Source organism: Schistocerca americana, chromosome X (assembly GCF_021461395.2).
Source record: "Schistocerca americana isolate TAMUIC-IGC-003095 chromosome X, iqSchAmer2.1, whole genome shotgun sequence".
Classification (NCBI taxonomy): domain Eukaryota; kingdom Metazoa; phylum Arthropoda; class Insecta; order Orthoptera; family Acrididae; genus Schistocerca; species Schistocerca americana.
Window position 1 is genome coordinate 371,142,439 of NC_060130.1, and position 72,089 is coordinate 371,214,527.

General features: G+C 40.3%; 1 protein-coding gene across 1 annotated transcript; it reads right to left on the minus strand.

Moving 5' to 3' along the window:
* Window positions 1–354: 354 nt before the first annotated feature.
* On the minus strand, window positions 355–41,830 carry LOC124555086 (EH domain-containing protein 3-like). Its single transcript, XM_047128880.1, has 6 exons — window positions 40,887–41,830; window positions 30,995–31,103; window positions 30,751–30,915; window positions 10,138–10,291; window positions 7,540–7,710; window positions 355–1,289 (listed from the first exon to the last, which is right to left on the minus strand). Exons 1-6 carry the CDS (start codon window positions 41,687–41,689, stop codon window positions 1,084–1,086), a joined length of 1,608 nt encoding a protein of 535 aa, XP_046984836.1. The 5' UTR covers window positions 41,690–41,830; the 3' UTR covers window positions 355–1,083.
* Between the last annotated feature and the right edge of the window lie 30,259 nt (window positions 41,831–72,089).

Here is a 72,089-nt window from a genome sequence, read left to right on the forward strand (position 1 = left end):
TAATCAGTTGTGAACAAGCACTCTGTTCATCTGCTTTTAAAAAGAAGTAAAAAATAAATACAATATTCTATTAAATTCCCATCTACAACAACTTAATTTGCATCCATTTTGTGCAAAACATTTAATATTTTTTGGAAAAAAAAAAGAAAAAAAAAATGTTTTGCTGGCATAAATGGGTTAAGATATCTCTTCAAGCTCATGTATTAAAGGAAGAGGTAATCACATTCGTTTTTGAAATTTCATATAATTTGACACTTTTGGTTCATATTTAAAAACCTATTTCTTAGAAATATTGACTATGAAAAATATGAGTTGACACAAACAGCTGCCATTTAAGATTAAAATACACAGGACTGATAGGAATATAGTTTTTCATTCAACTGACTAGGAATAACAATAAATTTACTCACAAACAAAGGAATCACAAAATCTTATTACTGAAATACATCAGTAAAAGCTTCAATGAAACAAATATACATCATATTCTACACTCATTAAAGATTTAATAGCTAACAAACAGAGCATAATGTTGAATGCATCCATGTATTTACAACAAATTATTCTGAATTTGTATTGTTTCAGAAATTTTGTTTAAAACTGCATGCGGGCAGTAGCATCTGGTCTGAGTGGCATGGCATTTGGCTTGAATGTCTATAGCATACAGGTAACTACAACAATGAGCACATAATTTAAACTTGACCCACCCATCATCATCAACACACACACACACACACACACACACACACACACACACATTATTTTGGTGGTGGTGTTGGGTGGAATGGAATGGAACAGAATGGAATGATACATACAAACATCATAAACACACATTCTGATTTCTGTCTGTCTATAAAATTTTAGTTTTTGAATCAGTGTGTATTTTTGACAGAAATATCCACATCAAAACTCTTTACGAAAGAGTATACAAATTTTGTGCATTATAGGTTTGCATATGTTTCATGATACACGAAGTATACACGCAAAATAACAACATCTGATTTGTATATAAATATATTGTCCAGCTCTTAACCAGTACTTTAAAATCAGTAACTATCTTTCTTCAATTTGATTCTGTCCACAATGCTAAGAGCTGCGTTTTGATGGAGGCACCAAGTGGTCAGGAAGTTCAGTTGGTAGACTATGACCGTCAACTTTGATATCAATCAGATGCATAGCCAATGCAAATTCATCTGCATCCAGGAAACCATCCTTGTCTATATCTGATAACTTCCAGATCTTGCCCAATACCTGATTTGGCAATTTGGATGCAACCATAGCTTTCTTTGCCACTGTGAAAAAAATTAACAGAATTAGAAATAGATTTGAATTAGTCTAAACTGTGGATGAAAAGCCCAATTACACTTAGGCTAGTGGGAAGAAGTGGAGGTACAGCTGACAGTAATATAAAAAAAATAGGAAATTACAATTTTGGAATTTATTATGTTCCTTCCTCTGGAGACAAATAGAAACAGAATAAAAGTTGGGGCAAAAAAAAAAAAGGTAAATCATTTAAGAACATAAAGTCGAGAGATACAACAAATATGTGCAAATGTAGACCTATAGCAATAACAGGTGATGTGTTGCCTGTTGGCACTCATTTCGGGGTAACTACACAACCTTTGGTCTAAGATCCCCGAACGCACACCAACAGGCAATACATCACGAAACTGTTATGGGAAACCTCCAACAATTTTATAACAAGGTACAGAAAGCTGGCTAAAGTCTGAAATAAGTTCTGCAGAAATTTTTACGAAGTCTCAGACGGTGTTCAGGAAAGATAGATTAGGCAGAATTGGTGGTGGAGTGTTTGTGTCTGTCAGTAGTGGTTTATCTTGTAGTGAAGCTGAAGTAGATACTCCGTGCGAATTGGTATGGGTGGAGGTTATACTTAACAGCTGAACTAAGTCAATAATTGGCTCCTTCTACCGACCCCCAGACTCCAATGATATAGTTGCTGAACAGTTCAGAGAAAATTTGAGTCTCGTAACATATAAATACCCCACTCATACGGTTATAGTTGGAGGGGACTTCAACCTTCCCTCGATATGTTGCCAAAAATACTTGTTCAAAACTGGTGGTAGGCAGAAAACATCTTCCGAGATTGTCCTAAATGCTTCCTCCGAAAATTATTTCGAGCAGTTAGTCCACAAATCCACGTGAATTGTAAATGGTTGCGAAAACACACTTGACCTCTTAGCCACAAACAATCCAGAGCTAATAGAGAGCATCACGACTGATACAGGGATTAGTGATCACAAGGTCGCTGTAGTTAGGCTCAATACCGTTTCTTCCAAATCCATCAGAAACAAATGCAAAATAATTTTATTTAAAAAAGCAGATAAAGTGTCACTAGAAGCCTTCCTAAGAAACAATCTCCATTCCTTTCGAACTGACTATGCAAATGTAGACGAGATGTGGCTCAAATTCAAAGATATAGTAGCAACATCAATTGAGAGATTCATACCTCATAAATTGTTAAGAGATGGAACGGATCCCCCATGGTACACAAAACAGGTCCAAACGCTGTTGCAGAGGCAACGGAAAAAGCATGCGAAGTTCAGAAGAATGTGAAACCCTGAAGATTGGCTAAAATTTACAGACACGCGAAATTTGGCACGGACCACAATGCGAGATGCCTTTAATAGGATCCCCAATGAAACATTGTCTCAAAATTTGGTAGAAAATCCGAAGAAATTCTGGTCATATGTAAGTTCACAAGCGGCAAGACGCAGTCAATACCTTCGCTGCACAGTGCCGATGGTACTGTTACCGACGACTGTGCCGCTAAAGCGGAGTTATTGAACGCAGTTTTCCGAAATTCCTTCACGAGGGAAGACGAATGGAATATTCCAGAATTTGAAACACGAACAGCTGCTAGCATGCGTTTCTTAGAAGTAGATACCTTAGGGGTTGCGAAGCAACTCAAATCGCTTAATACGGGCAAGTCTTCAGGTCCAGATTGTATACCGATTAGGTTCGTTTCAGATTACGCTGATACAGTAGCTCCCTACTTAGCAATCATATACAACCGCTCGCTCACCGATAGATCTGCACCTACAGATTGGAAAATTGCGCAGGTCGCACCAGTGTTTAAGAAGGGCAGTAGGAGTAATCCATCGAACTACAGACCTATATCATTGACGTCAGTTTGCAGTAGGGTTTTGGAGCATATATTGTATTCAAACATTATGAATCACCTCAAAGGGAACGATCTATTGATACGTAATCAGCATGGTTTCAGAAAACATCGTTCTTGTGCAACGCAGCTAGCTCTTTATTCGCACGAAGTAATGGCCGCTGTCGACAGGGGATCTCAAGTTGATTCCGTATTTCTAGATTTCCGGAAAGCTTTTGACACCGTTCCTCACAACCGACTTCTAATCAAGCTGCGGGCCTATGGGGTATCGTCTCAGTTGTGCGACTGGATTCGTGATTTCCTGTCAGGAAGGTCGCAGCTCATAGTAATAGACTGTAAGTCATCGAGTAAAATTGAAGTGGTATCAGGTGCTCCCCAGGGAAGCATCCTGGGACCTCTGCTGTTCCTGATCTATATAAATGACCTGGGTGACAATCTGAGCAGTTCTCTTAGATTGATCGCAGATGATGATGTAATTTACCGTCTAGTAAGGTCATCCGAAGACCAGTATCAGTTGCAAAGCGATTTAGAAAAGATTGCTGTATGGTGTGGCAGGTGGCAGTTGACCCTAAGTAACGAAAAGTGTGAAGTGATCCACATGAGTTCCAAAAGAAATCCGTTTGAATTCGATTACTCGATAAATAGTACAATTCTCAAGGTTGTCAATTCAACTAAGTACCTGGGTGTTAAAATTACGAACAACTTCAGCTGGAAAGACCACATAGATAATATTGTGGGGAAGGCGAGCCAAAGGTTGCGTTCCATTGGCAGGACACTTAGAAGATGCAACAAGTCCACTAAATAGACAGCTTACACTGCACTCATTAATCCTCTGTTAGAATATTGTTGTGCGGTTTGGGATCCTTACCAGGTGGGATTGACGGAGGACATCGAAAGGGTGCAAAAAAGGGCAGCTCGTTTTGTATTATCACGTAATAGGGGAGAGAGAGAGAGTGGCAGATATGATACGCGAGTTGGGATGGAAGTCATTAAAGCGAAGACGTTTTTCGTCGCGGCAAGATCTATTTACGAAATTTCAGTCACCGACTTTCTTTTCTGAATGCGAAAATATTTTGTTAAGCCCAACCTACATAGGTAGGAATGATCATCAAAATAAAATAAGAGAAATCAGAGCTCGAACAGAAAGGTTTAGGTGTTCATTTTTCCCGCGCGCTGTTTGGGAGTGGAATGGTAGAGATAGTATGATTGTGGTTCGATGAACCCTCTGCCAAGCACTTAAATGTGAATTGCAGAGTAATCATGTAGATGTAGAACAACAAGTGGGTTAATTATTAACTATTGGTTACACAGTGCTTAGGGGAAGTGACACGGTCAGAACCCACAATAATTAAATTTTTTCTTTGTCTTTCTTATTCCTCATCTCAACTTCCAATTTTACTTGGTACCTAGTCTCTTTTTGATGAATCATTTTGCTGTTTCCTTACTTTTCTCTTCAGCAATGGTTGTCTAGCTTGCCTGAGTGAGAAATTATTCGACATTCAATTGCCATTACTATTTACTGCTCATATGTCTTAACTCTCTTATTGTTTAAATCATTCACAAAAATAATATTGGGGATAGTATCACCTTACGTTTGTACAACACTACACACCTTAATGACAGTTTTCTTCATGATTGAAGTAAATAACTTAGCACACACAAGATGAGGGATGGAGCTGCAGTGGAAGGTGGAAGGGGGAGTGGGAGGAGGTTGCTACTTTCCTTGATTCTGAGTAAGATATTTTCTGAGCTTCTGTTTCTCAACCCTTAATTTTTTTTTCACTGGTGAACACAAGACACTCCTAACACTACACCAAGTGGTCACCAACACAATTTAGGCAAACTGCATGTGGGGAGGTACATTGTGTCTCACATCTTAAGTAGCTAATACTCATTTACTGCATCTTTCTTTGCCTTTCATGCAGTTTTAGTGTTTTGACAATTATGGTAATACATGGTATTCACAATAGGTAACACCCTAATGTTTTCATTCACTGCTGGAGTGCTAAATGACTGAATGAAAGCCACTGTTTTCGCAAAGTCCCCAATTACTCTTTGTATGATGTTCCATGAGTGTGCTATTCTTCTTGCCCCTGAATTTCCTGGAGTTATACTGGGATGTGCACTCAATTTTTGCTCATTACCAAACCCTTGTTAAATTAGTAGTGGTTTGCAGTACTCTTTTCCAGGAGACCTGTAGTCTGCCAAGACTTAGTTGAAACAACAGAAAAGATTATATTTTGCAGTGTCTTACCAGTTTTCAGACTCTACGCATGCCCTTGTTCTTCCTGGATGTGAAATAAGGACACTTTCAAAAGACCTACAACCTCTCTCTATAGTCAGAGGCACACTCTCATTAAGAATAGGACTGCTCTGACAAAAACAGTTTTCTAGTGTTCTCATAACTGGTCATGTGTGTTCTATTACTTAAGAAGGCTTTGAGATATCTGGGAAGTTATTCCGTATGCTCAGACCTTCATTAACAGGCTCCAGTCAAATGCTTTCCAGAACTGTAGGAATATGGAATCTGCCTGTTGCCATTCATCTATAGTTCACATGATGATATGCAACAACAAGGCAAAGTCTTGCATGAGTAACACTTTCTAAATCCATGCTAATCTGTGGACAGAAGCTTTTCTATCTCAAAGAAATTTATTATCTTCAAATTTAGAACATGTTCAACAATTCTGCAGCATACCAATATTAAGGACACAGGTCTGTAACTTTGTGAGTCTATTCTTTTACCCTTCTTATAAACAGAAACAGCCTAAGCTTTTTCCAGTTGCTTGGGACTTTGCACTGGGCGAGCAATCTGCGATAAATGCGAGGTAAGTAAGCAGCCTGTGCTAAAGAGTATGCTCTGTAAAACGTAACTGGGATTCTGTCTTGACCTGGTGTCTTATCTGCTTTCAATTCTTTCAGTTTCTTCTCAATGCCAGGGATGCCTATCTCTATGCTCTCCATACAGGAGCGTGTGACTGTTTAACAATGGCATTCTTTCACTGGCAAAGACTGGTCACTGTCAACTATTTTGATTCAGTCACTTGCAAGGCATAAATTACTATGTGGGGCACACAAATGAATCCATGTCTTATACTGGACACTTAATATAGCCAAGCACATAATACTGGCAAGACTACCATGTCCCATTCAGTAGTTTGCTGGCATGAATTACCTGTGTTGGACTCTTCATACATCCCTGAGTGGGATATGCTGTTTGGTACAGCAAAGAGTCTGAAGCACAGATTTCACATTTGTTATTTGGTATGGAGTACTTCATGTATGCTTGCTTCTAAAATGAAGTATGTGGTAATGAGTATGGTGACTAAACTGTCAGAACCATTTCACTTGCAAATGGTGCTCATTTGCCTCCGTCACCAACATTTCTGCAATTTTAGCATCACAATTCCGATGCAACACTATGTAGAAATGATTAGGGGTTTCATACAGCATATCCTACACTGCGTTTTCAAAATTTTAATATTACTCTTTTTGAGCTGTATGACACATTGGTTTAAGTATCCCCCTGTGGAGTTTGCTGAACATTTCAGTAACCATTGCTCCTATGTAGCAAACAAACAGATCACATCTGTATTTGCAAAAGTAAAGTTTAAATGCTGATGTAATATGTGCCTAAGGGAGTACAATGTTTTCAGAATAAACTTTGAAGTGAAGCTTTATAAGTTCTATGGATGAATCTTTTCTAGTGCATATTAATTTCCTCGGAGAGGGTGTCCCATATTGCATTACTGCTGGATGAAGCACTTACTGTGAAGGCTACCTGAAATTCCTTGAAAAAGCACACTTTGCATAGACTTTAAATTGGAAGGAAACAAAAGTAAGCAAAAAGCCTTTTTGTTGAAAGAAATGAAAGCTTAGAACAGATTCTGCTGGAGAATTTGAATTAACAAGTTAAATTACTAAATGGGGCAAAAACTGCTGGAACACTCCATAAGTAATGGAATGTTAACAAACGAACTTATGATACATTCTAAGAAATATTCTTATTCTAGTGATGGAACATTTTTTTTAAATTAAGTTGAGGTACGTTCTAGTGTAAGAGCTGTAACAAACAAGTCCACCTAAGGAGAAGAGCACACCACAGAAATTCTGTAAATTGAGGTCACAGTTGCTATTCTGTCTCAGCATATACAACGCTGGTTTGCCAAATTAATTTATTCATCTTTACTTAAGATACAAAATTGTAATAATTGGAAAAGTCTACCCGATGTCATACCTCCCAGTCTGTCCTTACTTTTCTCTCACCTGTCATCTATCACTAATCATCATCTGCGCACTAACACATACAGTGCGTAAAGAATAAATTCAGCAATGAAATCTCTTAGCATACGATGAAAAATCTAATGAATTGACAATTTAAATATTTTAAATTTCTTACTTACCTGAACCTGAAAGCTTTCCATCAACTGGTCCCAGACTTCGGAACAATTCATCATACTTGCTTCTCTCCTTATTCACAATCCACTCTGGTTCTCCTGAGCCTGCATCTACTCCTTCTCCTTTCTTGTATCCAAATGGACTAACTTTATCCTCAACACCTTCAAATATTCCACCTGTGTAACAAGTGATATTTAATGATTTCATTTGAATATCAAGCAATCCATTCTTTGCACACAATTTTTTCTAAATAGGCATTCTAGTGTTTTAATTGCATATATAAAAATCATCTGATTCAAAGATGCTAAAATACCAATAATTATTACAGTAAGTATAAACTATAATGATGAGGCACTGAACTGAACTGGGAAAAAAAAAAGAAATTTAGCTAGGGCAAAACTGTGCACTGTAAGTAATAAATGAGGTATTGTTCATGACAATGGTGGTGAAAATGCATGTCAACAAGAACATGGACAAATGACAGGAATCTTACAAATTTTCAGGACAAGTAAGTATCCACTGAATGCATACGTAATCATACTGATATAATGAAAGTTACAGAAGTGGGTAGCTACCAACAGATGTTGACTAGTGCACCACCACACAACAAAATTTAACAATGAAGATACTGTTCTGCATTTTATTTTTTAATTGCATGTTAACTTTTTAATAAGTACAGTTATTAGGCACCGTATGGTCCTGCTGTTGCAGACCAATTCAAAGTCCATTTTTTTTTTGTTAATCTTCATTCGTGTGATTATTTTTTGTACATATTTGCTAGCATTGTTCTTGATTGTGATTATTACTATTGAGAGAACAGTTAAATATAATAGTTACTGGAATACAAAGAGTATTTCATCCTACAAGCACCATTATTAACACTATCACCATGACAATACATAGCTTTGTGCTGTAAGTATCTTAAACACTGGAGCACATCACATGATTACTGATCATTCTACTAGTCTGTCTGTGTCCTGCAAGTTATGACTTGCAAAGCACATGCTGTTCTTTTGCCTTCATGGAAAATAAAAATCAGACTGTGAGGTCTGGACTGTAAAGAGTATACTGAGCTACCCCCCAGTGGGACCTGTCGATCACCAAGATCCATATCTGGTGCTAAACAGATGAGCACTGTAATAGATCAAAATAATGTAATTTCTGCAGAGCATTATGATTAGTACTCTTAACAGTAAATAATACTTCTAGACAGTGATCATTACCTTTGCTAATGAAGAAGTTCTCCATTAGGTACCACTTCAGGACATTTGCTAAATTAAGATTTGAGGGAAAAAGAGATTTCACTATTGCTTCACATGCCTCACTGAAACGCTACCACGAATGATGTAGAAACACGAAAGTAAGTTTCAGTTGGCCTTGCCAGTATTAAAGAGTACAATACAGTATCACAATTTGATTGAGTTAGAATCATCTGTCTAAGAAACAGAGGTCATACTGTGAAATTTCAACTCACAGGTATTGTTATGTGGTTTATGCTGATACTTTTTGTTGTCTAATATATTGAAGCTACCACAGTTTTTAAAGAAATGAAACCATAATTTTAAACAGCATTTGAGATACCTGGAAACAAGGAATATAGTGACGCAATGTCTGTTGTGGTTTACAGGGACACTTTCTGTGAAGAGCGGTGTGAAAGATTATAAATATGAATGTGGTTGGGGAATTTTCAATATATATTGTCAGCATGGTGCATTTTCCACTATCATTCTGGTTGAATCATTGGATAAAGTGGCAAAACCTGCTATGTGATTCATGTGTCTGAATTCATATTTAGCATATTCACTGCCAATTTTTACAAAAAATTTCACTGCAGACCACTTAAAAGTGATACCTTCCACTTTTCAAGGGCTTCTGAATGCTTAAAAACAGATTCATACTTCCATTTTTGATAACAGTAATTGTTTCACTATCATGAGCCGAACACGTCATCTTTATGGCAAATAGCAATCTATCCTTTTCCTAACACTGTTCACACAAATAAACACTTGCCCCACTGCATGCCATCGCTTGTCTACTACCTTGTGGCGACACAGCTGAAACCTTTGATGTTTCTATAAATATTTGAGACTTTTAGTTTAGAGATTCACTTTTATGCTTGCAACTGTAGATGACTTACTTAAGAAAAAATTACAATAGCAAATCTGGATGGTACACAGCTTCTCTCAACCAACACCTTTGACATTATACCAGTACTTTGCACTCCCGCAAATAGAGATTTATTGACGAATGAACAATCAATTTTGGCATCCAGGCAGACTTCTGTTAATCTAATGAAACTTTACATATTCCATAATGCCTTTATTGTACAATGGCTCCAACAAGAGTCCAGTTTTGCTTTTATTACCATGGCAGGTCCTACATACTCTTCTCTCTTTCCTCTCAAATCCAATCCGAGTCAGTCTAAATGAGAAAATAATATTAATCTCCATACCATTAATAGTTTTAAGGCTTCTGAAGGAAATATGCTAAAGTTTGCACAATTTTATCAAAAAATTCTCAGCTTTGCACAATCTTCTTTCCCCCCATTTCACTTCAGCAATCAAAAGTTTTTAAAAGGTAAAATAATGTTTGACAAATAATACCTTTCACATGTGGCTCAATTGGATGCGTAACTTCTTCATGAGGAATCATTGCCATCAAATTAGCAATGTCTTCAGCCAACATTTTGTCGACCACTTCTAAGAGACGTGGTTTTAATGGATGAAATTTAGTGAAATCATGGTGTGAGAGAGCTTCCTGTTAAAGAAGACAAACATTCTTTAAAAAATAACTGCTACTAAATTCACATCTTAAATCTTAATACAATAGGTTTCAAAACTCTCTCTCACTGTGTGTGTGTGTGTGTGTGTGTGTGTGTGTGTGTAAGATCTTAAAACTGCTAATACTGTCCATTCAGTAATTTACACACACTGTTAAGTGTGTAAATGGTTTTACACTTCATACAAAGTACAATCCATCTCATTGTCTTTTTTGATAATGGCTTTTCTGTCAATAAAGAAATACTGGGTTCTACTTTACAAGAAATTCTTGATACTGCCACATACACAATCAGAGATTCTGTAATTGTGTACCATATGAAACAATAGAGTAAAACTGTGTTCCTGAAGTCCAAGACCACTTCATCAGTCTGACAGCTGTTATCCACAGTCTTCTAAATATCTCTATATTAGAGTTCCTAACTATGTGGATATCAGGGCTATTAAATTTATTTTTTTTGGAAACAAAGTAGTCAAACTTTTTGTGAACTCATTTGTCTAAAACTATGAAATAAAACAGATTAGAGAAACATTTGATGTGCCTTTGAATTATGCTCAAAATCACATTTCTTTCTATCAGGAAAAGTGAGTGGAGCAAGCACAGTGACAACTACAGCACTTGTAAAGTAAACATTATTTCTTGTGCCCCCTCTTTCCCGATATTTGAAGGATTCACTATCTACACATTTTTTAGACTGAAAACTTGTTGGAACTTTTTTACATCTTTGGACACAGATGACAGAAATATGTCGAGGCCACACAACAGCAGACTGCATGGACTACATAATCCATCAGACAAACATCCTCTACTACTCTTTAAACTGCTAAGATTATAGGTTAAACACTAATTTAAAATTCTCAATTGGCATCTCATCTTCTATACATTACTTCAAGCATCAGTCAAAGGTGCTTCAAATGTTTTCTATTTTATTTGTTACTTTCATGATACATTTGACCATTTTTCGATTTTTTTACTTTTGATTTTCAAGTTTTGTTCACAACATAACTTAAGTGGCGAACGCACTACTGATCGCAACAGGAAGTCCACCATAGTTATTGGTGCTTTGTTTATGATGCTTTTTCATGCATCCTGACATTTCAGAGTACGTATCGATAGAGTCCCATTCAGAAGAAGACATTTTGGCTGAAAGCTTAATTGTTTAGCAGTCTTTTTGTTGTTCCTGTCTGCAACTCAACATTTCCACAATATAGTGAGTAGCAACCTACCCTTTGCATAATATTGTCTGTACTGGTGCAAACTTTAGAAACTTTTGCAGCCACTTCTGCAAGCCTCTGCTGGTTTCACACAACACATTGTGTACTTGTTGGATAGGTGTGCTTCTTGAGAAAATTAGAAGCAACTTGCAGGATTTGTGTTCAAATATCAAGCAGAAGTTTGACATTAATCAACAGCAACTTTTTTGCGACCATGATGAGGACGACAGCATCCATAAGATTGCTTGGCAGCTGCTTGAATACTTCAAAAATTTGTCGGAAGTCACAAATTATCTCTTATTGCTTTGTTTGGATTACTCCATGAGCTTGGTAAACTCGTGGAATAACATAAGAAGATGCTTTTCTACACATTACAAGTCAGTAAAGGCAGACAGAATTTGTTCCAATTCCATTCTGTTGCACTTCGCTTGAGTAGGAACACGATGACCAATCACTGATTGATAGCATCTTGCACACAGTTTTCCACAGTCATCGACAGACATATTGTTATCTGCCAGCAGCTCACAAATCCTGCTGTTATCTGCACACCATACCAAAAGATTTGAAAACATTTGGCGGTTGCAAACACAGCGAGACTGAGTCAGGGGAATGTCAATGTCTGCCAATAATTTTCAAACTATTTTTTCAGGTCATTCAGCACTCTGGGTGACCTCTCCTATTGTTGGTCCTCTGCCTTCAACAATGCTGGACAACCTTCCAATACTGGAACAATACTGAGGTTTTATCATAGACACATTTACAAAACCACTTTCCTACCATCATCTCTCTTCGAAATGTCCTGAAGTTAGTACTTGGATTGAAGGAAGCCATTTTGACAGTTAAATATCACACCAATACAACTTTCTGCACGTGAAATGGCTAGGCCTTGAAGAGATAAAGTTTTTGACACTTCATACACACAGATAGCAGAGGCTGTTCTTAGAATATTTCAATTTTCCCTCAAATCACTATATGTTTTTTAATTGCCCTGATTACCTTAAAGGCAACAAACTCTTTTTTGTAAAACTAGACATCATGCGGTTCAATTTTATACCCTATTTGTCCATATCTCACTCTTTGTTTGACTATGAAAAACCCATTGTCTAATTTATAGGGATGTCACGTTCTTGTTACACTTAAACATTTTCGGCCAAAAAAGTGTTTTTAAAATATCTAAACTGAAGCAGATTACAGAGAAAAATTGGAAGAACTACCCATTCTTAAAAACACATTAAAATCACCCCCTGCCCTCTCCCACCAATCCAGAGAGAAGTATGGACAACAAGTCACATTTCTAAATTTGTATCAACACATCTGGTCATTATGTAAAGCAGTGAGCACAGCCTTGAAAAATATAACATTCTATCTTGCTAATGTCAAAAGTAGACAAGGTCTCAGTGTGTGATATTTAAATGCAGTGTCACAAGCAGTGAAAACTAGTAGTGCCTTCCAACTGCACACAGGATACTTCTTCCTACTGCAGTGGCTGTATGGAAGTTCACCACACAGAACTGAGAAATTGCAACTATTTGCTTGCCACTTTTAGCTTCATATTTTCCTTCATACTCTACTTCAACATTCAGTGTTGAAATATAATCGAAGGGGCCTTCGTATTGGGCTAATGTTTTTGCGCTCTTTTCCAAATGATGGACTCTGGCATAGAGGGTACGGAGACCCATTTCTTCATGTCTTTGCTGCGTAACAAGTTTATCTCACATCCTAAAGCATATCCTCTGTTGGATACATCTGCCCAATAGCCTGAAGGACACTTAGGTAAGAAGAGATGACAGTAAAATAATGTCTGTCAAGACATTTGCTCAGATATTTACAGGACTGCATGTGGTTCACAAACAGATAAGACTTCATTAGGAGGTCATTTTCTGAAGATGCTTTCATGGGAAACATATGTGCAACTGATCAGACCCCTTGTTTCAACTCACCAGTGAGATCAGTGTTTAATAACTTTGCTCCAATAAAATATAGTATGGTCTACATTTAAAAATGTATTCTGGTGTACTATTTCCATCCACAACTTATATGGGTCTCTTCAGTAGTCATTTTCATCTAGAACAGTCCTTTAGAGAAATGAGACATTTTCCCACATTTAGTTCAGCAAGGTTAATCTCTGACAAAATCCCTAATGGTCTTTTGATATACAGTTCAGAAAGTCATTCCAATAGCAAAGAAATATGGTAATAACTGAGGAACACACAAATTATTAAACATGATAATCCAGAAAGATCTGCTTATGCACTTGAAGTACCAGCCCACAACCTTCTGCAAAGATGTAGGGACTGGGGGCTTGTACTTTGACCACATTGTGCGAAAATTCCAACATTTGCAAATGTCAATGCTTTGTTGAACCATACATAGCACATCAGTAACAAAGATGGTATCTGATGACTTTAAGAGCTCCAAGGAGACATCATTTGTTCACTCAAGCTCTTTTACACTAAGTGACAAGTTCATTTCTCTGCATATCCTATTGGTGTGACAGCTTAATTAGTTTCCCAGTGGATGGATGGATGAATTATGGGGTTTTAAGGGAGCAAACTGCAATGATCATCAGTCCCTCCATGCCGCACAATAGCAGACTGTACAGTTTACATAATCCATCAGACAAATAACCTCTAGTACTCTCTAAAATTCTCAATTGGTACCTCATTTGCTGCACAGATTTCGAGCCACTCAAAAGCACATTTCTTAGTTTTAAATAAATGATTTCTAAAAACATTGACTGCTTTTTTAAAAAAAATTTGTTGTATTTTCAAGTTTTGTTCAGAAAGCATGGAATACAATATATTTAAACATAGATCGCTATTCCATTATTATTAAGAGTATACAGATCAAGAAAAAGTAGACAAGGTTTAGTTTATGTTGTGATTTTTTTTTAACATGAAAGAAAGTAATTCACAATTTTTAATGTCACGAGAAGTGGAATTCTGATAACTTCTTCAGCTCTTGATGTGATCAGGCTTCACACTTAGTGTTGTTATCGTTGAAGAGCAGTTCAATTGTAGTTGTAGGAAGTCATGTAAATTGAAGGTAGAGAGGAGAGTAAGGGAAGGGGCAAGGGGCAAGGGTAGGAACTACTGAAGTCAGCTGCACCGAGACTTTGTGCAGAATCAGCAGCGACTAGTGAAAATGCATGCCGGAATGAGATTCAAACCTGTGATCTCCTGCTTACTAGGGAGTTACATTAACCATTGTGCCATCCGGACAAAGTGCTTATCACAACTGCGCAGCCTATCTTGGCACACTTCTTGGTTGACCCATAGAACAGCCTATCTCTATAAATATCATCCAAAATGAAAAAAAGCTCAAAGATCGAAATCTGCTCAACCTATGCTGGGTATGTCAGAAACATGGTAGAAAATCATTTAATTTTAAATCACAATCAAAGGGAGATAGAAGAAAATTTGCAAAACAATAAATTATGAGTCACAGGGGGGGGGGGGGGGGGGGGGGGAAGTTGTTAAAGACAACCAACAAACACTGTGGCTTGTCGCACGCAGAGGACGGCACACCACCACCCAACTAGGCTTGCCCCACCAATTGTACAATGTCTACTGAGTCAACGGGTAGGCTATCTAATATGAAGAGTACTAAAACTTTTTAAAGAAGACATAAAGACTCAAAGTAATATCAAAACTGAGTTGGGATGTCATGTCATGAGTTGGACCAGCCCTCTATGTGAGGGCAGCTGGAAAATCCGGGGCCAAAAATATCAGTGGTAGGTGACCCTCTTCCCCTGTCTGGCAACCAGAAGGACCACATCACAAAGTTCCAGGTAAAGCTATGCTGTCTGCTCAAAGGTAAGGATATGGGTGAAGGACAGAACGTCACAGCTACAACAAAGTGGGGCAGTTTGTTGTACACTGTATGGGTCAGACTGGTGTGACCAATACAAAGGCAGCAGACAACTGTGGATTCCTGATGAGATGGCCAAAGAGAAGACCATCACATACTCTCTTTACAGTCAGTAACATATTGATTGTTGCCGTGACAGTCTGTTAACTGTTCCGTGCCACTAAGAGTCTGAAGTGATTTTTTACGCATGTTGAATCCCAATATCATTATTTCCAGTGAATTCTAGGCGAGCTGATCCACAGGTCAACTGCCTGGTATCCTAATGTGACTGGGGGGACAAAAGAAATTCCACTGTCATAAAGGAAGAAGATGGGATTTTGTATCTGCATTACTAATGGATGCTGGGAATAACAGTGGGCTATAGATTGTTGGTTATTCATGGACACACTGCAGATGAGGAAAGAGTCATTTGATTGGGTGCAGCCTTAGTGAAGAACACTGTCATAAAAGCAATGCATCCACTAGGAAGGGAGTGTTGCTCACTGGTCCTGGTGCATGTGAAGGACTAGCCTGTCCAGTCTTCAAACTCTTGAGTCACCCATATATATATTATATTTGAATAGGGATACTCTGCAAGTACAATGAACAGCAACTGGTGAAAAACCAAGCATTCTATCAAGTCATTTGGGTCATATAATGATCCCAAATTTGTGGGTAAGGCATGCACCATGGGAGTGTTTGTGAATGTGAAATAGTGAGAGGATTGACTAAGGGTAAGCAAAAATCTGAACTGATTGACTGCAACCAATTCAATAGCAAGAGTCCCTACTGAGGCCACTTTTCTCAACATCTTATTTTGTGTCAGGCATCAGAAGGTGTCAGTGCAGATGTTCTGGCTGGTTATGGATGAGTGTAGCAACCTGAGGAGTAATTGGTGGCACCTGACCCATGCAGAGGAAATCCATGTATCTACCAGTAGGCTGCCCACAAGGCTCATTCAGAAGGCACCAGATGCAAGTCTGATCCCACAATGGTGAATCAGATCTAGGAGTCTCAGTGCTGACTGCAGTGTTGATCCATTAAGCAGGCATCTGTGATCTAAATATGGTAAAACGAGAGCTTTGTAAAGCAGGAAAATAGTGGGATGACTCACACCCCTGGTGGTATTACTGAGGCAGCAGAAGACATTAAGTTTTAACTGGCACATCTGCTTAACCTGTAACCATGTTTACCTGTCATAAAATACGAGTTCTAAGAAGATACATGTTTCTACCACATTAAACATATCATTATGTAGGTAAAGTTAACTGTGGACGAACAGTTCTCAGTTAGCAAAAATTAACAATACAAGCTTTGGTAGTGGTAAATTGGAAGCATGTGTATGTGCCCAACATTCTGGTTTCCTCATAACACTATCACTTGGTGACTCATGTTAGAAGAACTATAGCAGATGCAGAAGTCATCAGTATATAAGAGTGGTGAGACTAGATCCCATTGCTTCCACGAATCTGTTAATTTGCTATTAATAAGAGGGTCACATTCACGACAGCCTTCTGGGATACCTTTACCCTGTATGAATTACAGACTTAAACTCTGACAGATTGCCCAGATAGAAAATTCTGGGTGAAGACTGGGAGGGAGCCATAGAAAATCCACACATGTAAGGTGATGAGGAAATGGTGGATGCAATGCTCAGGCAAAGTGCATCACCAGATGGCTGACAATAACAATATAATCACATTTTTGTGGTATTGAAAACGTTGCAAATGGCAAATTCAGTATTTGTTCGTAAGTGTATGCCCACCGTTTCCTTAGTGGTGTTCAGTCAACAGAAGTTATCACAAGTGATACTGTAATAATAGACTCAATAACTACACAAAACTGGTGAATACATTGGATGAAATTAGGTTTCCTGAAGAGCTATGCGAACCACTGAGTACAGTGAAAGCAAGTATTTCAGTTCAGCAAGGTGAGGACAATGGGCATTAAAATTCTATTGGATTATGCTTGCACATGAGTCCAATGGCAGTGAGGAAAGGATAGAATCATTAAAAACAATTTGATTTGTGTTAGCACCACCTGTTGCTTGTCATCTTGTTGCACGATTTCGATAGCAGTGAAAGGGGAAACCAAGGCAGTAAGATCTGCCCTGTCTGCCTCCACCATAGGTTTCCTCTTTTCTTCCTTCTTTTCTCCTTATGGGATTTAGATTTGATATGAAGAGTAACCAGATATGAGGCTGGTACAGATGGAGATCTCGTTGGTAGGTGCTATAGGGTGCAAAACTGCTTAGGTCATAATCACCTGTACCATAAAACAAGAAAAAAACAGGTACTAAATAAAAACGTGAGGCAAAAAAGGTAAAAACACAGTCAAGCAACTTTAAAAGAGGAGCAGCTGAGGACAAGGACGTCCCTATGGAAAATTTCTCAAAACATCATTGAGATGGTGGAGGTCCCCATGGGGGGGGGGGTGGGGGGGGGGGGGGAGAGATCAAATTAGCTTCACCATGCCGCTGTGGTGAATAAAAAGCAGGACACGATTCACAGAATGCGTGTAATCCGTTAAAACAACTGAAAAAGTAGTATGAAAACATAGACGTAATTTAAACAGTTAAAAAATGGGCACTGGATCGGAAAGTGGTGCACGTCAAGGGTTGAGAGCATTAGGCACAGAGTGGAGCAGGGTCGCCACTTAATAAATGGTGGCGACTAAAATGAAAATGTCCTGCATGCAACTGGGCTAAAATGACCACCTCATGTTGTGAGGGCCGAGAGGAAGTTGATTATGCTACTGGGAGAGGTTTAATGACCCAGACTTTGTTCCCCTGGTGAGAAGACCACTGCGCACTCCAAAGTGCTAGCACATGCCAAATGACAGAGATATGAAGATCATCTGAAGGAACTGAATGACAAGCAGGCAGATGGAGGAGAGCTGCAGGTTTTGCTGCAGCATCAGTAGCCTCATTCCCTGGAACCCCCAGTAAGCGAGTGCGGGCATTCTTGCATCCATTGTACTAAAGGGTGGACTGAGTACAGCCATGAGAAGGTGCTGAAGAGCACAGAGAGAATCTGAAATGACGTCGATTTGGAAGCCCTCGTGGCCAGATGTACTGTATGACCTGATAAAAGGCGTACAAGCTCCGTGGTAAAAAAAAAAAGTGCTGGTCAAGAAGCCGATATTGGAAAGGATCATCACCAAGTACAAAGGCACACCCAACACCATGGTTAGTCTTGGAACTGTCAGTGTGGATGAAGAAACTGACCCCTATCTGTGTGCGAAGTCCGAGAAACTCATTGCAATACACCAGGGAAGGAGTAGTGTCCTTAGGAAGTGAAAGGAGTTCAAAATGAACATGGATCTCGGCACGAAGACAGGGTGGTGAAGAGCTCACACCCATGGGGAATGTGACAGGGAACGTAAATTAAAGCTGTCAAAGAGCAAATGAAAGCGAACTCTGGGGGCAACAGAGAAGATGGGCGCAACCCACGCTGGTGGTCAAGGGAATCATAAAAAATGGGAGCATAGTATGGGTGGCTGGGAATATAACACAGACAACTTGCATAATGACCAAGCAGAACATCCCACCAGTAGAACAACAGTAAGTCAGCAGCTTCAGGATAAACACTCAACGGGACTAGTATGAAAGGCACCAGTGGCTAAACATATTCCGCAATGGTGGATGATGTTACGATGTAAGATAGATGGATGTAGTGATGAATATACAATACACTCATAATCCACTTTCGAATGGACATGGGACTGGTATAAATGGAGGAGATTGGTCCGATCCGCACCCCATGAGATACCACATAAGAAATGTAGAACACTGAGGGAGTGAGTACAATGAGCTGCCAGGTAAGACACAACAGAATTTCCTATCAAACATGAGTCCCAAGAATTTTGTTGTGTCAACGAATGGAAAATGGAATGGGACGAGATGTAGGGACGGGCGGAAGAAACTCTTGGCGCAGCCAGAAGTTCACACAGACAGTCTTGTCACCAGAAAAGTGGAAGCCATTGTTGATGCTCTACAAGTAAAGATTCACTGAAGACATCGTTCAAGTAGACAGGTTCAACTGAGAGCTGCAATAGATATTAGAGTCATCAACAAAGAGAGAGCTCGAGATACCTAGGAGAGAATTCATAACAGGGTTAATGGCCAGGGCAAATAAGACACTGATGCTCAGAGAATCCTGAGGCACACCGTTCTCTTTCTTAAGTGCCCAACACAGCCAACTCCACACGTATCCTAAAAATACATTCTTAAACATTCCCGGATAACAAAAAGCTGGTGATCCTGGAAGCCCCACTTGCACATAATACAGAGGATACCTGTCCACCAGCAGGTGTCATACGCCTTCTCCAAATCAAAAAGCACAGCAACAGTTTGGTGCTTGCACAAAAAATTGTTCGTAATATGAGTTGACAAGGTGACGAGATGATCAGCTGCAGAGGGTGCCTATGGAATTCACATTGAGCATTAGTGAAGAGATTCTGAGACTTGAGCCACCACACCAGCCAACCATTAATCATATGTTCCATCACCTTGCACACACTACTGGTGAGGGAAATTGGGTAATAGCTGGAAGGAAGATATTTGTACTTACCAGCTGCTTCAGGCCAGCGACTGGTAAATGTACCCTCTGTCCAAATGTGGTTGTATGTATGAAAGAGAAAGCATAGGCTCTCAGGAAATAGGTGCTGCGACATCAGAATGTGAATGCCATCCAGTCCTGGAGCAGATGACCAGGACAAAGGGAGTGCATGTTTAAGCTCCCTCACAGTAAAAGCAGTATTGTAACATTCATGATTCTGGGAGGAGAAAGATATTGCCATTGCCTCTGCCACCCATTTCAGAGGGAGGAAGGCAGGATGGTAGTAGGTGGAATGGGAAATGTCTGCAAAATATCAGCCCAAGGTGTTGGAGATATCAAGAGGGTCTACAATGACATTGTTCACTAGGGTCAGACTGGGAACTGGGGAATGAACAACAGTTCCTGAAAGCAGACAGAGATTACCCCAAACAACAGAAGACGGAGGAAAACTGTTAAAAGAGCTTTGAAAAATAAATAAATAAATAAATAAAAGTCAACCAGCTTCTTTGCTATTCCTAAAAGTGTGGCGACCTTGCGCCCTTAGCTGTTTATAATGGATACAGTCTGTCATCGTGACACGGCATTTAAAAATGCGGAGAGCTCGTCTCCGCATGTGGATTGCGTCGTGGCAGGCCTCAGTCCACTAGGGGATGGGGACATGTCTCAGTGAGGAAGAGGTATGAAACATTCTGTGGAAGTAAGGATAGCATTTGTGAGGTACCCTACATAGTCATCAATGAAGGGGAAATGCTACTCGTCAAAAGTGGCCAGTGAGGAGTAGAGCTGCCTATCAACTTTGGAAAGTTGCCAGTTGGTTGGACGCACAGTTGGGATAGGCATTAGTAACATCTCGAATGAGCAATATGATTTCCCCATGAGCCAGAGTCCCTGCCTCAGGGTAAAGGTCAAAGCTGACTGAAGTGAAGTGTGGGAGGTGAAAGCGACTGTGAGGGTGCAATTTTGTTTCCTGATGGCAGGAAACAACTTGACAATATGATTTCAAGAGGAGCTGTAATTCAACCCTATTGGATCTGATGCCGCAAATGTTCCGTTGGAGAATAACCATATCTGATGATAGACAGGAGATGGGTCAAATAAGGGGGGCAGTCAATGCGATAGCTGCCAAGTGGCAGAATTCGAACGTGCATGATGACCACATTCAGAGGCTGAAGGATGCTGGTCCATTAGTCTGACAGAGGTGTTTGTATTTGCCTTCGGTTGGCCAGCGGACTGGTCATTGGAGGTGTGTCCCGGTGAAACAGAGGTCAGCTGGGTGAGGGGATCGCACGGTGACACTATTTGAGAAGAATGCCGAGGTGGAGAAGGGGAAGTTCATTTGCCTTTGTTTGAATGCCTAGAACCTTGGCATTTGAAAGGTGCAGACCCAGATGTTGGCGGACTAGATGTGAGGAGAAAGTCATCGTGGGAGTACTCCTTTTTGGATTTCCGTGCTTCTGTTTATGAGGCATGCGATTTCACTGGCACAGGCAAAGGTTTGTTGGTGTGCACCCATGGCAGATAAAGATGAGGCTGTGACCCTGGAGATGGACATTTTCACAACCATGCACTAAACTGTAAGTCTTAGATCTGCATATCCATGTCCCTCATAGGTTGGGGTGTAGCGAGAACTGTAGTATAATTGCCAGAGGGTAGTGTACAAGGTTTGCAGCTAGCCCACATTTTTTGAGCAATGTGAGTAGAAACATTTTCCCCGTATCTCCTGAATGGCTCTCTCATTGAGGTAGATTTAACAGTTACAGGAGGAAGCAGCACGATCACCCTTGCAGTTGATACAGTGAAGGGAAGGAGGTGGACACAGACTCTCACGAGCGTCCCTGCCGCCAGTTACGTATTTGGCTCCATTTTCACAAAATTCACAAGTGTGGTTGTAGCGTTGACACTTAAAGCAATGCATGGGATTCGGAGTATATGGTCCAACAGTAATGGCTCTGTAGACAGTCTTAATTTTTTACGGGAGTGCACACAGTCAAATGTGAGGAACAGAGTTCGGGTTGGCACTAATTCTTTATCAACCCTTTTCATGATGCAGTGAACTGCAGTCACTCCCTGGTCTGAGAGATACACTGTTATTTCAGCCTTGGTCAGGCCATGAAGCAGCCGAGTGTATACAACACCATGGGATGAATTCAGAGTGCGGTGGGCCTCTAATTTAACAGGACAACTGTGGAGAAATGTTGCATTAAGCAGTTCCCGTGCTTCAAAAGCACTGTCAGTCTCCAAAAGCAAGCTCCCATTATGCAACCGAGAGCAGGACTTCACACGATTGGCAATGACATCTACACCCTTCTGAATAACAAATGGATTAACTGTTGTGAAATTGTGACCATCTCCCATGTGCGACACCATGAGATATTGAGGTGCCTTTTTTTTTTGTGGTTTTAGGGCGCACAACTTCAATGGTCATTAGCGCCCTGACTACTCTAAGAATGCACCGCGAGGCACAAGTTGACCACAACAACTAAAAGCGAAAACACAATAAAAGACAGACTGACAGGCATAGGATTAAAAAACACATCATCAAATGTCCTTAGCAAGGTGTGTCAAATTGATAAAACGAAGAACACGAGCAGCTGCTCGTGGGTCATCCGCTAAAATGGCATCGAAAGTATTTGGCAGGTTAAGATCGAGGCGCAGTGTGTTAAGATCTGGACAGGACATTAAAATGTGTCTAACCGTCAGCAAGTGCCCACATGGGCAGAACGGCGCCGGCGCAGCCGTCAGCAGATGGCGATGGCTGAACCGGCAGTGTCCAATTCTTAACCGGGCTAAAATGACCTCCTCCCGCCGAGAAGGGCGTGAGGAGGACGTCCAAGCCACGGGAAGAGGTTTTAAGGCCCGAAGCTTGTTGTCGGTAAGTGCAGCCCAATCGGCATGCTACAGAGATAAGATGCGCCGACAAATCACCCTGCTAAAATCGGACGAAGGGACGCAACAAGAAGCTGTTCGAGGCTGGAGGACCGCAGCCTTGGCCGCGGCATCTGCAGCTTCGTTCCCAGGGATACCGACATGGCCCGGAACCCACATAAAGCTAACTGGAGAACCGACGTCCACCAGCTGCTGAAGAGAGCGTTGGATCCGGTGTACGAAAGGGTGAACCGGGTACGGATCACTGAGGCTCTGGATGGCGCTCAGGGAATCTGAGCAGATGACATAAGCAGAATGTCGGTGGCGGCAGATGTAAAGAACAGCCTGGTAGAGGGCAAAGAGCTCAGCTGTGAAGACCGAACAATGGCCATGGAGCCGGTATTTGAAACTTTTTGCCTCGACAATAAAGGAACACCCGACCCCGTCATTGGTCTTAGAGCCATCTGTATAAATGAAAGTCATGTCGATGAACTTCGAACGAAGTTCCAAAAAACGGGAGTGGTAGACCGAACCGGGGGTGACCTCTTTTGGGAGCGAGCTGAGGTCAACGTGAACGCGGACCTGAGCCTGGAGCCAAGGTGGCGTGCGGCTCTCGCCCACTCGAAAGGTTGCAGGGAGGGAAAAAGTAAGGTGTTGAAGGAGGCGACGAAAGCGAACGCTAGGGGGTAGCAGGGCAGAGACATACAACCCGTATTGACGGTCAAGAGAGTCGTCAAAAAAGGAACGATAAGACGGATGGTCGGGCATTGACAGTAGCCGACAGGCATACCGACAAAGCAGTATATCGCGCCGGTAGGTGAGTGGCAATTCGCCAGCGTCAGCATGAAGACTCTCTACGGGACTGGTATAAAATGCTCCGATCGCAAGTCGTAAACCCCGATGTTGTATGGAGTTGAGGCGGCGTAAGATGGATGGCCGTGCAGAGGAGTATACGAAGCTCCCATAATCCAGCTTGGAGCGGACGATCGACCGATATAGATGAAGTAGGACGGTTCGATCCGCTCCCCACGACAGACCACTGAGAACACGGAGGACATTTAAAGAACGGGTACAACGGGCGGCCAAATATGACACATGTGGAGACCAGCTAAGTTTCCTGTCAAATGTAAGGCCTAAAAATTTGGTTGTCTCCACGATTGGGAGAGCAACGGGACCGAGTCTTAAGGACGGTGGGAGAAACTCTTTGTATCGCCAGAAGTTAATACAGACCGTCTTCTCGGCAGAAAAACGGAAGCCATTGGCGACACTCCAGGAGTAAAGACGGTCAAGAGAACGCTGAAGACAGCGCTCCAGGACACGTGTACACTGCGCGCTGCAATAGATGGTAAAATCGTCCACGAAAAGGGAGCCTGATACATCAGCTGGGAGGCAATCCATTATTGGATTGATCGCGATGGCGAAGAGAGCGACGCTCAAAACTGAGCCCTGTGGCACCCCATTCTCCTGGCGAAAGGTGTCGGACAGGACAGAACCCAGACGTACCCTGAACTGTCGATCCATTAAAAAGGAACGAATAAAAAGAGGGAGGCGACCGCGAAGGCCCCATGTATGCATGGTGCGGAGGATGCCCGCCTTCCAACAGGTGTCGTAAGCCTTCTCCAAATCAAAGAACACAGCCGCGGTCGGGCGCTTCCGCAAGAAGTTATTCATAATGAAGGTCGACAAGGTAACCAGATGGTCAACAGCAGAGCGGCGCCTACGAAATCCACATTGTACATTGGTAAGTAGGCGTCGAGACTCGAGCAGCCAAACCAATCGAGAGTTAACCATTCGCTCCATCACTTTACAGACACAGCTGGTAAGCGAGATAGGTCGATAACTGGAAGGCAAGTGCTTGTCCTTCCCCGGCTTAGGAATCGGGACAACAATAGACTCGCGCCAGCATGCGGGAACATGTCCCTCAATCCAGATGCGATTGTATGTACGAAGAAGAAAACCTTTACCCGCAGGAGAAAGGTTCTTCAGCATCTGAATATGAATAGAATCTGGCCCTGGAGCAGAGGACCGTGATCGGCCAAGTGCGTTTTCGAGTTCCCGCATGGTGAATGGGGCATTATAACTTTCACAATTCGAGGAGCGGAAGTTAGGTGGCCTAGCCTCCTCTGCCTGTTTGCGGGGGAGGAAGGCAGGGTGGTAATGAGCGGAGCTCGAAACCTCTGCGAAAAAGCGGCCGAAGGCATTGGAGACAGCCTCAGGGGCCACAAGGACGTCATTCGCGACCTTCAAGCCAGAAACTGGTGAGTGGACCTTAGTGCCAGATAGCCGGCGCAGGCTACCCCAGACAACAGAAGAAGGAGTAAAACTGTTGAAGGTGCTTGTGAAAGCAGCCCATCTGGCTTTCTTGCTTTCTTTGATAATACGACGACACTGAGCACGTAATCGTTTATAATTGATACAATTCGCCACTGTAGGGTGGCGTTTAAAAGTGCGTAAAGCACGTCGACGAGCACGTAAAGCGTCTCTACATGCTGCGGTCCACCAGGGGACCGGTACGCGACGTGGAGAAGAAGGAGGGTGAGGGATGGAATATTCAGCAGCAGCGAGAATGACTTCCGTGAGGTGTGCGACCTGACGATCGCAGCTTGGAAAGGTTTGATCCTGAAAGGTCGCCCTGGAAGAGAAGAGCCCCCAGTCTGCCTTGGAGATGGTCCAATTAGAGAAGCACGGAGAGGGGGTATGCTGCAGGAGATGGATAACACACGGGAAGTGGTCGCTCGAGTATGTATCAGAAAGTGCATACCACTCAAACCGGCGTGCAAGTTGGGGAGTACATATAGAGAGGTCTAAATGGGAATAGGTGTGAGATGTGTCCGAAAGAAAAGTAGGGGCGCCAGTATTGAGGCAGACAAGATCGAGCTGGTTGAAAAGGTCTGCTAACAAGGAGCCCCTCGGGCAGGATGCTGGAGAGCCCCAAAGGGGATGGTGGGCATTGAAGTCTCCAGTTAACAAAAATGGTGCAGGTAGCTGAGCAATAAGTTGCATCACGTCTGCCCTGGTAACGGCAGATGACGATGGAGTGTAAACGGTACAAAAGGAAAACGTAAAAGTGGGGAGAGTAATGCGGATGGCAACTGCCTGCAGGCCGGTGTGCAACGTGATGGGATCGTAGTAAATATCATCCCGGACCAGCAACATAACCCCTCCATGAGCTGGGATACCTACCACAGGGGGTAGGTCAAAACGCACAGAGGTGTAGTGTGCCAAGGCAATTTGATCGCATGGGCGTAGTTTCGTTTCCTGGAGGGCTACGACAAGCGGACGGTGCAAGCGGAGCAGCAACTTCAAGTCCTCTCGGTTGGAGCGAATGCTGCGAATATTCCAGTGAATAAGTGCCATCGTAAGAAAAGAAAGATGAAAGAAGTGGTCACCTCGAAGGCCGCTTAGGGCCTGGCTTCGAGCGAGCACTGCCGCCGCTATCAGTAGGCGGACAGTCATCGTCCATTGGGTCTATAGGGTCATCGGCCATCTCGGGAGGATGGCCGGGAGGGGGAGCTTCCTCCGCCAGTGAACGGCCAGATGTACGGCTACCAGCGGTGCGGCCAGGCGAAACGGATGACGGCCTGGGGCGGCAGCCGCTGGGTGGCGCAAGAGAAGAAATGCGCCGTGGCGGGGAAGGAGAACTGTGCTTCCTATGCGCCTTTTTGGAAGGACGTGTAGTGGAAGTACCGGTCGAAGGCTGCGAGGTCGAGGTACGGAGGAAGTCTGCACGGGATGGTTCCTTCTTGAAGGCCCGTGCATCTGACTTCGGTGTCTTCGTCTTAGCAGAAGCTGAGGAAGGTGCTCGTGTCTGTGGGGTGATGGGAGGAAGAGGAGACGTCGACCGCGCGATCTTAGCACTGGCCGAACGGACGACCGTGGTGCTGAAGGTCAGATCGCATGTCTGGGTTGCTACCTCCCGGGTAGTCCGAGGAGAGGCGAGGACAGTACTGTATTTCCCCGCTGGGAGCAGCGTGGGCTTCCTACTAGCCAATAGCTTGCGAGCAGCCGAGGTGGACACTTTCTCTTTGACCCGAATTTCCTGGATACAGCGTTCTTCCTTATAGACAGGACAGTCGCGGGAGGATGCGGCATGGTCACCCTGACAGTTCACACAACGAGGAGACGGAGGTGGACAGTCACCCTCATGGGCATCCCTGCCACAGGTGACACATTTAGCCGCATTGGAACAAGACTGTCGAGTGTGATTGAAACGCTGACACTGGTAGCAGCGCGTAGGTGTCGGGATATAGGGGCGAACAGAAATAACCTCGTAGCCCGCCTTGATGCGCGATGGCAGCTTAACACTATCGAAGGTCAAGAAAATTGTCCGGGTCGGTACAAGGTCATTGTTGACCTTTTTCATGACCCTATGGACAGCCGTCACGCCCTGCTCAGCGAGGAATGATTGAAGCTCCTCGTCAGTCAATCCGTCGAGGGAGCCAGTATAGACCACACCACGAGACGAATTCAAAGTTCGGTGGGCCTCCACCCGGACAGGGAACGTGTACAGGAGGGTGGCCCGAAGCAGTTTTTGTGCCTGAAAGGCACTCTCAGTTTCTAGTAATAAGGTGCCGTTACGCAACCTGGTACAGGATTTGACAGATCCGGCTATGGCATCTACGCCCTTCTGAATAACGAAAGGGTTGACAGAGGAAAAATCCTTTCCGTCCTCAGTTCGAGAAACTATGAGGAACTGTGGGGCAGGCGGTAGTACTTTTGTCACTGTTGGCTGGTCACGTTTCCGTTTTTGGGTCGAAGTCGAAAGAGATGGAGTAGAATCCATTGCGGAGGAATCCCCCATGATTGCCAGCGTCTCCGATGGCGCGCTCCTTCCTTGTGGGGACCCTCTCAGAGGGCGCTCCCGCCTTAGGTGAATGTTTACACCTCAGGTCACACCTCCCGAGAAACAGACGGAGGGACCAATCGGCATGGTCAGAAGGTATCAGCTCAGGCAATCACCCCTCCCCGGGCCTGGCCTTTACCAGGGGGTACGCGCGTGCCTTACATGTCTACCCAGGGCGGGGAATTACGCGTTACCCCGTCACCGGCTACGCGTGAGAACGCGTGGGTCGGCCTTCAGGCACGCACAGGGAGGAAGGAAGAAGAGGAAAAAGAAGAGAGAGAGGGAGAAAGAGGACAGGCTGTCTCAAACGCCGAGGCGGAGACCAGAGAAGGCAAGGAGAAGAAGGCAATGAGAAAGCAAGGGGAAGAAGGCAATGAGAAAGCAAGGGGAAGAAGGCAATGAGAAAGCAAGGGGAAGAAGGCAATGAGAAAGCAAGGGGAAGAAGGCAATGAGAAAGCAAGGGGAAGAAGGCAATGAGAAGGCAAGGGAAAGAGTAAGGAAGACAGTGAGGTGGAGAAGAGCAAAGAAAGGAACCAACAAAAGGAAGGAAGAAACGAGAAGTGAAAAAACCAAAAGGACCACGATGATAGGTCGTGGAACCGTCCGTCTCCGGACGCAGGCGCGAACTACCCCCGTGAGGGGGAGGGACTCCTTTTAGTCGCCTCTTACGACAGGCAGGAATACCGCGGGCCTATTCTAATCCCCGTACCCGCAGGGGGGGTGCAGTCAGGAGAAGTGTTGATTCTTTCATCTCAACCCATTTATGTTTCTGAGATGATAAACTTATTGCAGAGAAATCTTCCATGATGGCCAGCATCTCTGACGGTGCACTCCAACCTGCAAGGGAGGGGAAGGGGGGGGGCCTCAGAGGGAGGTTGGGAGAGGCCTGGAGTACATACAAGCCCTACTTGTCAACTTTTACATGTGAAATGTGTGGGCCAGCCTTCAGGAATTCACAGGGTGGAAGAAGAAGGAGAGGAAAAGGAGAGATCTCAAACGCCAAAGCAGAGGAAGGGTAAGAAAAGGAAAGATAGGGAAAGAAAGATAGGCAGGCAGGATGATTCCATACACAGTTTTACCAAGAACTTTGGTTTCCCAAAGAAGGCATACGGCTTGGTCCCCATGGGAGGGGAAAAGAAAAGCACGATAATAGACATGCAGCACAGAAAGGGAAGTAGTGCCAAAAAGGTTGGAGCCCCGTGGTAGCCAAGCACTTACTCACAAGAGAGTATTGAGCCCCCTGGGGAGGGGCAGTACAGATGGAGAGCAAGGTATGGTCGAATCAATGTCACATAAGGCATTTGCTTAAGGTCAGGTCAAAAAGAAAGAAACTGAGAAACGATCAGAAAATAGAATAATTGTGGCACAGGGAAAAGAAGGCTTGGGGACCCACACTCACCATGTGTGTGCTCACTAAAGAGTTGTGATCCACCTGGTAGGCTTTCCATTGGAAACAATGCCCATAAAATATTTTTAAAAGTAACTGCAGAGCCCCATATCCTTAAATTTGATAACATTGAAACAAAACCTTTATTAAAATAGACACAAACTTTACTATTATTCAAAACTTCAAAATCAGTGTCCTTTGTCCACTTCTTCCTTAAAGTAATATGTAGCAAATGATTAGTGAGAAGATTAAATGAGAAGCAGCAAAATGCTGTAAAGTGGTGTGCTATGCCTTTGAGATATAAAAAGATGCTGTCTGCACAGGAAATACTGTTTTGTAGATGCCTCCACCAAGATCAAGTATCAATTAAGGAGTGAACTTCTGCACATGCACAAGGAGTGACTAAGTGACATGATTGAATTTCTCTAACTGGATCAAGTGACCATTCGCCCAATTATTTATGCACTTTTTCTTTGCCTCTAGGCTCCTCAGTACCAAATTCTTGGAAGTTTAAGCAACTGCTAAACTTAGAAGTTGAACAATACATTAACAGCAGCAGCCATTGTCAAACATCCCTAAATTTCTATATACTATTTTCTGGTTTTGAGGAAATAATTGCAGCAATATGCACTATTATGTGCATTTATTAATTTACAAGACAATTTCTATTGCAATTAAATGAAAATCTTAGTGTTCATCCATTCTCTATATGTTGTAATTTCTGCAGGTGTTCTGTCTGAATGAATGACAAAACACTGACTCCATTCATCTCCTTTAGCAAGCTGGAGCTTAGTCCTCTATGCACTGCACTACTCTGTGAATAACTACTTGTGACAGTTAAGGTCTGACATGGCTTTAAGAACAACAGGGAAATTGCCCAATTTCAGTTATAGCTATTTTAAAAGTAATTTAAGATAAAATAGGCATTCCACATGAGTTGTCACAAGATGCTATCGTGTTCCGTATTAGGACTAGGCGTTTTGTTATGACCTGCAAGCAATTTTCTATACAGTTCCAAACAGGAAGACTATTTCAGAACTTATTATTGGTAGAAATAAATCCCAGATAATGATACTGACAGATTGATTTCACATGAACAAAACAAAAATGTGTAGGATTACACACAACATATCAGTATCAGCCAAATCTGAACACAGTCTTCAAAACAATCACAGAAGGCATGAACAAGGTCTTTTCAGAATGTTGTAATATGAGAATAAATCACAAGAAAACTGAAATCTTGTAGTTTAATGAAGTGCCAATAGCACTGAACAGAAATCTGGAGGAAGAGAATATGAAACAAATCATCAGCTTCAAGGATGCAGGTAACAATTTCGGCTGTGACATTGAACATAGAATTACCCAAGCTAAAGCAGCATTTAATAATAAGAACTAAAACTGAACAATATTAGTTTGAAAACAAAGCAACACTAGTTTTGTTTGGAGTATTGTCATTGGGGACATGGGCATCAGGGGAGCCAGAAATAATAAGATATGGTGTTCTAAGAGAATTCTAAACATATAATGGACAGACAACAAAAGATGACAAACTCTACACAAGTAAGAGCGGACAATGATTGTCTCTGACAACTGATTTTGATTCAATAGGGAATAATTTTCTGTCCACTATTAAGGCAACTTCTGCCACAAAACTATCTTTTGCAATTTCTAAAAAGGTTTTCCAGTCAAGTTCATGGGGGAGAAAAAACTTTTTTACAAACCTGCATACGCTTCAGATCTGGAAAATCTCCAGGTGAAATTTGATGTTCACGTTGGATCTGATCATAAATATGGCCCAAATTCTTGATCAGTTCCTTCTTCTTTGTATCTTTACCAAACATAGCTGGCATCTCTCTTTTTAAAGCACTTATAATATAAGCATGTACCTAAAAAATAAAAAATTACAATACAGCAAAAACTGCAAAGAACGGTACAAAAACAGAATGATATAAGTCGAAGAACTACCTTGGCCAAACGAGCTCTCTTGATAAGATCATTCAGCTTTCTCAGTGCAGCATTTCTTGGCAAAGACTGTAAATCCCGGAATAAATCTTGTTCTTCATCTTCAAACAATCTGAAATTTTCATGAATCACAAAGTCAAATATTGTCAGCATATTGACAGACAGCGAAGAAATTTATACAAAGGGAAATAAAGTTGCACCTACATTTATTTCCATCAAAATGATTTGTATGATTGAGTAGCATGGTAATACTTTCAATGTAACAAAAGTCCTGGAAAGCCCAGCAGTAAAGTTTAGCTGATTCTGTTGTATGGCAGCACTGTTAGTGGTTGTGTGCTTAATATGTACACTTTGTATGAGCAGCAAAATCTAATTCATTTTCTATTACTCAAGCAGCCAAACAAAATCTTTTGGGATACGTAGCCACCATACAAACAAGTGCACCTTTTACAAGTGAACAGTGGTGGTTCTGAGAGTTCACTAATGCTAAGGAAAAATTAATTACAATAAGAGGTTAAGGTGACAGTGTACGCTGTTGACATGAAATAACAATGCTTTGATGCATATAATGGTAAAAGCAGTCTGTATATACATTTGATGGATCATTTCATATGACATTGTTTATAATTCCTTTATGTACAGGGAGGTTTCAAGTCAGATTTTTTATTCCATCTACACCTACATAATGTGAACCACTGATGTGCACAACACAGGATGTGTCCCACTGTACCAGTTATTAAGACGTTTTCCTGTTCCATTCACATATGGAGTACAGGAAGAATGATTGTTTAAATGCCTCCTTGTGTGTTGTAATTACTGGAATCTTGTTCTCATGATCTCTATGGGAGCAATATGTAGGGGATGGTTGTATATTTCTAGACTCCTCATTTAAAGCCAGTTCTTCAAACTTTACCAGTAGACTTTTTCGGGACAGTTTCTGTCTGTCTTCAAGAGCCTGCCAGTCCAGTTCTTTCAACACCTCTGCGACACTCTCCCATGGATCAAACAAATCTATGACCATTCGTGCTGCCATTCTCTGTGTATGTTCCATATGCCCTAGTTAGTTCTATTTGGTACGGATTCCACACACTTGAGGAATATTTTAGGATGATTTGCACAAGTGACTTTTAAGCTATCTCCTTTGTAGAATGACTGCATTTCCCAAGTATTCTGCCAATAAACTACAGTCTGCTACATGCTTTACCCATGACTGAGCCTATGTGATTGTTCCATTCATGTCCCTACTAAGTGTTACACTCAGGTATTTGAGTTTTTCAGTTCCAGCTGTGACTCACTGGTATTATATTAATAAGATATTATGTTTTTTTTGTAGTGCATAATTTTACATTTTTGAATATTTAAAGCAAGTTGCCAATTTTTGCACCATTTTTAAATATTATAAAGGTCTGACTGAATATTTGTGCAGCTTCATTTAGTGTGTACTTCACTGAAGATAACTGCATCATCTGCGAAAAATCAGAGGTTACTATTAATATTGTTCACGAGGTCATTAATATACAACATGAACAGCATGGGATCAAACGCACTTTCCTGGGGTACACCTGAAGTTAGTTCTACATCGTCCAATGACTCTCCAATCCATGGTAACATGCTGTGTCCTCCCTACCAGAAATCTTCAAACCAGTCACAAATTTCACCTGACACCCCATACGGTCATACTTGAGATAATAAGCGTAGGTGTGGCACTGAGTCAAAAACTACTGCATCTACCTGATTGCCTTGAGCTTTCAGGATGTCATGTGAGAAAAATGAGAGTTGGATTTCACATGCTTTACATTTTCAAAATCCATGGTGGTTGGCATGAAGGAGGAGATTCTGCTTAAGATACCTTATGATGTTTGAACTCAGAATATGTTCTAAGAGAAAGAGATGTTGGATGATAGTTTTGTGGAGCACTTCTGCTATCCTTATTATAGACTGGTGTCACCTGTTCTTTATTACAGCTACTGCAGCTTTGTCCAATTTTAAGTATTTCAGCTGTTTCTCCATGCCACTGACACTAGTATACAGGGTGGTCCACTGATCGTGACTGGGCCAAATATCTCACGAAATAAGCGTCAAACGAAAAAACTACAAAGAACGAAACTTGTCTAGCTTGAAGGGGAAACCAGATGGCACTACAGTTGGCCCGCTAGATGGTGCTGCCATAGGTAAACGTGTATCAACTGCGTTTTTTAAAAATAACGACCCCAATTTTTTATTACATATTCGTGTAGTACGTAAAGAAATATGAATGTTTTAGTCGGACCACTTTTTTTGCCTTGTGATAGATGGTGCTGTAATAGCCACAAACATATGGCTCACAATTTTAGACGAACAGTTGGTAACATGTAGGTTATTTAAATTAAAATACAGAACGTAGGTACGTTTGAAAATTTTATTTCGGTTCTTCCAATGTGATACATGTACCTTTGTGAACTTATCATTTCTGAGAATGCATGCTGTTACAGCGTGATTACCTGTAAATACCACATTAATGCAATAAATGCTCAAAATTATGTCCGTCAACCTCAACAGTGAGTAGTTCGCCTTCCGTAATGTTTGCACATGCATTGACAATGCGCTGACGCATGTTGTCAGGCATTGTCAGTGGATCACGACAGCAAATATTCTTCAACTTTCCCCACAGAAAGAAATCCAGGGACATCAGATCCGGTGAACGTGCAGGCCATGGTATGGTGCTTCAACGACCAATCCACTTGTCATGAAATATGTTATTCCATACTGCTTCAACCGCACGCGAACTATGTGCCGGACATCCATCATGTTGGAAGTACATCGCCATTCTGTCACGCAGTAAAACATCGGTAGAACATTATGTAGGAAATCAGCATACATTGCACCATTTAGATTGCCATCGATAAAATGGGGGCCAATTATCCTTCCTCCCATAATGCCACACCATACATTAACCCACCAAGGTCCCTGATGTTCCACTTGTCGCAGCCATCGTGGATTTTCCATTGCCCAATAGTGCATATTATGCCAGTTTATGTTACCATTGGTGAATGATGCTTCGTCGCTAAATAGAACGCGTGCAAAAAATCTGTCATCATCCCATAATTTCTCTTGTGCCCAGTGTCAGAACTGTACATGACATTCAAAGTCATCACCATGCAATTCCTGGTGTATAGAAATATGGTATGGGTGCAATCGATGTTGATGTAGCATTCTCAACACCGACGTTTTTGAGATTCCTGATTCTCGCACAATTTGTCTGCTACTGATGTGCGGATTAGCAGCGACAGCAGCTAAAACACCTACTTGGGCATCATCATTTGTTGCAGGTCGTGGTTGACGTTTGACATGTGGCTGAACACTTCCTGTTTCCTTAATTAACGTAACTATCAGGCGAACAGTCCGGACACTTGGATGATGTCGTCCAGGATACTGAGCAGCATACATAGCACACCTCCTTTGGACATTTTGATCACAATAACCATACATCAACATGATATTGTCCTTTTCCACAATTGGTAAACGGTCCATTTTAACATTGGTAATGTATCACAAAGCAAATACCATCCGCACTGGCGGAATGTTACGTGATACCATGTACTTATACGTTTGTGACTATTACAGCGCCATCTATCACAAAGCCAAAAGTGGTCCAACTAAAACATTCATATTGCTTTACGTACTACACGAATATGTAATAAAAAAATGGGGGTTCCCATTTTAAAAAACAGTTGAAATCCTTTTGACCTATGGCAGTGCCATCTAGCGGGTCAACCATAGCACCATCTGGTTTCCCCCTTCAAGCTAGAAGAGTTTTGTTCTTTGTAGTTTTTTCGTTTGATGCTTATTTCGCAAGATATTTGGCCCAGTCACTATCAATGGACCACCTTGTATATTTCACTCATCTTTCCAGCGGTATGATGATTAAACTGGAGCAATACTCCTGCGTTTTTCTTTGTAGAAGGACATTTGAAAACAAAGTTAAGCATTTCTACTTTTTCTCTGCTACTTTCTGTTTTAGTTCCTGTCTTGTCCATGAGTGACTGGACATGGACTTTGGTTACACTAACATACTTTACATACAACCAAATTTTCTTTGGATTTTGTGAAAGATCTTTCAACACTATTCTGCTATTGCAGTCACTGAAGGCTCCAATCATTGCTCTCTTTATTGCCAAACAAGTTTCATTCAGCATCTCTCCACCTGTAGCCCTTAGTTTTGTTTTACAGTGACTGTATACCATGAAGGATTTCTCCCATCATGAACCCTTCTACTACATACTTCTCTATTCATACATGATCAACCACAGGTTTCCTTTACAGTTTTCAGTTACATCAGGAGGCGAGTCTGGTGGTTAATCATATTATAATTTCATGCCAACCCTTTATACTGTGTCTTATTTGAACAGTCTCACATGCAGCTTCAATATCTACCTAAGTGGATTTCAGTTTTTTTGTCTGCTGTGACAAATATATTACCTCCATTTCCTTATCTTTTCAGTATATGCTTAAATGTTCCCCAAGATCTCACTACTGTCAACTTCAGGTTTTAGCCAGCTTTCTGTGTCTAGTATTACAATGAGGTGACAAAGTCACGGAATACCTTCTAACAACAGGTTGGTCCACCTTTTTGCCCAGTGAAGTGTAGCAACGATGTTGCAAAGGCTCAACAAGTTATTAGAAGTCCCCTGCACAAATACTGAGCCATGTTGCCTCTACAGCCTTCCATAATTGAAAAAAGAGTTGCTGGTGCAGGCCTTTGTATGAACTTAAATCTCAATTATGTCCCATAAATGTTTGATGGGATTCATGTCGGGCAATCTGAGTGGCCAAACCATTTGCTCAAATTGTCCACACTGGTCTTCAAACCATTTTTGAACAATTGTGGCCTGGTGCACTATCATCCACAAAAATTCCTTTGTCATTTGGGAACACGAAGTCTATAATGGCTGCACATGGTCGGTAAGTAACCGAACATAAGCATTTCCAGTTCATGATCAGTTCAGTTAGGCCATAGGACCCAGCCCATTCCACGTAAACACAGCGTAACTATTATGGAGACACCACCAGCTTGCACACTGCCTTGTTGGCAATTTGGGTACATGGCTTCATGGGGTGTGCACCACATACTAACCTTACCATCTGTTCTTACTACCTGAGATTGGGACTCGTTTGACCAAAGGTTTCCAGTAATCTAGGATTTTAAAACTTCCACAAGTGTGGAGCATTTCTTTGGGTCTTCTGTTTATTCTTCTGGGTCTCCTATAGACATCGTCATCTGGACTGGATGGAGACTGCCCTAATCTAAAAAGCCTTGTATGGATCCCACACACAAGCAGCTACCTGGGTAGCTGCCTCTGATGTATAGTGCACACCTAACTGGTGCACACCTAACCCACTTGCGGGGCCTCTACAACTCTCAACCGTATGGCACAGGTCTAAGAAGTCATAGCATAGCTTGTTACAGAAGCTTTGGAGTCTCTGGTTCAAGCCTTTCACTCAACTAAGAACCACTATCTGTTCTCGGGGCAATACTGCACATTGTGAGCTTCATTCAAACTCCATGAATGGGGCCGGTATTCTCAACCTTGATGACGTGCACATACAGCCAGAAGTATAGTGACATCAAGGCAACATTTGCCACTTCCACCAAGGAGAGTAAAACGTTCTTGTGTAGTATTGTTGCCAGAAATGACATCATGGCAACCAGATTTCACTGCAGTAGTGTCTATTCACTTGCCATGAGGAAAACCCATCAAATGCCATTACACGTGTAATTTTATTCTTATGACCTTCGATTAACAATCACCACGCCTGCCTTGTTTCATAACACAGTGTCACTATCAATGCTGACAATTCCCCAGGAGAATGCATTTCTCCTCCATGACACAGCCAGCCACAAAACACTGTTGACCAGCCAGCCACACACACATGAAATGATTAAGCATGCACCACGTAGTTCAGCCATGACTCAGTGGTTACCCCAAGTTTAATCCACTGAAATGTTTCTGATCATTTCCAATGGTGATATGAAACCACTGTCTACACCACCACACTAAAAAAAAAAACAGCAACGGTGTTGGTGAATACTGCCTGTATTTTGATTGCTTTTTATATGTACTGTCATGGCTGAAAATGGACACACACTTTTTGATTCAATATCTTACTTCAATTTTCAGTTTAAAGATTTTACTATTTTAGGTATGTATTGCAATCTAGGTATTGAAAATGGAATACAATTAACACTGAGAAAGTTTTTATACTATCTTCTTGGCGTACAGCCTAGACAAATCTGGATTAAAACTAAAGCATTCAAAAATAATCACAATCTTCTTAGTCAGGGGATGACTGTCAGGAACAAAGTATGCCCCTTTTATGGTAGTTTCCAAACTTGTCACTGGTCAGGTGACATCACTCCGTATTCTAATTTGTATTGCCAGGGTGAAGTCACCTGGAGGGAGGAATTTGAATGAGCAAATGTAGGGTGCGGCAATTTGGTAGTAGGCCTAGTTGTTGCCTCCACGCCACGACTCAGAGGTGGAAGGGGAGTGTAAACCACCCTCCAGCGTCACCTATTCCATTAAAAATTACATTTTTGGTCTTATTTATTTGAAGATGCCCTGACTTAAGCTCTCACCTCCAATCACCACCAAAATTATAACCATGGGTTGTTAAAATGTTGGTGTATATACAAAGTTCTACTGGTGCTTTTACTACTGAGTGCCAGTAAGGCTATGAGTGAAAGAGGGTCTTAGTATTCTTAAAGCTGGCCTTCTGCACTTCCATAAGGCTGTGTTCTGCTGTCACCAAGTCTCCAACATTTCTGTACTAGATATGTCATCTATGTTCAGCACAACACACTGTTATAGTAAGGATTGTTTACATGCATTAATTTTTGCCACATTCACATGGCATATTGTAAACAGGTACTCTCAGATCAAGGCTGTTTTTCTGGCTACAGCAAGCTCTCAATTTCTGTGGAGGTTGGAATACTAGTCTAATCCATATTGACTTAATATAAGCCCAATACTGCTCCAGGTCACTAAACAAATCGAAAATGTGCTGTAGATTTACATTCTTCTATTGTCTGGATGGGTTTGCGCCCAAGTTTAGCACTGAAAGCAGTTATAATCTGGTTTCTCTGAAAACGTTCTTAAGGTGTTCTAATTCAGATAACAGATGACCATAGCCTGAAATTGTCTGTGCTCTGTATAACAAAATGCTAATGACAAAACACTTTGAAGCTGGATGGTGGAAACTGCACTCATTTAAATAAAGATCTTAGACTGACAGTATGCACGCAGAGAGGATTTTACACAAGGATGCCACCACAAGAAGCCTAAATGGAAATGAGGAAGTAAAAATGAAACTCAAATTGTAAATATTTTCCTCTGGTCTTTTCACTACTGTTTTTCCTTCTAGCTTTTGGTTCGTTCTTGTACCACTTTTCAGTCTATACCACTGCTGATTGTTTTAAATCACCTTCCTTTCCTTTACTTACATGGGCGTACCCAGGATCTGAACGGGGGGGGGGGGGGGGGGGGGGGGGGGGGGCAGGTCATACTAGTCTCAGGAAACAAGGACTCGAGACAACATACAGCACTTCTTATTGAATAAAACAGTAAACCCAGCGAAAAACTGCTTTTAATAAACATTTTAAATAAAAGAATGCACTTGTACAATCCGAGAAAACATGCAGCAATTCTTATTAAATAAAACAGCAAACTAGTGACAAACTGTGAGTATCGTCTGGGAGGAGGGGAGGCAGCCAACCCCCCCCCCCCCCCCCCCCCCCCCCCCGGGCGCCTTGCTGAGTACGCCCATGTTTACTTATGAGGACCATATAATCATTACACCTTCACCTCCTTTCTTACAAAACGGAACTAAGTCTCAGCATTTCTAGCTGCATGGCACTCATATGTACCAGCAGTTGGTCACATTACAAGATAGTGGAAGAAGATGGTAAATGTATGAAAGTATCTTTAGCTGTAACATCCAGAGATAAGTTTCACTCTGTACAAAGACTGTATCAGTGCTTTGGTGGTAGTTTTTCAATAAGCATTGCAGTGAAGCTGAGCAAAAAACATCTACAGAGAAAACAGTTAACAGTGCTTTTCGTGAAAATTACTGACTGTTCGGGGCTAGCTTTCAAATCCAAAGCAACCCAGCTAATCTAGTTTTGTACAGTCATAAATATCTCACCTCCTATAACAGTATACGAACAAGAAATAATAAATACAGCAAGAAGTTCTCAAGTTCTTACTTGCACACATAGCCTACTAATGAAAACTACTACAGGAAAAACCATATAGTAGACCTACTTACCTTTTTAAGTTCGGCTAGCAAAAGAATAATTGGCAACTTTGCAGACATTGGAATCAGTAAGTCAACATATTTTGATTCACTGATAGCTTTTGGTATAATACTCTGGGACAACTACCCACTTAGGAAAAATGTATTCATTGCACAAAAGAATTGTGTGTGGGGTTAACACATGTCCACTTGACAGGTAAAATCTCTATGCAGCTCAGAATATTATCCACAAACTTTGACATAGAAAAGAGTGAAATATGAAGCTGTAAGACTGACAACATACCCACGAAAATAAAATGTCTGGCAGATAGCAGAAGCGTTTTCAAATGTAGATGAAGGATATTTCTCCTTAGAAGCTCCTTATATAAATCTACAGTGCCAAAGAAAAATTCCCAAGTAGAAATAATTAGTCCTTTTAACATAAGAAAACCCTGTAAATGGCTCACTTGTACCCACATAAATATATTTTTCATATATGTTTAGCTTACACATCCCACATAAAATTTATTGTAAATATCCATGGAACAGGTATCTAACATGAGAATTTTAGATGCTTTTAGGACAGAGTGGCTAAGTAGGGTAGCTGTGGCAACTTTGTCAAGAAGTACTCCTTGCTAAAACCTTTAATTCATTACTGGGTCTTCACTATTTATCTTCATTTCCTCACAGGCTCAAAATGTTGCATTATGTGTGATTCATCATGATGTTAAAGAATATTAGTTATGTAAGTGTGTTCTTCAGTTTTTCTAATTGTGTGCAGAAATATGGGGATTCAATCACTCAGAAACTGTAAAAGGCACACTAAGCAGGTGACTAATAATGTGTTAATATCTTTAAACACTCCTAGGAGGACAATATTTTTCAGTGTACACTTCATTTTATTTGTAAACACTCTTAGCAATCAGCTAATTTCACCACTACAAATTTGATATTTTGTTGCTATTGCCAGTAATACATGTCATCCACTGGAGATTCTGCATTATTCAGTAAGAGTTATGTAGTAAACGTCTATGATTCCACTAGATGTAGGGGTAGGGAAGTCTTTTTTGAAGGTATTAGTTTGGAGAGGTCAACCGAATCCACCGATATCTTATATCAGTTTCGTACGCTAACAATGATGAAGTGGTGCGGGCACATAGTAATAAAACACAACACTTACAATATTTAATTCACACCTGTTTTACTTTTTGGAATGTAGGATATGCCGACAGACTGATATGTAGCACAGCCTGATGTCGAAATTAAGTTGGAAGTTGACAATTTGGTTGTGAGTTGGTGAAGCCAACTAATGTGAATAAGAAATATCTGTCATGAGGCACTAATCTTCAGTACAGCACGACACCTAGGTAACGTTGACATGTGCAATTTTGTTTGGGTGCTGGTAAAATGGTATCAAATACTTCCGTTAATCTGTCTGGAGGGGGGAGGGAGAAGAGTGAAATGCAATATACAATATGAAATATTCACGCCAATAAACTGTGGTCATTGTAGAACTATGAGGGGGGCGTGGCTCCAGAGCCTACACAAATACGATTGTGAAAGCATCTTATCCCAAGAATAGTTTTATCAATAGCAAAACAAAAGCACAACATAACTAACTTACCTTCTATTTACGTCGTACCGCAATGGCTGATCCCAGAAAGATCCAATATAGACTCTTGCTACTTCCGGTGTTTGGAGTACTTTACCTAAAGACCACATTAACGCTCCATAAACTCTCATAAGCTGTTGATGATCTATCATGTCTGCCTTATTAAGAACGATACGAATTTTATCGTCATGTCCTCTAAGGGCTTCAATCGATCTTCTGAATTCATCAGATATATCAAGCTTATGGGCATCAAACAACAATATGATTCTGTCAACTCTTTCTGCAAACCATTCTAACACGCCAGTAAAATCGTAGCCCCTATCCACACGTTGTTTCTCACCGGATAATATTCCTGGCGTGTCAACAATGGATATTCCTTTAAGCACAGGCGTATTTACCAGTGAACACTGGAACCGGTTTAGGAACATATTTCCAAATTTTGTTAGAGGTTTAAACTGTTTTTTCGGGTCCACAACTAATGCATTTCCAGGTATGACTCCGTCATTATCAGCATACATGACAGCTATAAACCTGTCAGTTGTTGGTTCAGGTCCTATCCGAATACCTGGAAAATCCTGTTCCAATAAATATCGAATAAATGTTGTCTTACCGGTAGAATACTGGCCCACCAATAAAATCATGGGCTTCGCATCAAAATCTGGATCTTCTAATTTCGGCGAATGGAACTCATGAAAATCGTAGAATTCCTCTAGTGGCAATAACTTTGTTTTGTATATTTTTTTAAGACCTTCCACAACACTTTCAAAAAGTTCTGGTCCCTTCTTGTTTTCATCTTTGCTCAACCAACTAAACATTTTTAGATTTCTAGGAGCCTGTTTCCCTCACTTAGCACTCACTCAACACACTGCAACCTCTGCGCAAGCGCAACTAAGCTCCAACTCAGATTCACAACTTTCTTCACAGTTACGACTGGGCGTTCCTCTCATAATGTGTTGACGACTCAATAGATGTCGATATACACACATATCGATCGATCTCTGTCAGTGACAGAAGATTCAAAGACTTTATTTAATAAACAAATTTCGGTCCAACTTAAAGACCATGGAGGTAATACAATTTGCTGAGACAGTTGTGGTTCTACGTTCCACAATCGGTATCGATAAATAATTTAACGATTACGTGACAGATGTAACAATAAAAATGAACCATTTGGGAGTCGACAAACGAATTTGTTTACTTGTATAAATGAATTACAAATGAGGATAAGTTTTCGGGTGAATTTATTTATTTATTTTGATCGAAAATCAACTGATTAAAAAAAAGGTTTTTTTTTGTTCCAGTGTTCTGGAACAGAGCCTTACTTACAAGAGTTACCTACTATTGCCTGGCATTTTTATCTACACAACTTTTCCTAAATTTGGGTGAGAGAACAATGTTACATATATGGACTATACATAAAAACAATTTGTTATTGCAACACTTAGATTAAGGAATCTACAGTCTGTGACACAGTTTAAGATCTGAGATTACATATATTTTTAGACAGATGGTCTTCCATCATACGAGTGTACTAAATCTAGGAACTCATCTATTGAATATACTGGTTTGTTTAGAAGCCCTAATTTTAATTTCTTTTTTAGTTTTGTAATGGGCAATTTGGAGACATTAGGATGGAAGCAATTCAGTAGTTTTATGCCTGCATAGTGGGGGCTTTTCTCATAAAGTGTTGTTCTATGAGAAATGTTGTGGGGTCTCTCTCTACCTCTAGTGTTGTGATCGTGTATTTCTTTATTAGGTGTTTTGTTACTGTTTACTGCCATAATGACTATCTTCAGTACATGCAGGTTATGAACAGTTAGTATTTTAAATTCTTTAAACAAATTTCCGCAGAACTCCCTGGCACATTTTTTCCCCATAAATCTAAGTGCCTTCTTTTGTAAGATAAGTACACTTTTCATATTACCTTCACTGCTGGATCCCCATACCTCTATCCCATAGCTTAGATGGGATTCAAATAGTGCAAAATGTATTTGCCTCAGAGTGGTGATGTTGCAAAAAGGTGTCAGTTTTCTTAGGACATATTTGGTAGTACACAGCTTTTTGCAAATATCAGTTACATGATCACACCAGTTTAACTCTGCATCAAGTGTCAGGCCAAGAAATTTGGTCGGGTTTTGGTTTTTAATGTATTTGTCACCTATTAAAATTTCGTTTTCGTGAGTTTTTTGCCTCTCAAGATCAAATTCAATATAGACAGATTTATTTGTGTTTAATTTTAGTTTGATTTCATTACAATACTGCATAACTAAACCTGCTGCGGTATTGGATTCCACTTCGAGCTGCGAATAGCTTGGATTGCGACATATTAACGTGGTATCATCTGCATATGAGATAGCTGTAGCATGGTTTGTTATGGACTGAATATCATTAACATAAATAATAAAAAGAAGTGGTCCTAATATTGACCCCCGTGGAATACCACAATTTATGTTAGTGGTGTTTGATTTGTATGCTCCCTCTGTAGTGCTAATAGACACAAACTGCTTCCTATTTGTCAAGTAGGATATCATCAGATTATGGGCTGTGCTCCAAATGCCATAGTTCCACAGTTTGTCCAACAATATGGTCGTATCAACACAGTCAAATGCTTTTTGTAAGCCTAGAAAGATGCCACATACATGTTCTTTATTATCTATTGCTTGAGTGACACCTTCGATTAAGTTGGATGTTGCTGTAATTGTGTACGACCCCTTGACAAACCCATACTGCCCCTTAGAAATCACTTTTTTCGATACCAGGAAGTTCCAGATTTTTATGTATATTAATTTCTCGAAGTTTTTGGATATTATTGGAAGAACAGAAATGGATCGAAAATTTTCTACTAGATTTCTGTTTCCTTTTTAAAAAAATAGGCACAAACTCCTGCAATTTTCAACACATCTGGAAACAGACCATCTTCCATATGAAAGTTGGTAACTGTTGATAAAGTTGATGCAATTTTATGTATACATGTCTTAAGAGCGTCCAGACTAAGACCATCATATCCTGCTGCATGGGAATTCTTTATGCTCTGTTAATTATTTCTTCTTTAGATGTTGGCATCAAAAATACATTTCCTTACACTGTTGTTCCTCTGAATTTGTAATTATGATTTTTAAGCTGATTGTTTACACTGGAGCCAACAGAAGCAAAGTAATTGTTGAATAGAAGTGCTATCTTATTCTGATCAGTTTCTATTGTGCCGTTTATCAGCAAGTGATTTTCAGTTTTATGTTTCCCAAATTTACCTATTTCTCTATTTACTAGTGACCATGATATTTTGGAAATATTAGTTGATTGTTGAATGACACTTTCAAAATGTTTCTGTTTTTCTGAAATTAGGAGGTCTACATAGTATTTCTGATACTTTTTGAACTCTTCTTTTAATTTTTATTCCTCAAGTCATTTAACATATCATACTCATACCATCTTAGTTTTTCTTTAGCCTCAGTCACTGAACTTTATATCCAGTTTCAGGTTCAGCATGTCACTGAATTCTCATTTGTATTAATGGGCAGGCTTGGTTGATAATGTAGTATAGTTCACTTGAGAATTTGCCATTACTATAATGTGTCATCAGAATACGGTTCCAAGCCACATTCCTTACCATGTTATTCAAATGAGTTATTTTTTGGTCTGTATTCATCCTGATATGCCTATAACAACTATGTGTAGGAACCTCTTTTGTGTGCACACTTAGTTCTACTGCATGGTGGTCTGACAAAGCACTTATAATAATAGAAGATGTAGGATTGTAAAGATGAATACCAGTGATTATGTTATCTATCGCAGACTGGCATGTTTCAGTCTCCCTGGTCGCAGTGTTTATCAGGTATCTTACATTATATTCAAGCAGAGTATACTTGAATAGTCTAGTGTGTAACTTATCTGCTAATACATTTATGTAGAAATCTCTTATAATTGCTAACTTGTACAGGTGTGATATAAAAACATTCTCTATCATGTCACAAAACTTTGTTAAGAAAACTTCGAAGTTTCCACCTGGTGGTCTATATAAACATGTAACATAAATTTCATCATTTGGTATCTTTATAAGTGCTGCACATAATTCAGCTGTCCCTTCTAATGAATATTTACTTACATTTACAGAATTATAATCAAATGTGCTTTTTACATACAATGACACACCCCCACCTCTGACAGAAGATCTGCAAAACGTATTAGCTAGTACCATGTTTAGAGGTTTAAAAAGTCCTAATTTGGCATCAGATAACCAGTGTTCACTAATAGCAAGCACATCAGGCATAGTTTCAATTACAAATATGTCTAATTGTTCATATTTCTTGCTCAAACCCTGTACATTCTGATGGATTGTTTTAAAGTTGTAAACACCTTGTTGTAGATTTCTCTGTTTTTCCAACTTAAATAAGGCATATCTTTGTTTCTCTTGTGGGCTTCCTCCTCTTTCTGGTTTCCACTAAAAAAATAATATAGATGGGATGGAGGCACTGGCTTCCGTCTGCTGCCTGAAGTTTTTTTAGTTGACAGTACTGGTTCTACTATTGTGGATGGTTCTGCTATTGCTAAAGATGGTTCTCTTGCATTCACTCTCGATTTTCCTGCTGGTATTAGGGCTGGCTCTGTAGTTGATGAGCCGGCCGGTGTGGCCGTGCGGTTAAAGGCGCTTCAGTCTGGAACCGCGTGACCGCTATGGTCGCAGGTTCGAATCCTGCCTCGGGCATGGATGTGTGTGATGTCCTTAGGTTAGTTAGGTTTAATTAGTTCTAAGTTCTAGGCGACTGATAACCTCAGAAGTTAACTCGCATAGTGCTCAGAGCCATTTTTTGTAGTTGATGAAGCTGTTACTGAATTTGTTGTTGGTGTAACTGTTCTTGATGTTTTTATTACTTGTGGTGGAGTTGGTCCTGCTACCATTGTTTCTGCTGCCGCTGCTGGTATCAGAGGTGGCTCTGCTGTTGATGTAGTTGCTGTTGCTGCTTTTGTTGTTGTTGTTGCTGCTATGATTGTTTCTGATGCTCTTAGTATTTTGTGGAAATACTTCTGCTGGTGCATGCTTTAAAACTAATGGACGTAGGTGCTCATCACAGAATCAAATTTACAGACTAGCTGATGCCAAATTCCAACCCGCCGTTTAGGGTTCGCAAGGAAGACAAATTTGCTTGTTCTGGATATGTCTATTAAGGTGGAAGTATTTTGCTATGTTCCTGATGTGTAAACTGAAATGGAATGAAGTAGGAAAATACAGTAACATCACTAAAAGCCCATGAAATGACACTGGACCATGAAAACTGACACATTAATCACATTATTCGTCTGACTAACTTAATGTTGACATAATTTAAAATACGTATCAGAAACTGTATTCCGCCAAGCATTTTGTATGTAATTCGCCGACTCTGCAAGTGGATATAAAGTAATTATTATTATTTTGTCATCATAAAATCAAACAGTGCACTTATAATAAAATATGAGAAAAAGAGAAAAGAGTTTATTTCTATACATGTGAATCATCTATCTACTCATGGCAACTGAAAAATGACATGATTTGAATATATATAGATTCATTTCGTTACCTCAAGCATACACTTAACCTGATCAGGGAATAGTTTTATTTTTAAATCTATGTCGTTTAGCGGAGATGACTGTACAGACTATGACAAGATTACAATTTCAGGTTGGAATGTTAATCTATCAGTACACTGCATACCACTAATCTCCATATTTTAATCATGGGGGATGCTGTTTACAGTGTCCTATCATTGAGTCACAGTTCAGCTGACTCCAACTGTTCAAACATATATGAAATGATCTAGGAAACACACACAGTATGGGAAAACTGCTTCCATGCAGTTTATTTTCTTGACTGATGTGGTGAGTATCATCACTTTTTATGCATTAACAATAAGTTCCTGCATCCTGCAGGTCCATAGCAGAAGCAGTCTATAATCAACAGATCTGTGCAAGGTATTATAGAATACTGTTACCTGTAACTATTTTGTTATTATGGCTGTTCTGCTGTCAAGATTCATGAGAGTTTTCTACTTAAATTTTTGTTGTATTCTTGCAAATAAAATATTTTGCATTGTAGAACTCAGAGTTTTAATGGATACTAGGTCGCCCACTCAATGGCAGTGACACAATGTATCATCTATTTCATTTTGTTTTCAATTTGTTGAACTTAAAACACTCCTTGACACCAACAGACATCAGCTTTCTGTACTACCTGATGAGCATATTTTCCTTTGGGGAGAAAGGCTGTATCAACCGTAAAACATGTCCATAAGAGCTTAAAACTTAAACAAAATCAAAGCATTAAGAGGGTTAGTGTAGATACATGTTGCAACTTCTGTTTACATGAGATGGCCTTTGTGCTGACATAATATACTATCTAGAAACGCATAGAATTTGAAATTACTCATGGCAATTTTCTCAGAAGCACAAGGATTTAATTTGCCATGCAAGACACAATGTGAGATTAAATTATTTTGCCTCTGTAGTCTTACTTATATTTTTTTGTGGAGAGTAACGCAGATTTGAAGGAATTTCTCTTACTACAACCAAGTTGCACACTATAAAACAGACTGTTGTCTATAAAGCAACCTGTTAATTCATCATAAGTTAATTACAAAGACAAGCCTGTAGCTGAAGACTTCCTCTGGTTCACCTCTCATACAGACAGGTAATGTAAGCCCTAATTTAAGATGTATTGAAATCATTAGAAGAGAATTATTTACTTCAGTACTGAATTTATGCTACAGTAATTTCATAAATTATATTCTCTAGTACAGCACAGAGAGTTCTAAGCAGCTTTCCAGAACCACACAAATATTGGTAAGCTATCACAGTACACAGTCTTTCAGTTCCACCTGATGTGTTGTAACTATTGTGCTCTCTACTCCCATGTCAAAATTAAAAGTAATTCCTTCGTAAAATCCTTATGAAAACCTTTAAAAGCATAATGACTATGAACTTTTCATACGTTGATTAGCAATTTTCCATGACTGATAACAAATGATTATCTAATGCTTTTTACGTTTTTCTTCCATGTCCGTTCTTCAAAAGAGATTGGTATGTGAGTAACCACCCTAAGTCTTATGTAGCATATATGCTATATGCAGCTTTTATTTTTGTCGAACTTAGGCTTAAATTAAGCTCACTGTGCCTGATTGTAGCATATACGTAGCGCCATATGCTTTCTGTGAATCACTTCTTTTTGTTTCTGCATATTCCCAGTAGGTGGCAGTGTCTGCTTGAAGATAGTTGGTTATCGTGCTGCCAGCATGGCTTCAAGAAGTAAAAGTAATGTCTGTTTGTTTTTTAGTAATTTTGGACTAGAATGTCTTTAGAATATGCTCTAATATGCCAATATACCATACACTAGTGAATAAGTAATGATCACGAAAACACAGCTATATATTGCAGTACTGGGTCTGCATTTGGCAACGTCCTACACATTCGCATTCCAGTGGCAATGTTTTCATAATTTGTACGTTTTAATATTGCGTTTTCTGAGTATTGGAAATACTTCAGTTATTTTGTAACATAAGTAGTATTCACTTTGAACATGTCCTAAGATTTTGGTGAACCACATCAATGTTTCAGATTTAGTATTTTCGGTTTTGTTTTGTCTTATTTTGTCCCAAAACAACATAACGACCATCAAAACTTTCATTTATAAAATCTAAGCTGAGGACTGACTAGATAACTGAAGTAAAGCAATACTTGGTGCCAGTATCTCTTACTGCTTAAACCTGATTATTCAACACCCGCAAAAAGGTTCAATTTTTTTATACACTCAGTTCTTTGATGATAGTTTGTTTGTCTGTTGACTTACATATACAGTTTTCCTTCCTTGTTGGCTGGTAATTCTAATCCACTTTGGTTCTGAGAGTGTGTAACAAGTAGTTGATGATTTTTTGTGTTACTAACTGCCACTGAGCAGCAGACAATGTAAGTTTTAATGCATCCTTATTCATGACCTTGCTACTAATTACATAATTTGAATACTGTGAAATAAGTCAATCACACTTTTCTTTTCTTCCAGAGATTCATTATCACTACACTGTGGTCTGAAAATCACTCATCTTGTTGTCACACTTATTAAAAGTTTAAATATAGTGGAAAGGTATAATATAAAGTATAATATTTAGTGTAATATGGTATAACATGTCAGGTGCAACCAATAAGAAAAAAGGAATGTGGGGACTCTACTGTGAACAGTATAGTGAAAGCATTATCATAGCCCAGATAGACATGAAGCCCCACCCAATATAGTAGCACAAGTTCATATGCCAACTAGTTCAGTAGATGATGAAGAGACTGAAAGAATGTGTAACGAGGTAAAGGAAATTTTTTGGACAGTTAAAGCAGACGAAAATTTAATTGTGATGGGTGACTGGAATACGATAACAAGAAGAGGAAGGGAAGGAAGAACATGGATGAAGGAGTACACTGGCTGGGGGAAAGAAATGAAAGGAAGGCAGCCGGTAGAATTTGATACAGAGTGTAATTTGATCCTCACTAACACTTGGTTTAAGTATTATGAAAGACGACTGTATACGTGGAAGTGACTTGGGGACACTGAAAGATTTCATATTGAGTATATAACGGTAAGTCAGAGATTTCGCAACAGATTTTCACCTGTCAGACATTTCCAGTGGCAGGTCTGGACTCTGACAATAATTTATTGGTTATGCAGACTAAAACCGAAGGAATTTGTAAATAAAGGTAGGAAATTAAGGAAATGAGACCTGGATAAACTGAAGCAACCAGAGGTTGTTGAGAATTTCAGAGGGAGTATTAAACAGTGTTGGACTGAGACACAGGAAAGGAATACAGTAAAAGAAGAATAGGAGGCTTTGAAAGATGAAATAGGGAAGGCAGCAGAAGGTCACATAACAAAAAAACAAGACCTACTGGAAATTCTTGGTTAACTTAGGAGATGCTGAATTTAACTAATGAGAAGACAAAATATGAAAATGCAGCAAATTAAACAGGTGAAAGGGAATACAGATGTCTAAAAATCAGGGGCAGCTCCTCTATAGGTTTGCAGGTTTGTGCTACCCCCAAGGAATAATTTTGTGCAACTGTGTTTGCCTTCTGAGCGTTTTATACTAGTGGAGAAGTAGCGCGCCGTTTATCTCTTTTGAAATGTCCAGGCTCCAAATGCCGAACGCAGCAGAGTTGGATGCAATGTGCTGACAGAGGCAGGGGGTTGCACTGCGGCTGCAAACGCGGACCTGGGTGTCTAAGGGGGTTTGCGGGGTGCAGGGGCAACGCTTGGCAACATTGTACTCGCATGTGGGCCTTGTGTGTATAAACACTTCGCCTGGGGTACCCTGACAGCCTCAGGAAGAGGGCCTGAACTCTTTGGAAGGGGAACGGAACTGTCGGATCCTCCAACAAAGCGGGATTCTCGCGCCACCTTGCCAGTTCAGGTGTAGCTGCGAGAGAACATTTCCCGTGCGTTGTGTTGGTTATTTTAGCGTTTGCTGCAGTATATGTTGAGGCTCAAGTGACAAGGGAATACGTAAAATAATGAATCAAGTAATCTGATTGCTCTCTGAACCCTTCAGTTCACGGAAGTTTGAAGAAAAATTAGAAATCAAGAGGCTAGGTAGGCCGACTCCTGCTTTAACAATTTTGCAGACCGTTTAAACGAAAAGTCGCCAATTCAACAGGAAATTTAACTCTGAATTGTTCAAGAAGCATGAATGGCTGTGTGGTTGTGACATGAAAAATGCCTTATTTTGTTTTCCTTGTTTATTATTTGGCAGAGATCTTATATAGTCTAAACACGGAGTCTGTGACATTCAACACCTCCATAACAAAATTAGAAAACACGAACTTTCTTCAGTCCATGTAAATAACGTTTTGAGTATGGCAATTCTAGGCAATGTAAATATAGCTACCCAATTAGACAGTGGGTACAGAAGGTCGGTGGCATTACGCAACCAAAAAGTTACCAATAATAGGTACATATTGAATCTAATTATTAACTGTATTCGTTTCTGTGGTGCGTTGGAACTTGCCCTTACAGGACATGATGAGACGGAATCACCTTCCAATCGTGATGTTCTTTGTTCCTTGATTAGATTTAGTGCAGAATTAGACTCTGTATTAAAATCGCATTTAGAGAAAGCGACAGTTTTCAAAGGAACCTCAAAAACCATCCAGAATGAACTCCTCCAGTGCATGCTTCAAGTCTGCCAAGAGGAAATTAGAAAGGAATTTAAGGGTGCTGAGTTTTTGGCCATAATAGCTGATGAAAGCTGTGATGTAGCCTGTGGTTTCCAGATGGTTATAGTATACAGGAACATCATTAACGGGATACCAGTTGAAAGGTTTTGGGACTTCACAGCACCAGAAGAGCATGATGCCCAGTTTTTGGCAATGTCCATCATCGAACAGATAAATAATCATTTGGGGAATTGTCCACATAAGCTAATAGCACAAACATATGATGGTGCAGCAGTCACGAGTGGTTCGTCACGTGGGGTGTTGGCTCTTGTTAAGGAAAAGTTTCCCAATGCTTCATACGTTCATTGTTATGCCCACCAGTTGAATCTCATTATCCTTAAAGCTGCTTCTATTAATAAAAATGTGCGAATATTCTTCACTAAACCTCTGGGACGTTGCAGCTTCTTTTCAGCATCTCCTCAAAGAACAGCAGTTCTCAATGAAATAGTACGAAAACGACTTCCACGTTGAGTGCCTACTCATTGGAATTTTCAGTCAAGGAGCGTGAATACCGTTTTCGAATATAGGGAAGATATTATCACGTGCATGAATAATATGAGCCAGGGGGAAAAACTGTGTAATGAGAGCACGTTCCTGCAAGTCTGTGGCTTAGTAACAATTTTGAAGGATGAAAAGTTCATTTTTTGGCTTTCATTTTCTCATAAAATCATGATCCATGTGGATATTTTGTATAACCAGCAACAAAAAAGGGATATTGGCCCAACTTACGCACAAAATCAGCTGATAGCTTTTGAGAGTGAAATTGCGAACATTGGGGAAGGAGTGAGTGAAAATTCAACAGGTTTACACGAGTACCATAAAATAAATGCTTTGCTTAGCACTATTTACATATTTTTTCGAAGCATTTCCTGTTCTGCATGTAAGTATGATATTCTTCTAATGTGTAAAATGGATTTTGTAACAGGAATTTCTTTAGATGAAATTGAAGCTTCATTGTGGGTAGGGTCATAACTTTACTGGGCAGTGCATTGGTTAAATTTAAAACTGCATATTGTGGACCCTTTTCGTAGAGTAGTGTTCTGTGGTTGCTAATGTAAAATTTTTGTTTATTTCTGGTATTGTACTGACAAAAATTGCAACAAACGTTGGGCTGCAGTCTTTTAACAAGTAATGTGTCATTTAGAATGTACATGTCGGCTACAGTTAATACACTAGTTTTTGGAAACAAGCCACAGCATGATTCCTTATATTTTGCTCCACAGATGATTTTTACAGCACTTTTTTGAAGTAGCAGTAGCTTATTTAGATTTGCTTTGGTTGTTGCTACCCAAATTTGTATTGCATAATTCAGGTGAGAGGAAAATAGAGCATGGTATGCAGTCTTTAGGACAACAATGTCTTTGCAGAACTTGCTATTCATATTAACTGCAAATACAGGGCGTTTCAAAAAGAAAGAGCAGATTTCAAACATTTATTTCTCAAAAACTACAAATGATAGAAACACAATTCCAACGGTCCTTCACTCAATATGAGTACCAAATGTTACACAACAAATATCAAAACTGTACCTCAATATGAGCACCATTTGTTACACGACAAATATCAAACCGGTATCTCATTTCTTGCCACACACGACGCAACTGGTCTTTAGTTACCGAATTCACGGCCGCAACAATTCGATGTCGTACCTCTTGAAGAGTAGCGGGCATAGGTGGGACATAAACACAGTCCTTTATGTACCCCCACAAATAAAAATCGCAGGGAGTAAGGTCTGGTGACCTGGGAGGCCACAGACGATGACATTGATCTTGTGCTCCTGCTCTTCCAATCCACCGTCCTGGAATGGTGTTATTTAGGTACCGTCGTACAGGTTCAGAGAAGTGTGGTGGGGCGCCATCTTGCATGAAGATGAAGTGATTTGAATCTTCCTGAAGTTGAGGAAATAGCCAGTTTTCTAACATGTCCAGGTAAATGGTTCCTGTGATAGTTTTCTCCATGAAAAAGAAAGGTCCATAAACTTTGTTTACCGAAATTGCACAAAAGACGTTAACCTTTGGTGAGTCTCTTTCATGTTGAATAACGTCCCTCGGAGTTTCACTCGCCCAAATTCGTACGTTATGCCGATTAACTTTACCAGAAATGTGAAACGTTGATTCATCTGAAAAAATTAATCGTTCGGCAAAATTGTCCTCTTCCATGTCCTGTAGAATTGCAGTTGAAAATTCGAACCTTTTGTTGTGGTCGTCAGGACGCAATGCTTGCAATAACTGCAGTTTGTACGGCTTCATGTGCAGACGCTTACTCAGAACGCGCCATACCGTTGTTTTAGACATGTTTAGTTCGTGACTTGCCCGTGTCGTGGATTTTCTAGGGCTCCTTTCGTAAGCTGCACGGACACGCTCGACATTTTCATCCGATGTGCGTGGACGACCCGTGCTTTTTCGCTTGCAGATGCAACCATCTTCTACGAATCTGTGATGCCACTCATAAATTTGCTTATGACGAGGCGGCTGTTTGTTGAATTGACGGCGGAATGCACGTTGCACACCAACAATGGACTCTAACTTTGCAAATTGCAGCACACAAAATGATCGTTCCTGTGGTGTCGTCGCCATTTTCCTACAAACAAACGCCAGCGCCACTGCGGATTTGCATGGAACTTCTGCGCGGACCATTGAAAAACTTTGAACCTTTCTCTGACAAGAAACGTTTGAATTGTGTTTCTATCATTTGTAGTTTTTGAGAAATAAATGTTTGAAATCTGCTCTTTCTTTTTGAAACGCCCTGTATATTCTTAGACCACTTACTTCCTAGAGTGTTAACATGTGTGTCCCATTTTAGATTGCTTTGAATTGTTAAACCGAGGAATTTTAGAATAAACTCTTTTTTTACCTATTCATCACCTAAGTAAGTTTAATTTCATCATTAAAACTACTGTTTTTAAAGTCCATGAAGCATGTTTACTACTGCTTACATTTAAGTGGCTTTCATTAAAGTACTGGACAATTTCATTTTTCACATTTTTACAGTGGGTCTCTAGTTCGTTAAATGATCCCTTTTTGCAGACAATGAATGTATCATCTTCAGACACATTTATTTTGTAACTCTGAGTGGAATATATCATGCCATTTACATAAATCAAAAACAGAAGAGGCTCCAGTACTGAGTCCTGCAGCACTCCATATTTTATGTTACTGATTTTGGTTTTATGAATACCACTTTCAGTTGTAAGCAGTACAAACTCTTTTTGGTTACTCATGCAAGATTTTATTAGGTAATGACCAGTGCCTCTGATGCTAATGGCTCTGAGCACTATGGGACTTAACATCTGAGGTCATCAGTCCCCTAGAGCTAAGAACTACTTAAACCTAACTAACCTAAGGACATCAGACACATCCATGCCCGAGGCAGGATTCGAACCTGCCACCGTAGCAGCAGCGCGGTTCCAGACTGAATCGCCTAGAACTGCTTGGCTACAGTGGCCGGCTCTGATGCTAATTTTCCATAGCTTTTCTAATGGGATTGTGGCGTTCACACAGTCAAAAGCTTTCTCAAGGTTTAGGTATATATCTGCAACATGTTGCTTGTTCTCAATGCCACTTATTATCTCTTCAATTAACTGAACAGCTGCTGTACTAGTTGATTTACATTTTAAGAATCCATTTTGATTTTCAAACTTTAGGTTGTGCATCTGGAGAATGTTTATAATTCTGTTGTATATGACTTTTTCAACTATTTTGGAAAAGACAGGAAATACTCAGACTGGTCTGTAGTTTCGAATTTTGAGTTTGTCTCCTTTTTTAAAGGTTGGGCTTACCTGAGCAATTTAATGAATGTGTGGAAGTTGTACATAATGTGGGTGAAGGGTACTGTGCAATCTTAGGGCTAGACTTTTTGTTCAATCATCATGCCAAAATTCATAACCGGTAGTGCACAGTGGAACCCAGGAGCAGTGACAGATTTACATACAGGCCCAACAGGCATGGGCCTATGGGAGGCATCTTAAGGGGGGTGGCATTTTTTGCTCTGTACTCATTTGAAACTTTTACGTTTTAAAATAACTGCGCTTACAAACGACAAAAACTTTTAATATTGTTAAACAACTTGCTAGTTTAAATAAGCCTTAAGAACGAAATTCGACAGTACAAGCTTGGTAATATACATAGTTTACTTGGTGACTGAATGGAAATTTAACATTGGATTTCTGTCTGGTATCATCTTCATGACTGTTCGAAATATTTTGAAGTAAGCTGTTAGTATGGCCATCTACAATACACTGTTTGAAACATTATTATTCCGGGAATGGTGTCGGCTTCTACTTAACCGTACCATATTTTCCCAGTGAAATTACCGAGACCCCTAGAAAAGCTGTGGCAAACTAATGAGCAGTTTCTTAAACACTACTACATATGTGGGCCTCAGTATTTAAAATCTGAATTTACTTAAATTTCTTGCAGACATTTTGGGGAAGTGTCAAGTCAACACTCCATTACTGTTATTAATGTGAAAGCTCTGTGGTCTTCAGTATCTGAGCTTTGATTTAATGACACCCATTTAACTAAACATGTTGATACTGGGAATGTTTTACATTTTTAAACACATGTTTATACGAAAAGAACATAAGCAGAATATCTAACAATAGGTGAAATACACTTCACAACAGTTTAAAAAGTTTATTTATTTGTTTAGATAAGTACTTTTTTTGTGAAAAAAGAAGAAGAAACCAACTTTCGTTTGTCTCATTTATTGTGCTGCAGCCTGCACGATATCAAAGTTTCCACTCTGTGGAATCGAATTGTAGGTGCTATTGCAAATTTTATATTAAACTTCTTAACTTAAACTTCTTAACTAAGCTTTTTTTCTTCGAGGAAAGGTTACTTTTATTTTACGTTGGAACAAAAGGTGCATTTGTGTGTAGACATAACAGCAGTGTTCACACAAATGAAAACACCTCACAACTGCCAACATGACTACTTAAACTTTGTAGTCTGTCTTCTCTGCCCACAGAAACCGTTAAAACATTATAAGAATAAGTGGGATAAGAGTCGATCCAGCACACCTCACAACAAGAAATTGGAAAAATTATTTGCTTTTTAAATTACAAAGACAGTGTCAAGAATATTCAGAACATATTTGCGTCCCAGCTAAAATTTCGGCGACGCGGAAAACAGAAGCCTGCTTTCTTTATGAGATGAATTCCAGCTGGCAGGTGTGCTTCTGCTGTTCACTGACAACAGAGAAACAGGTGACAATGAAATTAAATTATTCTGCATTGTCAGAGTGCAGATATGTCGAGTAATCCGAGTTGGTCAGTTCCTCGCTCCGTGTTTAAAGGAAAAATCTTTGCGTTCGTGTGGCTTGTTTAAAGTAAAAAGCTCTGTGCTCATGTGTGATGTAGTACGATTGGAACTGGATATAGTCTTTCTTTCTTTCCTTTTACAAATTTTTTTCTTTTGTTTTGACTGTTGGTTGACAATTTTGTAAGTGACTTAACATGAATAGCAGCGAAAAAATCAAACGTACAAAATTAAATAGGGCGGAATTTCTGAAATGATCGAAGGAACGGCGAGAACGAGAAGCCAATGTTCTAAAAACCCTTCGAAGAGTAGATAAATTCATCGTAAAAAATGTTGCTGGTTCGACTTCGAGTTCCTGTGGTACGGATAATATTTCTGGCACTGCAGCTGTTGTAAAAGAAATAAAGACAGGCGAAACAAAAGCTAAAAATGAAGAAAAGCAATTTGTTCCTGATTTTGAGTTTCACGAAAAACTAAGAGTCAAGTCAGACTTTACAAAAAGAAATAACCTCGTTAGTGATGATCCTGCAGAATGGTGTGTCAAGAAATCAACAATCGACATTCTCTTACAACGTGGCATTAATCAAAATTGTAACGGTGATTTTTCTAATTCAAGAAGATCAATGGGCGATAAAACCAGATATTTGAATAAAAATGTATTTTACTGTAAACTTTTAAATGATGAATCAACTCTGAGTGATTTTCTAGTATACTCCTGTAGCATCGGTGCTGCTTTTTGTGCACCATGTAAATTATTCAGAGGTAAGGTTGCGATTATTAGTAATGGTATTGCAGATTGGAAAAATATTTTTACTGTTTTATCTCATCATGAGAATTCACTTGAACACAAAAATTCTGAGTTATCATTCTTAACAAGAAAAAGTCTCTTTGGACAACAGATAACCATTTCGACTCATATGTTGAGACAGAAAAGATGTACTGGAGCAGTGTGTTGAAAAGGGTGTTTGCAGTGGTGAAGAAGCTAACAAGTCGTGGACTTCCCCTACTTGGACACGTTGAAAGATCCATTCATTACATAATGGTCAATTAATTGCCCCAGATAAACGTATTCTGTAACATTGTTTAGGATGTTGCTGTTCAGTGTTACTTGTCCTGCAGCTAGAGTAGATGAGATTAGATTACATTCAGTTTTCGTTCCATAGACTCAAAACATGAGATGATTCTCATGGGTGTGGAACATGTCAGAAAGTATGACATAAAAACATAAAACATTTGAATATAATACTTACTACCCTGATCATTTGTCAGGAGATAGTCGAAAATAAGCTAATACAATGCAGTAAACTGGGACAGCTAATATTTACAGAATTAACACACTGTCAGAATGAAACACTGTTATCCACTTATTACGCATAGCCTTAGTTTTAGAGTGATTTATTTTAAGTCCAACTTCCTGACAACGATCTGTTAAGTCTTTTATAGAGGACTGTATTTCCATCTTACTGTTAGCTAGGAGCACTATATCATCAGCAAATCTCAGGTTGGTGAGCCTTTTACCATTTATCCTTATTCATCTGTTGTTCCAAATAATTTTGGACACAGCCGTCTTGAGAACTGCTGTAAATAACTTCGGGGATATAGGTTCGCCCTGCTGTACTTCTTTTCCAATGGGAAATTCGCATTTGTTTTTTCCTATGTTGATAGATTCTACAGGCGTGTCATAAATGTTGCACAATATGTTTATATATTTTGTTTCCACCCCTTGCTCGGCCAGTGCTTGTATGATTGCAATGTGGCTGACAGAATCAAAGGCTTTTTCGAAGTCAGTGAAGGCTATGTATAGTGGCATTTCATTCTCATTGGCTCGACTGATTACCTCATGCAGTGTGTTTATAAGGTCAATTGTAATTAAAACACTGCGGAATCCAGCTTGTTCTATGGGCTGTGCAGTCTCCACTACCATTTTAATGAGACTTATCAGGACTTTAGTGAACACTTTATATATAACAGAAAGTAAGCTAATGGGGCGGAAGTTCTTCAGATCATGAATACTTCCCTTCTTATGTAGTAAGATTATGTTTACTTTGTTCCAGCAGGTCGGGATGCTGCCATTCTGTATACATGAAGTAAGGACTTTGTCTAGATGTTTTTCTGTTTCCTCCCCTGTAAGCTTCAGTATATCAGTTGTCAGACCATCATGACCCCCTGCTTTGCCATTCTACGTCTCGTTTACCTCTTTTCGTATTTCTTCGATGAGGATTTTGGGGACTTCATCATCATCTGCGTAAGGTTTTCCTAGTGGTTCATGTGTTCTTTCCTATAATTTACTATAGAAATTCTTTTCATGCTTTAGAATTTCTTCCTTTTCCGTTATGCACCCATTATGAATGTCAATTGCTATGGTTTCGTTTTTACCAATCATAAGATTTTGTTTAGCTTTCTTGCAGCTCCTTTTATTCTCTAACGCTAATTTTATGGTGTTTTCATTGTATTTTTGTATGTCAGCTTTCATATTCTTCCTTATACACTTACACAGTTTTGTTTTGAATATTCTACCTTGTCACAAGAAGTTTTAATTTTCATTTCTCGTCTTTTTACCAGTAAAGCTTTGGTTTCCCGCCTTAACTTTCCTGGTTGTTTGGTAATGTTTGTCAGTCTACCTATTTGTTTTGCAGTTTCCATTATCGTTTCAGCTAGGTTTTCTTCTGTTGACTCTTCTAATCTCACTCAAAGGACACACTGAAAATCCTTTTTCCTTTCATTCAATTTATCCTTACCTATAATTTCTTTTTTCTGTGATATTAGCTTTCTTCGTTTTTGTTGAGTATTTATTTTTATTTCCGCTCTTACCAGCCTATGGTCACTATCAGTATTAAACTGATTTAAAACCGAAACATTTTTGATTATTTTGGTGTGATTTGAGATGATAAAATCTATTTCATTGTGGGTCTCATGATTTGGACTTCTCCATGTCCTTTTCCTATTATGGCGTTTCTTAAAAAAGGTGTTCTTGATGAATAACTTATTTTCTTCCGCAAATTGAACTAGCCTTTCACCCCTTTCGTTCCTCTCATCGATGCCATGGCAGCCTACTGAGATATCACCATGGTTTTTTGTACCAACCTTTACCCAATTACGAGTTTAAAGTGGCAGTCTCGTCTTTTGTTATGTGCATTTTTTACTACTTCATAAAATGCTTCTACTTCATCATCCGAATAGCTTACTGTAGGAGCGTGTACTTGGACCATTTGTAGTTTGTATCATTTTGATATTTTAGTAACAAGCCTTGCTACTCTACTTGAAGTTCCTTCTATTATTGGTACTTTGTCTTTTACATCTTTATTTATTAGGAAACCCAGTGAGTAGACATTTGCATGAACAAAGGATAGAAGATGGACAAAATCAGTTTTAGAGTGGAGTCCCAGAGAAAAACGAAGACCACCAGGGAGACCACTTGATCGATGGGATAAGGAACTCAGGAAAGTTGAGGGCTTCAACTGGCAGAAAACAGCAGCGGACAGAGATGCATGGAAAAATCCCTTAAAAATGTATATAATAACTTAAAGAGGCTACATCTTGCATAGATTGAATTAGCTGAACAATTAATAAATGGGTATACTGGACAATTTTTGATGTCTCTTGAACTCTTAGCCGAGTTTTACCTTTTCTCGCAGAGCACACTGAACGATATGGAAATCCAGGGCAGGGACATAAAAGTAAGCTTTCTTCAACAATCTGTGATGAAATAATAGAGCTTCTTTCTGAACGAATAAAAAGAATTATCATAAGTGCAATAAAACACGCCAAATATTTCTCTATAATATTAGATTCTACTGTAGGCATTTCACGTATTGATGAATTATCTTTCATATTAAGATATGTGAACGAGAATAGTGAACCTGTTGAATGGATAAAAGTCCGATTGATATTAGTGACTGTAGAGGCCAGTCATATGACAACGCAAAGAAATATGTCAGGAACCTACACTGGCTTGCAGGCACGCATTAAAAAACGAAATCCGAAATCGCAATATGATCCTTGTGCAGCACGTTCTTTGAATTTAGTCGGCACTAGTGCTGCAAGCTGTTTTCGGGAAGCATATTCATTTTTCAATGTAGTGCAAAACCTTTATGATTTTTCTCATCTTTTACACAGAGCTGGGATAAACTTCTTTCATGAAACCAGGAAGCAAAACGGTAAAAAAGTTATCAAAAACACGTTGGTCCACAAAAGGGGAAGCGAAGGTGAAAACTGGTGTAGTGTAACGACGTATAGATTTGTTTATAAATGATTCTCTTTCGACATATGACCATGTGTAGACTTCGTTACCTACGTCAGTTACAACCCACTTCAAAATTATTTATATTCCTTTTTAAATTGTCTCAGAATGGTTCTTGAACGAAACGGTAAAACATCATTTGAGTCGTACGCACAGAATTACGTCACTCGGGCCAATTGGTTTGTGTAAACTGTTTTCAGTTTTTAGATGTCGTTTGTTTCTCCTCAGAAATTATATTGATACACGTTATCTGATTTAATCGATATTAGGACCACATTGAATAAACTTTTTGAGATTCAAAGTCGTGATGAACGCTGTCAAAATTCAATAATCTTGTCAAATATATTATTAATTCATTCACATAATTCTTCATAAATAAATCCTCGGAACACGTATTTCAACTTTAATAGCATCCACTAGTTTATCATCTTCCTACATACAGACGTGAACCTGAGCCTTGACGAGACAAAACTAACATTTTCAATAAGATTAAACTTCCTATGATATCATTGTTGTACAAAACATGTCAAATTCTCGATTATTTGATTTTTAGAAGCACGACGCAACAACTCGGTTTCAGGATCTTCTGTTGCTCTTTGGCTGTTGACCCGCGATGTGTAGTGGCCAGCAATTTTCTCTCTGGTCCTGGCAGCAAAGATGCTGTCTCCGTTCGTTGCGCCGCCCTCTCCGTACATGAAACATAAAAAATAAATACAAAACTTTAGACAATTCACAACCATTACAAATATTACAAAAATACATAAACAAAACTAAATTAAACTTATATTCACCTGCAAACTGGGCTGACACTGGTGGATGGGTGACGCTTCAATTTCGCGTCCCACTACATACCCCACCCACAAGCGCAGTTTGTCAGGTTTTAACCGAAAATAAAACTTTTTCTATATACAATATTTAACTGTTAATACATTTTCTTCACATTTTACATAATCTAGAGTCCTTGCTCTTAGATAGATTTAATCCTTTTACTATGATATTGTTGTGACTATTTGTCATTTACTCTTAATTGTGCTATTATGGTAATTCATAACCGAATATATGGAGATTACTCCTTTTCATTTAATTTAGTACGTTCTTTAACGTTGTTACATTAGGACAAAGCATTCAACTTGTGATAGATTAGTTTCAGTTTTATTCATTTACTAGAGTTATTCTTTCCAAAAATGTATATTACTAATAAGTTTCTCACAATAACTAATAGTACTATTTACTTTACGTCATTCTTTTCCCTAGTGCTTTATTTATGCCTGAGGTCAAGAAGAAATCAAGCAAACTTTCTTTAGAACCTCGGCACGACTTTCTTTAGCTTCGGACACTCTATTGGGTAATGGCAATTTATTTAGGAGAACCAAGCGAGAGAGCCCCGCTTGGTGTGTTCTATATTAACACTATTACAAATCTCTATTAAAGGCACTCTGCTATATTCTCGTGAGCCATATAGCTCTGGATGCCCATGGTCCCTAAAATTATTAACCATCCCCTTTGGTTCCTACTATCCGAGTAAATATAGAATATACAAAATTCCTTCTGACCTAATAACAAAATTTCTTCCATATAAATCCCCTTTTATTTATCTTTCTCCTGTTGAAGTACCGGTAGATTGTTGTAGAACACTTGTTTAAACTTCCTGTCATTTCTTTAAAAATAACACGTAACTATCACGAAAACTTCAAATGAATAAACCATGAACGCTCTTCCGTATGTAACATATACTAAATATTAACTTATTTAGGAATGAAGGGTTTCATTTGATCGACACTATATAATCCTTTAATTACAGCTGATGAAGGTTCCATAAGAAGTAACGCTTTGGGATGTACAATCTTATGCACAACATATGGACCTTCAAAGATAAAGAAGAATTTTCTGCATTCTTTATTGATCTTCGAACTTTTAGGATGAGATCATACTAATACAAGGTCTTCCTTTTCTCATTCGGATGGACAATTCGTAGAATAACATTTTTCTTTCCTTTACATAATACGGTAACCTACTAATTAGGACTCGTATTAGATGACTTTCAATAATTGGTTCTTCAATTAATTTAGCACGGCTTAAATGCCATTTGAAATAATTCCTATAACCTCTCCACCGTTTAGAATATGGAGGAGGGTCTAACAACTCTAAAGTTAAGTGTTGTTGTTTTCCTCTTGACCAATAATTTTGTTTAAACTGATTAACAAAATCATCCCAGTCCCTAAATTCAGTTCTATGCAGTACTTCCCACTCCGCAGCTTCTGCTTCTAAATGTCCTATTACAAATTGAATCCGTTTCTCATTACTCCATTTAGGAGATAATGAAGTTTCAAAAGCTTTTATAAAGATTATAGGGTGAAGTTCGCCTCCTGGTTTGAATACAGGAAATCGACTTGCTACATTTGAATTTGTCGTTATATCATCCAAACATTCTGCGAGAGACATAATTGGATTTTGTTTAGATTGCAGAGACGGAGTTGCGTCGGATTTGCTTGCCATGATTTCTTTATTTGTATTGTTGTCATCCGAGCTAGCAAACACGATGCGACTGTTGTCTCTGATTACGTTATTACTTCTACTACTTGAAATGTTTTCATTATTATCTAATTCCGATAACCGTTTAGTAATTTCCTGTATTCTCATTTCTGCATTGGATACGCGGTTAGCTAATATCGATTCTTCACTGTGTTCACGATGTGAATGCTCTGTACCTTCGTCAATGTTATTATCTTTGGAGGTCTCGAGGTTACTGCATATTTCAGTAATTAAAAATTTCATGTTTTCTATTTCAGTATGATCCTTTTCTACTTGATGAGTTAATGTCTCTAATTCTACATTATCTATTGAAGAAATCTCTACAGGTTTGGTAGAGACCTCTTTAATAGATTCTAATAATTCTCTACGAACAGTTTCTGTTTGCATAGAAAATTCGTCTCGTAACTTATCGTTATTTTTCTCTATTTTATTTACAACTAAGATATTGACATTATCTAGTCTCTTAGTTAAGTCAGTAATAGCATTTTGCATACGAGTTTTTTCCTCACGCGATTCCTGGATATGTTCTTCTAACCTTTTACAATTATCCGCAATCTTATTACTGAGTCCTACTAGTTTTTCCTGCATTTCAACTTTAGAAGCCTCTATTTTATCACTTAATTCTCGACTGGTTTCATTAAGATGTTCCTGTAACCTGTCTGTCGATTTTGTTAGCTCCCCTTTAAGTTCCTCTTTTAATCTAGCCGTAGATTCGTCGTTAGACTGTTTTAATCTAGTAATAGATTCTTCGTTAGACTGTTTTAATTCCTTTTTTAATCTAGCAGTAGATTCTTCGTTAGACTGTTTTAATTCAGCTAGAAAATCCCCGTTAGATTGTTTTAATTTAGCGATCGCCCTAAAAAGGGATCTCATGCTCCTATCGGACATGGATCGCTCTTCGTCTGACATTTCACTTCCCGACATTATTGTAAGATATTAACTAGTTACACACGCAGACTTGTAATCAACAATCCTGTAAAAGCACACTCCCTATGTACAACACTCCACTTCCAACTTGAAACAAACTCACTGGACACTAATATCGTGGTTTGTAGTTCTCGGTGATCAGTGTGCTGCTATGGGCTGCAGAAGTAACAGCCGTCGATGCAGCCGCTGAGATGCTGCGACCCCGCTTCTGCAACCGGCAGGACGCTGAGTCGAACACCGGAGACGTCACTGGCTGCAACCACGCCCGGCCCACCGTTGACAGGCGAAGCCCTCAGCAACACCTCTAATACCAGCCGGAGGAACGTCCCCCAGCTGACGTACTGGGCCTGTTAGTTTAGGAGAAAAAAGGTTGTCGGGGTTTGCAGCGTTCAGCTGCTGCCCAACAGATGCGCCTTCTCGTGGAATAACTGCGTGACCGTTCTGCTTGGCTGCGCTCCGTCAGATGCACACACCCGCGAAGTCGCCGCTGGCTGGTGAATGCTCCACCAAACTCGCGTTGACTTCCGAAGGACTCTTGATGTTTTAGTTGTTTCGTACCTGTGTGCCTTAGTTACACACAAGTCCTGTTTATAAGGTCGCCACGGTGTAGTGTAACGACGTATAGATTTGTTTATAAATGATTCTCTTTCGACATATAACCATGTGTAGACGTCGTCACCTATGTCAGTTACAACCCACTTCAAAATTATTTATATTCCTTTTTAAATTGTCTCAGAATGGTTCTTGAACGAAACGGTAAAACATCATTTGAGTCGTATGCACAGAATTACGTCACTCGGGCCAATTGGTTTGCGTACACTTTTTTCAATTTTTAGATGTCGTTTGTTTTTCCTCAGAAATTATATTGATACACGTTATCTGATTTAATCGATATTAGGACCACATTGAATAAACTTTTTGAGATTCAAAGTCGCGATGGACGCTGTCAAAATTCAATAATCTTGTCAAATATATTATTAATTCATTCACATAATTCTTCATAAATAAATCCTCGGAACACGTATTTCAACTTTAATAGCATCCACTAGTTTATTGTCTTCCTACATACAGACGTGAACCTTAGCCTTGACGAGACAAAACTAACATTTTCAATAAGATGAAACTTCCTATGATATCATTGTTGTACAAAACATTACAAATTCTCGATTATTTGATTTTTAGAAGCACGACGCAACAACTCGGTTTCAGGATCTTCTGTTGCTCTTTGGCTGTCGACCCGCGACGTGTAGTGGCCAGCAATTTTCTCTCTGGTTCCGGGAGCGAAGATGCTGTCTCCGTTCGTTGCGCCGCCCTCTCCGTACATGAAACATAAAAAATAAATACAAAACTTTAGACAATTCACAACCATTACAAATATTACAAAAATACATAAACAAAACTAAATTAAACTTATATTCACCTGCAAACTGGGCTGACACTGGTGGATGGGTGACACTTCAATTTCGCGTCCCACTACACTGGGAAGGCGTTATCAATTCCCTCGCACATATTGCAAATTATGCGTTTGTAAAACCACTTGTGCGAAATGTGGATTAAACTTTATTGAATCATTTCAGCAGACTATAAACAGTATTCACGATGACAGTTTGGAACGACATACTCCAGAGATTTAATAGAGTAAATGTGAAATTTCAAAGTGTAAATATTGATACTAAAATAGTGCATGAATTATATGAATCACTCGTAGGATTTATTGCATCTGTTCGTGGCATGTTCGACTATTATGAAAATAAATCCATGGCGATTGTGACTGATATAGACTATGAATGCACCTATAAAAGATCACGAAAAGGCAAACTTCATGATGACTAAGAAGCGGACTGAAAGGAGAAAATTTAGAGTCGAAACATTTCTCCCAGTACTCGACAACTTGTACGCTGAATTAGTGAGGAGGAAGGAAAGCTATAGAATAGTGTTGGACTCCTTCACAGTTTTCAGTAACCTTAAGAAGAGTTCACCTGACGAAATTGCTGAACGTGCAACAAAACTCCAAGCATCATATGACACAGAAAAGAACGTTTCTTTCGTACTGAATGTGTACATTTCGCAGAACTTTTGAAATACTTTGTGATTAGCGATATACCAGTCGAAATGAGAAATTTATTACAAAAAGACAAGTTACAGTCCGTGTTTCCGAATGTTGACATTACTCTTAGAATATTTCTATGTATGGCACTTACAAATTGTTCACCAGAACACTCGTTTTCGGCTCTTAAAAGACTGAAATCGTACCTACGTTGTACGTTGTCTGAGGGGAGATTGAACACCTTGTCCATTCTTCACATCGAAGCCGACCTCCTAACTGATAACCATCTGAAACATAAAGATATGATCAACGAGTTTTCTGCCGTCAAAGCCAGATGCAAACTTTTCTGACTAGTGAGTTTGTTTATTTATTCATACTAGTTTTAAAAATTTAAGATTGTAATGTGATTTTTATTATAACTTAGAGCACATTCATTGGATTTACAAACTGCGTATTACCTGTTTATTTTACAATTGCCGATGGCAGAACGCGGAACTAAACCTCGCTTACGTGCAGTCGCGACCGAAGGCGCCCGACAATACTAAACAATACCCGAATGACCCAGGTCGCTCGGCGCTGTACAGTCAAGTCATATTGATACTGCAGTATATTATAACTGATGTGTATTCTTGGCGTCTGCTGAAATGTATAGTTATCGCGGAAATATAGGTTATTGGAGAGTACGCTCAGGTGAAAAAGTGTTAATAAATAACGTAGTTCAGTTCTGTCGATAAATACGTGAAAGCCTTGCTAATACCGTTAGAAAGAGCTATGGCGAGAGCAGCAGCTGCAGTACAAAACTGTTCAACCCTTACATAGATTAAAGGTATTTTGTACACATCTAGCACACACGCAGCATCTAGCTACACAGCCCCGAATGCTTTTTCTGACGCGTCCTTCAGAACAACGAATAGCAGAGTATGGAAACAGCTCACAGCTCTCCCACCCAAAACTGCAATTGTGATGTGATCTGGTAATAGTTATTATTTAAGAGATGTTTTATTGGGGGGGGGGGGGCACATATAACATGGTGTGCCTAGGGGCTCAAAATTTATTAATGCGCCACTGCCCAGGAGGACAATGATCCAGTTGGGGAAAACTGTCGCTAGTGAAACGCTGTCGCAAGGTTCGTCTGGCATGAAGTACAAACCAGTTAAAATGTGGATGAAATTAATAAGCCTTAATTCGAATTATACACTCCTGGAAATGGAAAAAAGAACACATTGACACCGGTGTGTCAGACCCACCATACTTGCTCCGGACACTGCGAGAGGGCTGTACAAGCAATGATCACACGCACGGCACAGCGGACACACCAGGAACCGCGGTGTTGGCCGTCGAATGGCGCTAGCTGCGCAGCATTTGTGCACTCCTGGAAATGGAAAAAAGAACACATTGACACCGGTGTGTCAGACCCACCATACTTGCTCCGGACACTGCGAGAGGGCTGTACAAGCAATGATCACACGCACGGCACAGCGGACACACCAGGAACCGCGGTGTTGGCCGTCGAATGGCGCTAGCTGCGCAGCATTTGTGCACCGCCGCCGTCAGTGTCAGCCAGTTTGCCGTGGCATACGGAGCTCCATCGCAGTCTTTAACACTGGTAGCATGCCGCGACAGCGTGGACGTGAACCGTATGTGCAGTTGACGGACTTTGAGCGAGGGCGTATAGTGGGCATGTGGGAGGCCGGGTGGACGTACCGCCGAATTGCTCAACACGTGGGGCGTGAGGTCTCCACAGTACATCGATGTTGTCGCCAGTGGTCGGCGGAAGGTGCACGTGCCCGTCGACCTGGGACCGGACCGCAGCGACGCACGGATGCACGCCAAGACCGTAGGATCCTACGCAGTGCCGTAGGGGACCGCACCGCCACTTCCCAGCAAATTAGGGACACTGTTGCTCCTGGGGTATCGGCGAGGACCATTCGCAACCGTCTCCATGAAGCTGGGCTACGGTCCCGCACACCGTTAGGCCGTCTTCCGCTCACGCCCCAACATCGTGCAGCCCGCCTCCAGTGGTGTCGCGACAGGCGTGAATGGAGGGACGAATGGAGACGTGTCGTCTTCAGCGATGAGAGTCGCTTCTGCCTTGGTGCCAATGATGGTCGTATGCGTGTTTGGCGCCGTGCAGGTGAGCTCCACAATCAGGACTGCATACGACCGAGGCACACAGGGCCAACACCCGGCATCATGGTGTGGGGAGCGATCTCCTACACTGGCCGTACACCACTGGTGATCGTCGAGGGGACACTGAATAGTGCACGGTACATCCAAATCGTCATCGAACCCATCGTTCTACCATTCCTAGACCGGCAAGGGAACTTGCTGTTCCAACAGGACAATGCACGTCCGCATGTATCCCGTGCCACCCAACGTGCTCTAGAAGGTGTAAGTCAACTACCCTGGCCAGCAAGATCTCCGGATCTGTCCCCCATTGAGCATGTTTGGGACTGGATGAAGCGTCGTCTCACGCGGTCTGCACGTCCAGCACGAACGCTGGTCCAACTGAGGCGCCAGGTGGAAATGGCATGGCAAGCCGTTCCACAGGACTACATCCAGCATCTCTACGATCGTCTCCATGGGAGAATAGCAGCCTGCATTGCTGCAAAAGGTGGATATACACTGTACTAGTGCCGACATTGTGCATGCTCTGTTGCCTGTGTCTATGTGCCTGTGGGTCTGTCAGTGTGATCATGTGATGTATCTGACCCCAGGAATGTGTCAATAAAGTTTCCCCTTCCTGGGACAATGAATTCACGGTGTTCTTATTTCAATTTCCAGGAGTGTATGATGCTGTGAGGCACTGATAAGTTGCTTTGGATATTCATGGGACCAGAACTGCCTATTAACATGTTTTGTGCAATTGAGCTGTTAGAGGTCAATTACTAGTTGAATGCACCATGGTGTTTTATACAGAGGAGTATCAGATAGGTACAGCAGAGGGACAGTGAGAGAGTGGTACCCAGCAGTTTACATAACCTTGGTGTTGATAAGACAAACTTAACCAAACGGTTGTACTTTCATATTGAGACATATATGATGCATATAATTTGTAGAATACTGGATACAGTACGTTTAAGGCTCCGTTAGTGAAGCTATGTGAACCCGCGGACTTGTCATTGTGTGAGGGTGATGGTAGACCCAATAATCTAGTACCTGTATGGCGTCAGTTTTGCAGTCTTGGAGAGTACAAATTACTGTGCACTAAGGTTGTAGCAGCCACATATTTTAAGTGCAGGTGTGTTCGTCATTTGGCTGACGATTGTACAGAGTATAGAAGGGTGGTGATATGTGGGAAAAAGTAATTTATAAGTATTTTTTGGGTATTAATAATTAGTGAATTATTTGTGTTTACGGTATTAATTACAGTAGAGGTAAAGCATGCAAAACGGTAGAAACATGTCTTGCTACCACTACAGAGTTTATTGCTGCTCTAACATAGCAAGTGTAGGGTAAAGTGGATTCTGGGACAGCTTGTGAGTGCAGATTGCATACATTTAGGGGCAAGCATGCATTCAGGGCTAAATTTATTCTTATGCTAAATGATTTATGACTTCCTCATGGTTGATTTATGATCTGCTGGGAATAATGCATCCTTCTGAAAAACGTCCACACCCATCCCCTCCCCCTCCTCCTCCCCTACCACTCTGGGAAAGCGCCAACCTTCCCCCTCCCCATCGCCAATACAAACATACTCTTGATAAGAAGTTATATGACTAATTAATTAAATCGATCAATTAATTACACCCTCCTCCTCATTTGAAATTCACCAGCCCTCCTCTCCCCTCCTCCTCTACTCCTCATCTTTAAATTGGCAGGAAAAAGTCTCGGCATGTTCTGAGCTGCTGGAGAGGAAGGACAAAGGGCAGTTTATTTTCTTTATTTTAGGTGCTACCCTGTTGGCAACTGGCAGGAAAAGCTCAGCTCCTCCCTATCAGGAGGAGGTATTTCTGATACTTCACTCATGGTCGAATGCCACCAAGTTGGCACTATGATTGTAATATTATTTATAATTACACTAATAAATATTAAGCTGGTTTCCTAGTGCAGCTCTGCCTTGAGTCTGGGTGCATGGCAGAGGTAACTGGTAGCTGGAACGAATGAACTTTTCTAGCTTAAGGTGCGAGCCTCCCAAGCCAGTCTGGCAGGGAACAGGGATCCAGCTGACCTCACCGTATCGCCCTCTGGGCAGGTGAATAATGAACTAATATTCAGTATGTGTTGGACAGCCTTTGCAATCGTGTGTTACGAGTATTGTCCGACGTTTACGTTTATATTTGAGAAGATTCAGCATAGATCACTGACAAGTGATGGCGCTGGACATCTGAATTCTTACCACTCCAGTCATTATGGACATCCTCTATGACTGGGTGGTTCTCTCCTTTGGGCTGAGTCCGGCTACACACCTGGCACAATGATTGGGTTTGAGTGATCTCAGACATCTAATCCTGACAACTACTACTATGGAATGGTACATGGTTTAAGTGTGCAGTGTTTATTGCTTCTCAGTGCAGTCCAGTGGACTCTGTCTTGCAGTGGAAAGGTGGGAGTGGTATTCATTGTTTTTACTCCTCCTTCTCTTCCTGCTCCTACTCGTTCTTCGTCCTGGTGTAGCTGAAAGAACCAACTTAGAGATTATACAGGGTGTCTACACCGAAATTCCCCATTTTAAATGTGTTCCATATACAAAACTAAATGAAATAACTATATTTTTTCATGAAAATAGGTCATATGTGAAGATAAGTTTTGAAAAAAAAAATACAATAATGAATCAAAACACTTCCTCATGAGCCCCTGCAGCGACACGAAAATTGTTGAGTCTGTTTTCAATTTCCATCCCATTCCACTGCAAAATGTCCGAAAGAATGGTGTCAATGAATTCCACAATCCGAGTATGGAGGTCCTGAATGTCCACATTGCTGTGGCGAATACTCTGTCCTTGACATAACTCCATAAAAACAAATCCAATGGTGTGATGTCAGGAGAACGTGCATGCCAATTCACAGATGCACCTCGTCCAATCCAGCGTCCTGGAAATGTTGCATTTAGATCCTTCCAAGCATCCAGCGACCAGTGAGGTGGAGCACCATCTTGCTGCAACCAAAGATTTGGTTGCAAGTCTTCAACCTGGGGAAAAACAAAGAACTCCAGCATGTCTAGGTATGTCTTTCCTTTGGCAGTTGATTCAGCAAAGAAGAATGGTCCAATTATCTTGTCACACATGAGGCCACACCAAACGTTCACTTTCAGGCTATCTTGTACATTTTCCCTGACACTCTGTGGATTCTGCGATCCCCAAATTCGAACGTTATGCTTGTTCACAGTTCCAGAGAAAAATTTAATTAATTAGTCAATTAAATTGATGTTAAACGCGTGCTGGTACTCACAGGGGAGGTGGGAGGGTTGGGGAATTCCCAGAAAGGTAGGACAGGAGGAGGGTGAGGGCGAAGTGTTGGGGGTTTGTCAGAAGGATGGATTATCCACAGGTGATCATAAATCAACCCCCAGGGACTCATTAATCAATTAGTGTAACAATGTTTGCCCCTAAATGTTCACTTGCCCCTGAATGTATGATTGCCCCTTAATGTATGTAACTGGCGCTAACAAATTGTCCCAGAACCCGCTTTGCCCTAATAATGCTATTAACAGAGCAAAATTTTCGCCAGAAGCAGGAGGATGTGGTAGCCTCCGAAGATTTGAGGTTTTGAAAGCCTGTCACGTTCAGTAACAGCTTGAGCCTGGGGAAAATAAGACAGTGTTGGAGGTAGCTTCTTCTTCTTTTGATCGAGCAGTAACTGCACTTATTAATTCCCTTTCCGGTAAAACAATGGAAGATGTGTCGGTTTTCATTCACTATGTTAAAAAAATGGTTCAAATGGCTCTGATCACTATGGGACTCAACATCTGAGGTCATCAGTCCCCTAGAACTTAGAACTAATTGAACCTAACTAACCTAAGGACATCACACACATCCATGCCCGAGGCAA

Coding starts and splice junctions, on each gene's coding strand:
- LOC124555086 (XM_047128880.1), bottom strand. CDS start 41,689: ATGTTTAGTTGGTTGAGCAAAGATGAAAACAAGAAGGGACCAGAACTT. Junction 7,711..10,137: donor AATTGAGCCACATGTGAAAG/GTATTATTTGTC, acceptor CTTGTTACACAG/GTGGAATATTTGAAGGTGTT. Junction 1,290..7,539: donor TGGAAAGCTTTCAGGTTCAG/GTAAGTAAGAAA, acceptor TTTTTTTCACAG/TGGCAAAGAAAGCTATGGTT.